Here is a 66,809-nt window from a genome sequence, read left to right as displayed (position 1 = left end):
CGCAACCGCCTCCATCAAGTCTGCAATCAAATATATCCCTTTTGGGAGGCTGCTCTCAGACTTTCTCATTGAAAGCAACTTGGTGCAAGATTTGATCAATGCAGGTTGCACAGAGGACTTGAGCACAATTGTCAGTGATGTCTTCACTGCCAACTCTCTGAAGAAAATGGGCTTAATCCAGAAGAAGATTGCTCCTGCTCATGAAGACACATCTTCTGAGATCAGAGGAAGAAGAATGCCTCTGAATGACTACCCTCTGTGGACTCAAGCAGACCATCCTGAAGCCATCAGATGCTATGTTGAAGACCTCAGGGCTCAAGGATTCGAGATTGACCTTGATGAGTTTGTCAGCAAACTTCCACCAGCACCAGAGTTTCCTTCTCCTCCCAAAAGAAAACCAAGAGGAAGATGGTTCTGGAAGAATCCTCAGAGGAATCTGATGTCCCTCTGGTCAAGAAACCCAAGAGCAAGCCTGCTGATGATGATGGTGAATGATAGTGAGGATGGTCCTCCAAAGAAGAAGCAGAAGAAGGTCAGAATTGTGGTGAAGCCTACTCGGGTGGAACCAGCTGCTGCAGAGGTCAGACGGACTGAAGCTCCTGCCAGAGTGACTCGTTCATCAGCACATTCAAGTAAGCCTGCACTTGCTTCTGATGATGATTTGAATTTATTTGATGCACTTCCAATTTCTGCCTTACTCCAACACTCTTCAAATCCCCTCACTCCTATTCCTGAATCCCAGCCAGCCGCACAAACCACCACTCCACCACATTCCCCAAGATCTTCCTTCTTTCAACCTTCTCCTACTGAAGCACCTCTCTGGAATTTGCTTCAGAACCAACCCTCTAGGTCAGAAGATCCAACCTCTCTCCTTACCATTCCATATGACCCATTACTTTCTGAACCACTCATCCAAAACCAACCAGAACCCAAACCAACAGAACCACAACCCAGAACGTCTGATCCCTCTGCTCCCAGAGCATCAGCACGTCCTGCTGCCAGAACCACGGATACAGACTCTTCAACCTTCACCCCTGTATCCTTCCCCATCAATGTCGTTGACTCTCCTCCCTCCAATACCTCTGAATCAATTAGAAAATTCATGGAGGTTAGGAAAGAGAAGGTATCTGCCTTGGAAGACTATTACCTTACCTGTCCAAGCCCTAGGCAATATCCTGGCCCTAGACCTGAACGTCTAGTTGACCCAGATGAACCCATCTTGGCCAATCCTATCCAAGAGGCAGATCCCCTAGTTCACCCAGCTCACCCTGTCCCTGACCAACAAGAGCCAATTCAACCAGACCCTGAACCTGAACAATCAGTGTCTAACCAATCCTCGGTTAGATCACCTCACCCTCTGGTTGAAACTTCAGACCCTCACCGTGGAACCTCTGAACCCAATGCTCCCATAATTAACATTGGTTCTCCACAAGGGGCCTCTGAAGCTCATAGCAGCAATCACCCAGCCTCTCCTGAAACCAACCTCTCCATAATTCCCTACACTCACCTTCAACCCACATCTCTCTCTGAGTGCATCAATATCTTCAATCATGAAGCCTCCTTGAGGCTCCGCAATGTGCACGGTCAGACTGACCTCAGTGAGAATGCTGAACATGTGGCTGATGAGTGGAACAATTTGAGCACTTGGCTAGTGGCTCAGTTTCCCGTTATGATGCAGCTCCTGCATGCAGAGGGAAGTCAGAGTGTTGAGGCTGCAAAGCAAAGGTTTGCCAGAAGGGTGGCTCTTCATGAACTAGAACAGAGAAATAAGCTTCTTGAAGCTATTGAAGAAGCCAAGAGAAAGAAAGAACAAGAAGAAGAAGCTGCACGTCAAGCCGCAGCTCAGGCTGAACAAGCCAGACTTGAGGCAGAGCGTCTTGAAGCTGAGGCTGAGGCAGAGCGACTTGCACCAGTTATGTTTACTCCTGCTGCTTCTGCTTCCATTCCAGAACCTCAAGCTGCTCAGAACGTTCCTTCCGGCTCTACTCCGACAAGCTCATCCAGACTCGACATCATGGAACAACGTCTTGACACTCATGAATCCATGCTGTTTGAGATGAAGCAAATGATGATGGAACTTCTGCGCCGGACTGACAAACCTTAGTCTTAGGATTTCTTCTTTTTCCTCTTTCGTTTACTTTGTTTTCCTTTTTGTTAAACTTTATTTTTTACTTATTTGTTCGTTTGTGATTCTATATGCATATATCTATATATATTTGTGTTCCATATGTTTGCAAAACCTGTTTTATTCATAATTGTTCTATGTTTACATCATAATTCTTTCCATCATACATTATTCCCCATATCTAGAATGGAGGATCCTTCCTCATTCTTCTGCATTCTTGGCGCTGCTCCACTCTTTCCTTCTCCAGACGATCCAGTGTATACTCTATGTTGCCGAGTTTGATGCTCAGCTCATCTCTCTCTAGACTATCTTCTGTTGTCTTAAGTCTCTTTTCCACAGTCTCCTTCTCTTCCAGCAGATTCAGCTCCCGCTGGCAAAGCCCCTGAATCTCCTCCACGAAGCAGAGGAACTCCTTCAGATCTTTCTCCATCTCTGGACCAAGATCTTCTTCCAGCAGTGTCTTCGTCAGCTCTTGTATGGTCTTTGTACCATCGGGATGCCTAATATTGAGGAACATATCTTCCTCAAAAGCCTTCCTTCTGAGCTCTTCTAATGCTATTCTGTATGATGCCATTTTTTTCTTACTGAAAATTATTCGAGGTGTGAAGCTTACCTTTCTCTCCAACGCTTTTTATAGGCTTCACTTTCTCTCTGAAAGTTAATGCTCTTACAGTTTCTCGAGGTTAAGTTCTTGGTAACTGACCCTTCTATTTACTCCTTGACCGGTGGTAAACGTTCATCCCTTGCATTAACTCTTCTACTTATGATCGCCTAACTCTGATTCTTACATCATTTTCATTTTCTTTAAACTTAGACCTTCTCTAAGGGGGAGTACCTTGTACTTCAAGCTAAGTTTTTCACACCCCACGCTTTTTGCTTATGACAAAAAGGGGGAGTAAACCCAGTTTTTGATGTGTAAGATGTGTTAGTGTGATTTATTTTTCTTTTGGAGATTTTAAGAGTTCCACCTTCATGACCATAGATGTGTCACTGGGCAAATACAAGGAATACATTTCACTTCTTCTGAAGTGATTATAAGTTGGCTCTGATACCCAAGACTCTGATACCCTGTCCATGACTCTGATCACTTATGCGCTCTGATTATTCGTTTTTCATCTATGTCATAAGTTTTTCACTCTGAACTCTTATATTATTTAGCTCAGAATCTAGACTTTACTAACGTTTTCATCAAGTATTAGATTCAGGGGGAGCTAAGCTCAGAATCAAGCAGTGACTTGAATTCAGAATGAGCAAGATAAACTATTCACATCAGGATAAGTCTTATTCTATATCTCTAAACTCTGAGTGAATTCAGTTTATTGTTTAAGAATTGTTCATCAAAAATCTTAGTTTTGTCATCATCAAAAAGGGGGAGATTGTAAGATCAAGTTTTGATCTAGTAGTACAACTCATGTTTTGATGATTACAAGTTAACCTTTTGATATGAACAATTGTGGTACTCTAACGTGTTTTTCTGAGTGTGCTATTTACAGGCTCTGACCTTAACTTAATTTCACACAAATCAGAAGCACTGTGTATAAAGGGTAACCCAAGCAACGCTTTCGCATTCACCATGTTCAGTATGAACAGTGGAAAAGCTTCAGAAGTTCTGAAGCTATACAAACTCTGATGTGGACTCAGTCGCTAGAAGCTCTGAAGATCCAGAAGTTCTGACAACCAAGAAACACTGAAGGTTCAGATGTTCTGATGGTGTAGAAGACTCTGAAGATCCAGAAGCTGAATAGTGGAAACTCTGAAGTCCAGAAGCAAGAAACTCTGAAGGCCAGTTCTTCCCTCTGAGTTCAGAATCAGAAGATACAATGGTCAGAGGTTCTGTGCTTTCCCTCTGACTCTGATCAACCGGCTTCACAAGTTCCAATATGAAGTATTCCTCTGATCAGAAGTCTCCTAGGTTAAAAGGTCAAGTCGCTATCCAAGTACAAAAGCAAGTGTACCTTCCTGACGACCTACCTAACGTTCTCAGCCACAGCAGAAGCTGGATTTTCCAGAACTGCCCTCCAACGGTAGCATTTCCCATGCAACGCTCAACCCTAATCCTTGGAGTATATATAGAGGCTGAAGATTGAAAGAAGCGGCCAAGAAACTAAGTTGAAGCAATACACGCGCAAGACATATTCAAAATATTCTAAGCCCTCTTTCATCTGAAATTCATTGTGTTTACTATTAGCTTTTTAGAAGCAATTTCTTTGTAAACAAGAACTTCATATACAGTTGTATAGTTTGCCTTTAGGAGATCAAGGTTGATCGGATCCTAGAGAAGACTAAGAGAGTGAATCTTAGTGAGAGCTAAGTCAGTGTATTGTTAGTCACTTGTAGGTTTCAAGTGCAGTTGTAACAATTATCTGATTAGTGGATTGCCTTCATTCTAAGAAGGAAGAAATCACCTTAACGGGTGGACTGGATTAGCTTGAGGGATTTATCAAGTGAACCAGGATAAAATACTTGTGTGCTTTTCTATCTCTTATCTTTAGCACTTAAGTTCTCGAAAGATTTGTCAAAATCTTTAAGGTGGTAGTTTTGTACTGAAAACGTTATTCAAACCCCCCCTTTCTACCGTTTTTCATACCTTCAAGTGTGTGAATTTATCTCCTGCTATCATCAACCAAACTCTTGAAAGAAGTGTGGTTGAATTTGTTGAAGAAGAACTTTCTCTGGATACAGTTGCTGAGGAATTGACTGCTGGAAGAGTAAAGAAGTGGCCTGTGAAGGTATGAAAAACGGTAGAAAGGGGGGGGGTTTGAATAACGTTTTCAGTACAAAACTTTCACCTTAAAGATTTTGACAAATCTTTCGAGAACTTAAGTGCAAAAGATAAGAGATAGAAAAGCACACAAGGATTTTATCCTGGTTCACTTGATAAATCACTCAAGCTACTCCAGTCCACCCGTTAAGGTGATTTCTTCCTTCTTAGAATGAAGGCAATCCACTAATCAGGTAAGAGTTACAACTGCACTTGAAACCTACAAGTGACTAACAATTACACTGACTTAGCTCATACTAAGATTCACTCTCTTAGTCTTCTCTAGGATCCGATCAACCTTGATCTCCTAAAGGAACTAAACAAACTGTTTATCAAAGGATTGTTTACAAGAGATTTGCTTCTAAAAAGCTAATAGTAAACTCAATGAATTTCAGATGAAAAAAAGCTTAGAATAATTTGAATATGTCTTGCGCGTATGTATTGCTTCTAGGATTAAGGTTGAGCAATGCATGAGAAATGCTACCGTTGGAGGGCAGTTCTGGAAAATCCAGCTTCTGCTGTGGCTGAGAACGTTAGGTAGGTCGTCAGGAAGGTACACTTGCTTTTGTACTTGGATAGCGACTTGACCTTTTAACCTAAGAGACTTCTGATCAGGGGAATACTTCATATTCGAACTTGTGAAGCCGGTTGATCAGAGTCAGAGGGAAAGCACAGATCCTCTGACCATTGTTTCTTCTGATTCTGAACTCAGAGGGAAGAACATGGCCTTCAGAGTTTCTTGCTTCTGGACTTCAGAGTTTCCACTATTCAGCTTCTGGATCTTCAGAGTCTTCTACACCATCAGAACATCTGAACCTTCAGTGTTTCTTGGTTATCAGAACTTCTGGATCTTCAGAGCTTCTAGCGACTGAGTCCACATCAGAGTTTGTATAGCTTCAGAACTTCTGAAGCTTTTCCACTGTTCATACTGAACATGGTGAATGCAAAAGCGTTGCTTGGGTTACTCTTTATACACAGTGCTTCTGATTTGTGTGAGATTGAGTTGAGGTCAGAGCCTGTAAATAGCACACTCAGAAAAACACGTTAGAGTACCACAATTGTTCATATCAAAAGGTTAACTTGTAATCATCAAAACATAGAGTTGTACTACTAGATCAAAACTTGATCTTACAATCTCCCCCTTTTTGATGATGACAAAACTAAGATTTTTGATGAACAATTCTTAAACATTAAACTGAATTCACTCAGAGTTTAGAGATATAGAATAAGACTTATCCTGATGTGAATAGTTTATCTTGCTCATTCTGAATTCAAGTCACTGCTTGATTCTGAACTTAGCTCCCCCTGAATCTAATACTTGATGAAAACGTCAGTAAAGTCTAGATTCTGAGCTAAATGATATAAGAGTTCAGAGTGAAAAACTTATGACATAGATGAAAAACGAATAATCAGAGCGCATAAGTAATCAGAGTCACGGACGAGGTATCAGAGTCTTGGGTATCAGAGTCAACTTAGAATCACTTCAGAAGAAGTGAAATGTATTCCTTGTATTTGCCCAGTGACACATCTATGGTCATGAAGGTGGAACTCTTAAATTCTCCAAAAGAAAAATAAATCACACTAACACATCTTACACATCAAAAACTGGGTTTACTCCCCCTTTTTGTCATAAGCAAAAAGCTTGGGGTGTGAAAAACTTAGCTTGAAGTACAAGGTACTCCCCCTTAGAGAAGGTCTAAGTTTAAGGAAAATGTAAACGATGCAAGAATCAAAGTTAGGCGAAATAAATAGAGGAGTTAATGCAAGAGAAGAACGTTTACCACCGGTCAAGTGAGTAAAGAGAAGGGTCAGTTACCAAGAACTTAACCTCGAGAAACTGTAGGAGCATTAACTTGCAGAGAGAAAGTGAAGCCTATATAAAGCGTTGGAGAGAAAGGTAAGCTTCACACCTCGAACAATTTTCAGTTAAAAAAATGGCATCATACAACGTAGCACTAGAAGAGCTGAGGAAGAAGGCCTTTGAAGAGGACTTGTTCCTGAACATCAGGCATCCAGAGGGTACAACGACCGTCTCGGAGCTAACACGGACATTGCTGGAAGAGGACCTGCGTCCAGAGTTGGAGAGAGACCTGAAGGAATTTCTTGCCTTCGTGGAGGAGGTGCAAGAACTCAGCCGACTTGAACTCAAGCTGCTGGAAGAAAAAGAAAGTTTGGAAGAGAAGCTCAAGACTTCAGAAGAGATTCTGGAGAGGGATGAGCTAAAGAACAGGCTCAGCAACATCCAGCATGTACTGGATCGTCTGGAGAAGGATAGGTCAGAGCAGCGCCAGGAGTGCAGAAGAATAAGGAGAGATCCTCCATTCTAGACTTTTTAGAGAAGTAATGTATGATGTAAACACAAAAAGATTATGAATAAAACGAGTTTAGCAAACATATGTGACACAAGTATATAGATATGCATATATAATCACAAACGAATAAGATAGAATAAGTAAATAAAAAAGAAACAGAGTTTATATAAAACAACGTTAGATAAAAAGAAAGAAAAATGAAGAGATCCTAAAACTAAGGTTTGTCAGATCGTCGCAGAAGTTCCATCATCATTTGCTTCATCTCAATCAGCATGGATTCATGAATGTCAAGACGCTGTTCCATGATGTCGAGTCTGGATGAGCTTGTCTGAGTAGAGCTGGAAGGAACATTCTGAGCAGCTTGAGGATCTGGAATGGAAGCAGAAGCAGCAGGAGTAAACACAACTGGTGCAAGTGCTTGGCATCTAAGAGCTTCAGCCTCAGCTTCAAGTCGCTCTGCCTCAAGTCTGGCTTGTTCAGCTTGAGCTGCTGCAAGAAGTGCAGCTTCTTCTGCTTGTTCTTTCTTTCTCTTGGCTTCTTCAATAGCTTCAAGAAGCTTATTTCTCTGTTCTAGTTCATGAAGAGCCACCCTTCTAGCAAACCTTTGCTTGGCAGCCTCAATGCTCTGACTTCCCTCTGCATGCAGGAGCTGCATCATAATTGGAACTTGAGCCACTAGCCAAGTGCTCAGATTGTTCCACTCATCAGCCACACTTTCAGCATTCTCACTGAGGTCAGTCTGACCGTGCACATTGCGGAGCCTCAAGGAGGCTTCATGATAGAAAATATTGATGCACTCAGAGAGAGATGTGGGTTGAAGGTGAGTATAGGGAATTATGGAGAGGTTGGTTTCAGGAGAGGCTGGGTGATTGCTGCTATGAGCTTCAGAGGCACCTTGTGGAGAACCAATGTTAATCATGGGAGCATTGGGTTCAGAGGTTCCAAGGTGGGGGTCGGAAGTTTCAACCAGAGGATGAGGTGATCTAACCGAGGATTGGTTAGACACTGAATGTTCGGGTTCAGGTTCTGGTTGAATAGGCTCTTGTTGGTCAGGGACAGGGTGAGCTTGTTGAACCAAGGGGTCTGCCTCTTGTAAAGGATTAGCCAAGATAGGTTCATCTGGGTCTACTAGACGTTCAGGTCTAGGGCCAGGATATCTCCTAGGGCTTGGACAAGTTAGGTAATATTCTTCTAAGGTAGACACCTTTTCTTTTCTAACCTCCATGAATTTTCTAATGGATTCAGAGTTATTGGAGGGAGAAGAATCAGCAACATTGGTTGGGAAGGATACAGGTGTAAAGGCTGTTGAAGAGTCTGTATCCGTGGTTTTGGCAGCAGGACGTTCTGATGCTCTGGGAACAGAGTGATCAGACGTTCTAGGTTGTGGTTCTGTTTGATTTGGCTCGGGTTGGTCATGGATGATGGGTTCAGAAGATAATGGGTCGTACGGAATGGTGAGGAGAGAGGTTGGTTCTTCTGACCTAGAGGGTTGATTCTGAAGCAAATTCCAGAGAGGTGCTTCAGTAGGAGAAGGTTGAAAGAAGGAAGATCTTGGGGAATGTGGTGGAGTGGTGGTTTGTGCGGCTGGCTGGGATTCAGGAATAGGAGTGAGGGGATTGGAGGAGTGTTTGAGCATAGCAGAAATAGGGAGTGCATCAAATAAATTCAAATCATCATCAGAAGCAAGTGCAGGCTTACTTGAATGTGCTGATGATCGAGTCACTCTGGCAGGAGGTTCAGTCCTTCTGACCACTGCAGCAGCTGGTTCCACCCGAGTAGGCTTCACCACGATTCTGACCTTCTTCTGCTTCTTCTTTGGAGGACCATCCTCACTATCACTATCATCACCATCATCAGGCTTTCTCTTCGTCTTCTTGACCAGAGGGACATCAGATTCCTCTGAGGATTCTTCCAGAACCATCTTCCTCTGAGCTTTCTTCTTGGGAGGAGAAGGAAACTCTGGAGCTGGCGGTAGTCTGCTGACGAAATCATCAAGGTCTATTTCGAATCCTTGAGCCCTGAGGTCTTCAACATAGCATCTGATGGCGTCAGGATGGTCTGCTTGAGTCCACAGAGGGTAGTCATTCAGAGGCATCCTTCTGCTTCTGATCTCAGAAGATGTGTCTTCATGAGCAGGAGCAATCTTCTTCTGGACCAAACCCATCTTCTTCAGAGAGTTTGCAGTGAAGACATCACTGACAATTGTGCTCAAATCCTCTGTGCAACCAGCATTGATCAGATCTTGCACCAGGTTGCTTTCAATGAGAAAGTCTGAGAGCAGCCTCCCAAAAGGGATATATTTGATTGCAGACTTGATGGAGGCGGTGGTGCGAGACTTCCGGATGCATTCCTTCAAGTAGGAGAACAGGAAGAAGGGAAGGCAGATCTTCTCCTGATCTTGGATGAAGAACAACATCACCTTCTGGTTGAAGTTGATGTAGTCTGGAGAACTGCCCTTCGGTCTCTGGTTTATGCAGTTGAGCGGGATCTTGTGCCAGATCCTGAGTTTGGGATGAAGATCCATCACCTTATAACTCGTCTTGCCCGGTTTGAAGGTGGTGTACAGGGCCTGGTTGACTTTGTCTTTGGTGCTGGGTTTCAGCTTCGATTCCGTCAGTTGGAAACGAAACCCATAAGCAGTATCTGCACCCAGCAAGTTCACGAAGGACTTCTCCGTGATGATGATCTTTCTGCCAAGAATGTGAGAGACCACCTGAGTATCATCGCAGTCGGCGTGCTTCCAGAATTCCTTTACCAGTTTCTCATACACCGGTCCTCGAAGTCGGTTGAAGTAGTTTCCCCAACCTTGAGCTTGGACTTCAGGACGAAGATCATACCCATTTGCAGCCAGATTGTCGAGGTTGAATCTCCATTCTGCCAGGACTTGAAGTTCCTCAGGAGCAAATACGCAGTGAATGGCACAGCCCCGTTCTGCAATTGGAACAATCTGCTCTTGAGCTTGAACTTGTTCTTGTGCCGGGTTTTCAGAGCCCCTTTGACCCGTTGCTAGACCAACTACCATGTGAGGGAACTGAGGTGCATCTGCAGTAGATCTTCTGGTTTGTCTTACCATTTTGAGGAGGTTGAAGGTTTGAGGTAGAAGATGAAGGTTGAAAGATGAAGAGAGATCGAGAGAGAAATCGAGAAAAAGGCGGTTTTGAAAAGCAGAGAGAGCGAGAGTGAAAACCGGAAGTGAAAGAGAACGTGTGTGTATAGTGGGTTTTATCAAATAACCGTTGTTGATTCAAAGAGCACTTTAAGATCAACGGCTGAAAATTAAAGATAGATAGTAACAGTAAAATACACAAATCACACACAGGAGATAAGCATATCTACACGCAATCATAACAGACTGTCACACGGGCACAAGGAACTATGCATCAGAAATTCTGACACACATGTTGTTGTCTCAGCGTCAGAGTCAGTACCAGTGGGAACACACACTCTGATTGAGTTACCTTCTGAACTAGACATCTTCTGATCAAGAAGTATCATAGTCAGAGGTTCTGATCCATCTTCACTCTGGACAAAAGTCCATGTTTAGATTTTTCAGAATAAAATTAAATCTATCCTCTGCTAAGGGCTTTGTAAAGATATCTGCCCATTGATGGTCAGTATCAACAAACTTCAGAAGAAGTACGCCCTTCTGTACATAATCTCTAATAAAGTGATACTTTACCTCAATGTGCTTTGCCCTTGAATGCAAGATAGGATTCTTACTCAATGAGATTGCAGCAGTGTTATCACAATAGATTGGGATATTGCTCTCAAGGATCTGATAATCCTCCAGCTGATGTTTCATCCAGAGCATCTGAGTGCTGCATATTGCTGCTGAGATATATTCTGCTTCTGCAGTTGATAGTGCAATGGTTGATTGCCTCTTGCTTGCCCATGAGACTAAATTGCTTCCCAGAAATTGACAATTTCCGGAAGTACTTTTTCTCTCTGTTCTATCTCCAGCATAATCAGCATCACAATAACCTGAAAGCTTATACTCTGATGTTTTCTTATACATCAAGCCAAGGTTAGTGGTGCCTTTCAGATACCTTAGGATCCTCTTAACAGCAGTTAAGTGGGTTTCCCTTGGATCTGATTGGAATCGAGCACATAAATGAACACTAAATAGTATGTCTGGCCTAGATGCAGTTAAGTATAGAAGTGAACCTATCATGCCACGATAGAGCTTCTGACATACTTTACCACTTTTATCTTCTTTCTCCAGAATGCATGTAGGATGCATTGGAGTCTTGGCCACTGTAGATTCCAGCATATTGAACTTCTTCAGAAGTTCTTTAGTGTACTTGCTCTGATGGATATATGTTCCTTCTGGTGTTTGATCAACTTGTATTCCCAGAAAGTACTTTAATTCTCCCATCATACTCATCTCAAATTCAGCCTGCATCATCTCAGAAAATTCTTTGCATAGAGATTGATTAGCAGAACCAAATATAATATCATCAACATAGATTTGCACAATTAAGATATCATCTTTATAAGTCTTGCAAAAAAGAGTTGTATCTACTTTACCCCTTACAAACTCATTCTCCAGAAGGAATGAGCTAAGTCTCTCATACCATGCTCTGGGAGCTTGCTTCAGACCGTAGAGTGATTTCTTCAATTTGAACACATGGTCTGGTTTCTTTTCATCTTCAAAACCTGGGGGTTGATGAACATAGACTTCCTCTGAGATATAACCATTTAGGAAGGCACTCTTTACGTCCATCTGATGTAGAACTATGTTGTGATTTACTGAGAAAGAGATCAACAGTCTGATTGCCTCCAGTCTTGCTACCGGAGCAAATGTTTCAGTGTAGTCTATTCCTTCCTGCTGGCTGTAGCCTTGAGCAACTAGCCTTGCCTTGTTTCTGACTACATCTCCTTTCTCATTCAGCTTGTTTCATAAGCACAGCCTTAAATTGGATTTAAGCTTGTCCAAATTAAGCACAAGTCTCCATGCGAGCAATGTGTTATATTTTGGAGCTTGTCCAAATGAAATCAAATAGTGTGACTTTGATTCAATGAACAACTAAGTCAAAAGAGGGAAAATTTTGACTAAGTTATATATGCAAAAGCCTTATGATTCAAAGAATAGTTGATCAATATAAATTTCTCCAAAATCTTTGAGATTTGCATAAATGATATTTTACTACACACAGTAAAGAAAAATGGGATGGTTCTGAAGCAAAGGTTAGTAAATGGAAATTTCATTATGTTATATTTTGGAGCTTTGATATCTTAAGCTATATCTTTCAGTTTTTGATAATTATATGAAATAGCATGTTAACTGGTTTATGGTAGTCGTATTTAAGTTCTTTAGTTGGGCGAAGCGATAATGTTAATGTTATAGTTACGATGATTAAGTACAGATTATATTAGAAGATATGAAATCCTTCGATAGAAATGAGTGAAGCATACAAGGAAGATCTTTGATGAGCAAAAGACTTAGACAATTTACTAACATTGAAAGGAAAGTGAAATTCTAGATCCCTTAGAACAAATGTCCTGCACGATGCTGGGACAATCGATTAGAACATCATATGACTGAAAAGCATGAACACAAAAACAACTAAAAGAAACAAGACACAAAAAGTTGTTAACCCAGTTCGGTGAAACTACACCTACGTCTGGTTAGCTTTCGCCCAATGAAAAGGAATTCCACTATCTCAAGATCTAGGTATTACAGACACACATGAACACATCAAGTTCATTGTTCTTAACCTAATCTACCCAACTTGTGCTTAATTTGGACAAGCTTAAATCCAATTTAAGGCTGTGCTTATGAAACAAGCTGAATGAGAAAGGAGATGTAGTCAGAAACAAGGCAAGGCTAGTTGCTCAAGGCTACAGCCAGCAGGAAGGAATAGACTACACTGAAACATTTGCTCCGGTAGCAAGACTGGAGGCAATCAGACTGTTGATCTCTTTCTCAGTAAATCACAACATAGTTCTACATCAGATGGACGTAAAGAGTGCCTTCCTAAATGGTTATATCTCAGAGGAAGTCTATGTTCATCAACCCCCAGGTTTTGAAGATGAAAAGAAACCAGACCATGTGTTCAAATTGAAGAAATCACTCTACGGTCTGAAGCAAGCTCCCAGAGCATGGTATGAGAGACTTAGCTCATTCCTTCTGGAGAATGAGTTTGTAAGGGGTAAAGTAGATACAACTCTTTTTTGCAAGACTTATAAAGATGATATCTTAATTGTGCAAATCTATGTTGATGATATTATATTTGGTTCTGCTAATCAATCTCTATGCAAAGAATTTTCTGAGATGATGCAGGTTGAATTTGAGATGAGTATGATGGGAGAATTAAAGTACTTTCTGGGAATACAAGTTGATCAAACACCAGAAGGAACATATATCCATCAGAGCAAGTACACTAAAGAACTTCTGAAGAAGTTCAATATGCTGGAATCTACAGTGGCCAAGACTCCAATGCATCCTACATGCATTCTGGAGAAAGAAGATAAAAGTGGTAAAGTATGTCAGAAGCTCTATCGTGGCATGATAGGTTCACTTCTATACTTAACTGCATCTAGGCCAGACATACTATTTAGTGTTCATTTATGTGCTCGTTTCCAATCAGATCCAAGGGAAACCCACTTAACTGCTGTTAAGAGGATCCTAAGGTATCTGAAAGGCACCACTAACCTTGGCTTGATGTATAAGAAAACATCAGAGTATAAGCTTTCAGGTTATTGTGATGCTGATTATGCTGGAGATAGAACAGAGAGAAAAAGTACTTCTGGAAATTGTCAATTTCTGGGAAGCAATCTAGTCTCATGGGCAAGCAAGAGGCAATCAACCATTGCACTATCAACTGCAGAGGCAGAATATATCTCAGCAGCAATATGCAGCACTCAGATGCTCTGGATGAAACATCAGCTGGATGATTATCAGATCCTTGAGAGCAATATCCCAATCTATTGTGATAACACTGCTGCAATCTCATTGAGTAAGAATCCTATCTTGCATTCAAGGGCAAAGCACATTGAGGTAAAGTATCACTTTATTAGAGATTATGTACAGAAGGGCGTACTTCTTCTGAAGTTTGTTGATACTGACCATCAATGGGCAGATATCTTTACAAAGCCCTTAGCAGAGGATAGATTTAATTTTATTCTGAAAAATCTGAACATGGACTTTTGTCCAGAGTGAAGATGGATCAGAACCTCTGACTATGATACTTCTCGATCAGAAGATGTCTAGTCTAGAAGGTAACTCAATCAGAGTGTGTGTACCCATTGGTACTGACTCTGAAGCTGAGACAGCAACACGTGTATCAGTATTTCTGATGCATAGTTCCTTGTGCCCGTGTGACAGTCTGTTATGATTGCGTGTAGATGTGCTTCTCTCCTGTGTGTGATAGGTGTATTTACTGTGAATATCTATCTTTAATTTTCAACCGTTGATCTTAAATTGCTTTTTGAATCAACAACGGTTATTTGTCAAAACCCACTATACACACACGATCTCCTTCACTTTCGGTTTTTACTCTCTCTCTCTCTTGCTATTTCAAAACCGCTTATCCTCGATTTCTCTCTCGATCTCTCTTCATCTTTCAACCTTCATCTTCTACCTAAACCTTCAACCGCTTCAAAAATGGTGAGTCAAACCAGAAGAGCTACCGCAGATGCAACCCAGTTCCCTCATATGGTAGTTGGTCTAGCAACGGGTCAAAGGGGCCCTGAGAATCCGACTCAAGATCAAGGTCAAGCTCAAGAGCAAATTATTCCAATTGCAGAACGGGGCTGTGCCGTTCACTGTGTATATGCTCCTGAGGAACTTCAAGTCCTGGCAGAATGGAGATTCGACCTCGACAACCTTGCTACGAATGGGTATGATCTTCGTCCTGAAGTCCAAGTCCAAGGTTGGGGAAATTACTTCAACAGGCTTCGAGGACCGGTGTATGATAAACTGATCAAGGAATTCTGGAAGCACGCCGACTGCGATGATACTCAGGTGGTATCTCACATTCTTGGAAGAAAGATCATCATCACAGAGAAGTCTTTCGTAAACTTGCTGGGTGCAGAAACTGCTTTTGGGTATCGTTTCCAGTTCACTGAATCGAAGCTGAAACCCAAGACGAAGGATGAAACCAACAAGGCCCTGTACACCAATTACAAACCGGGCAAGACGAATTACAAGGTGATGGACCTTCATCCCAAGCTCAGGATCTGGCACAAGATTTTGCTCCACTGCATAAACCAGAGACCAAAGGGCAGTTCCCCAGACTACATCAACTTCAACCAGAAGGCGATGTTGTTCTTCATCCAAGACAAGAAGAAGATTTGTCTTCCCTACTTCCTGTTCTCCTACTTGAAGGAGTGTATCCGGAAGTCTCGTACCACTTCCTCCATCAAGTCAGCAATCAAGTATATTCCTTTCGGGAGACTGTTGTCTGATCTCTTCATTGAGAGTGGCCTCATTCAAGATCTGATAAATGCTGGATGCACAGAGGATCTGACCACTATTGTCAGTGACGTCTTCACTGCAAATTCACTCAAGAAAATGGGCCTAGTCAAGAAGAAGATTGCTCCTGCCCATGAAGACACATCTTCTGAGATCAGAAGTAGAAGGGTGCCTCTGAATGACTACCCTCTGTGGACACAGGCTGACAATCCTGAAGCCATTAGGTGTTATGTTGAAGACCTAATTGCTCAAGGCTTTGAAATTGATCTCGATGAATTTTTCAGCCGACTGCCGCCAGCTCCAGAGTTTCCTTCTCCTATCAAGAAGAAAGCTCAGAGGAAGATGATCCTAGAAGAATCTTCTGAGGAATCAGATGTCCCTCTGATCAAAAAGAAGAAGGCTGGTCAATCCAAGAGAAAGCATGATGAAACCAGCAAGCCTGATGATGGTGATGATGGTGATGATGGTGATAATGAGGATGGTCCTCCTAAGAAGAAGAAGAAGCAGGTCAGAATTGTGGTGAAGCCTACTCGGGTGGAACCAGCTGCTGAAGTGATCAGAAGGATTGAAACTCCTGCCAGAGTGACAAGATCATCAGCACATTCAAGTAAGTCTGTCGTTGCTTCTGATGATGATTTGAATTTATTTGATGCACTCCCCATATCAGCCTTGCTCAAACAATCTTCAAATCCCCTCACTCCTATTCCTGAATCCCAACCAGCTGCACAAACCACCTCTCCACCACATTCCCCAAGGTCTTCATTTTTTCAACCTTCCCCTACTGAAGCACCTCTCTGGAATTTGCTCCAGAACCAACCCTCTAGGTCAGAAGAACCAACCTCTCCCATTACCATTCCGTACAACCCATTAACTTCTGAACCTATCATTCATGAGCAACCAGAGCCAACCCAAACAGAACCTGGACCCAGAACCTCTGATCACTCTGTCCCAAGAGCATCAGAACGTCTGGCTCTCAGAACCACGGATACAGACTCTTCCACAGCCCTTACACCTGTATCCATCCCAACCAATGTTGCTGACTCTTCTCCCTCCAATAACTCTGAATCCATTAGAAAATTCATGGAGGTCAGAAAAGAAAAGGTGTCTACCTTAGAAGAGTATTACCTCACTTGTCCAAGCCCTAGGAGATATCCTGGCCCTAGACCTGAACGTCTAGTTGACCCAGATGAACCTATCTTGGCCAATCCTTTACATGAGGCAGACCCTTTGGCTCCACAAGCTCACCCTGTCCCTGACCAACAAGAGCCTATTCAACCAGAACCTGAACCAGAACAATCTGTGTCTAACCAATCCTCGGTTAGATCACCCCATCCTCTGGTTGAAACTTCAGAACCTCACCTTGGAACCTCTGAACCAAATGCTCAAATGTTTAACATTGGCTCTCCACAAGGTGCCTCTAAAGCTCACAGCAGCAATCACCCAGCCTCTCCTGAAACCAACCTCTCTATCATTCCTTACACTCACCTCCGACCCACATCTCTCTCTGAGTGCATCAATATTTTCTATCATGAAGCCTCTTTGATGCTACGCAATGTGCAAGGTCAGACTGACCTAAGTGAGAATGCTGAACATGTGGCTGAAGTGTGGAATAATCTGGGCACTTGGCTAGTGGCTCAAGTTCCAGTTATGATGCAGCTCCTGCATGCAGAAGGAAGTCAGAGGATCGAGGCCGCAAAGCAAAGGTTTGCTAGAAGGGTAGCTCTTCATGAACAAGAACAGAGACATAAGCTTCTTGAAGCTATTGAAGAGGCTAAGAGAAAGAAAGAACAAGCAGAAGAAGTTGCACGTCAAGCAGCAGCTCAAGCTGAACAAGCCAGACTAGAGGCAGAACGACTTGAAGCTGAGGCTGAAGCCCTTAGATGCCAAGCACTTGCACCAGTAGTATTTACTCATGCTGCTTCTACTTCCATTCCAGCTCCTCAAGCTGCTCAGAATGTTCCTTCCAGTTCTACTCAGTCAAGCTCGTCCAGACTCGACATCATGGAACAGCGTCTTGACACTCATGAATCCATGCTACTCGAAATGAAGCACATGATGATGGAACTTCTGCGTCGATCTGATAAACCCTAGTTTTAGGATCTCTTCGCTTTTCTTTTTCTTTAACTTTGTTTTATTTCGTTAACTTCTATTTCTTTTTATATATTTATTCTACTTTGTTCATGTGTGATTATCTATGCATATCTATCTATATTTTTGTCACATATGCTTGCAAAAATCTTTTTTTTTCATAATTTCTTTTTGTTTACATCATACATTCTTTTCCTAAAGTCTAGAATGGAGGATCCCTCCTCATTCTTCTACACTCCTGGCGCTGCTCTGACCTATCCTTCTCCAGACGCTCCAGTGCATACTGGATGTTGTTGAGCCTGTCCTTTAGCTCATCCCTCTCCAGAATCTCTTCTGCAGTCTTGAGCTTCTCTTCAAAACTCTCTTTTTCTTCCAGCAGCTTGAGTTCAAGCTGGCTGAGTTCTTGCACCTCCTCCACGAAGGCAAGAAATTCCCTCAGGTCTCTTTTCAACTCTGGACGCAGGTCCTCCTCCAGCAGTGTCCGTGTTAGCTCTGAGATGGTCCTAGTACCCTCTGGATGCCTGATGTTCAGGAACAAGTCCTCCTCAAAGGCCTTCCTTCTCAGCTCTTCTAGTGCTACGATGTATGATGCCATTTTTTCTTTACTGAAAATTGTTCGAGTTGTGAAGCTTACCTTTCTCTCCAACGCTTTATATAGGCTTCACTTTCTCTCTGAAATTTAATGCTCCTACAGTTTCTCGAGGTTAGGTTCTTGGTAACTGACCCTCCTCTTTACTCCCTTGGCCGGTGGTAAACGTTCTTATCTTGCATTAACTCTTCTATTTATTTCGCCTAACTCTGATTCTTGCATCGCTTTCATTTTCTTTAAACTTAGACCTTCTCTAAGGGGGAGTACCTTGTACTTCAAGCTAAGTTTTTCACACCCCAAGCTTTTTGCTTATGACAAAAAGGGGGAGTAAACCCAGTTTTTGATGTGTAAGATGTGTTAGTGTGATTTATTTTTTCTTTTGGAGAATTTAAGAGTTCCACCTTCATGACCATAGATGTGTCACTGGGCAAATACAAGGAATACATTTCACTTCTTCTGAAGTGATTCTAATTTGACTCTGATACCCAAGACTCTGATACCTTGTCCGTGACTCTGATTACTTATGCGCTCTGATTACTCGATTTTCATCTATGTCATAAGTTTTTCACTCTGAACTCTTATATCATTTAGCTCAGAATCTAGACTTTACTAACGTTTTCATCAAGTATTAGATTCAGGGGGAGCTAAGCTCAGAATCAAGCAGTGACTTGACTTCAGAATGAGCAAGATAAATTATTCACATCAGGATAAGTCTTATTCTATATCTCTAAACTCTGAGTGAATTTAGTTTAATGTTTAAGAATTGTTCATCAAAAATCTTAGTTTTGTCATCATCAAAAAGGGGGAGATTGTAAGATCAAGTTTTGATCTAGTAGTACAACTCTATGTTTTGATGATTACAAGTTAACCTTTTGATATGAACAATTGTGGTACTCTAACGTGTTTTTCTGAGTGTGCTATTTACATGCTCTGACCTCAACTCAACCTCACACAAATCAGAAGCATTGTGTTAAAGAGCGACCCAAGCAACGCTTTCGCATTCACCATGTTCAGTATGAACAGTGGAAAAGCTTCAGAAGTTCTGAAGTTATACAAACTCTGATGTGGACTCAGTCACTAGAAGTTCTAAAGATCCAGAAAGTCTGATAACCAAGAAACACTGAAGGCTCAGATATTCTGATGGTGTAGAAGACTCTGAAGATCCAGAAGCTGATTAGTGAAGTTCTGATGTCCAGAAGCAAGATACTCTGAAGACCATGTTCTTCCCTCTGAGTTCAGAATCAGAAGAAACAATGGTCAGAGGATCTGGGCTTTCCCTCTGACTCTGATCAACCGGCTTCACAAGTTCCAATATGAAGCTTTCCCCTGATCAGAAGTCTCCTAGGTTTAAAGGTCAAGTCGCTATCCAAGTACAAAAGCAACTGTACCTTCCTGACGACCTACCTAACAGTCTCAGACATAGCAGAAGCTGGATTTTCCAGAACTGCCCTCCAACGGTAGCATTTTCCATGCAACGCTCAACCCTAATCCTTGGAGTATATATAGAGACTGAAGACTGAAAGAAGCGGCTAGAAGCATTCACATACGCGCAAGACATATTCAAATTCTTCTAAGCTTTCTTTCATCTGAAATTCATTGAGTTTACTATTAGCTTTTTAGAAGCAAATCTCTTGTAAACAATTCTTTGATAAACAGTTTGTTTAGTTCCTTTAGGAGATCAAGGTTGATCGGATCCTAGAGAAGACTAAGAGAGTGAATCTTAGTGTGAGCTAAGTCAGTGTAATTGTTAGTCACTTGTAGGTTTCAAGTGCAGTTGTAACTCTTACCTGATTAGTGGATTGCCTTCATTCTAAGAAGGAAGAAATCACCTTAACGGGTGGACTGGAGTAGCTTGAGTGATTCATCAAGTGAACCAGGATAAAATCCTCGTGTGCTTTTCTATCTCTTATCTTTAGCACTTAAGTTCTCGAAAGATTTGTCAAAATCTTTAAGGTGGAAGTTTTATACTGAAAACGTTATTCAACCCCCCCCCCCTTTCTACCGTTTTTCATACCTTCAGTCTTAACTTCCTGGCGGATATGATCAAGGCTAAAGCAACCTTTTCTATTTTTTGGTATCTCACCTCTGCTCCTTGAAGGGCATGACTCACAAAATATATGATCCTCAAATCATCTTTAACTTCTTGCAGTAAAATTGAACTAACAGCATTATCAGATATTGAAATAAACATTGACAGCGAAATACCTGACATTGGTTTTGACAAAATTGGTGGTTTAGACAAGTGTTCCTTTAAATTTTGAAACGCCGCTTCACATTCTTCTGTCCATTGAAACGCCTTATTCTTTCTCAAGCATTGGAAAAATGGAGCTGATTTATTTCCAGAACATGGCAAAAATCTTGCCAAAGCTGCAATTCTCCCAGTCGATTTCTGCACATCTTTCACTGAAGCAGGACTTTGCATTTCGAGAATGGCTTTACACTTATTAGGATTTGCTTCAATTCCCCTCCTTGTGATCATGAAACCCAAAAATTTTCCACTTTGAATCCCAAACGAGCATTTTTCTGGATTGAGTCGCATATTATGTTTCCTGAGTTCACCAAAAGCTTCCTTCAAATCTGAGCAGTTTGTTAACATTTCATCTGATTTAACCACCATATCATCAACATAAATTTCCATGTTTCTCCCCACTTGTTTATCAAAAACTTTGTCCATCAATCTTTGATAAGTCGCACCTGCATTTTTGAGCCCAAACGACATAGTCTGATAACAATAGTTCGCCTGATTCGTCATGAAAGCTGTTTTCTCCTCATCCGGTCCATACATTCTGATTTGATGATATCCTGAGTATGCATCCATGAAGCTGAGCATACCAAATCCAGACGCTCTATCAACAAGTTTATCAATGTTTGGCAAAGGATAAGAGTCTTTCGGATAATGCTTGTTCAAGTCCGTATAATCAGTGCACATCCTCCACTTTCCATTAGCCTTTTCACCATAACAACATTTGCTAGCCAAGTCGGATACTTCACTTCTCTGATAAATCCAGCCTCTAGCAACTTATTAGTTTCCACTTTCACAGCTTTCTCTACGCCCATCTTCCTTTTGAACTGAACAATTGGCTTCGCCCCAGGATTTAGAGCTAACTTATGACAAATAAACTCCGGATCAATCCCAGGAAGATCTTTCGCACTCCATGCAAACAAATCCATGTTCTCAGATAGAAGTTTAGTTAGCCTGTCCTGTTGACTTGCTGTTAAACATACGCCCACTTTCAGATTTCTCTCCCCAATCACCACAATCTTAGTTTCCTCCTCTGAAGTCATCTTGTGTTCCAAAAATCCATCACGAGGATCCAAACTTGCTTCATTTTGATTCACATTGACCTCATATACTCGATGTCCTTCCTTCATAGCTTTCTTTCCCATATGACCATACTGCTTAAAACTTTCAGAATAACACTTTCGAGCCACAACTTGATCAGCCTTTATTACTCCCACACCACCTGTGCTCAACGGATACTTGATTGTCAAATGTCGGGTAGAAATAATCGCCCCAAGTCTGTTCAAAGACGGTCTCCCAATAAGCCATTATAGGGCGAAGTACATTTTACCACCAGGAATTTGATGGCAAATGCCTCCGCATTCTTCCCTTCACCGAAAATTGTATTCAGCTCCACATATCCCCTGACAAAAACTTTCTCTCCAGAGAAGCCCACTAACGACCCATCATAAGGCAATAGATCTGATTCCGTTAAACCCAACTTCTCAAAAGCATCTCCATAAATCAAATCAGTTGAACTGCCCTTGTCTAATAACACTCTTTCAATTTCATATTCTGCTATCCTTAGCATCACTATAATTGGATCGTCCTCGTGTGGTTGAATTCCCTCAAAGTCTTTTGCATTGAAAGTGATATCTGGCTGATTGATTCCCCAACTTCCCCAATCATTAGAATAAACAGAATTAATAGAATGAACATACATTTTTCGAGCTAAATAAGTTGTACCTCCTCCACGAAATCCACCAAAAATAGAATGAATTCGGCCCTTAGCTTTGCTCTCTGTTTGCTTCTTGTGCTCCTCATTCTCGATTTCTTTCCCTTCATCAATACGCCGGGCTGAAGTTCCTGCCTCATCTGAATTGTTTCGCTCCGATAGTTGCTTCATGCAACCTGTTTTGATCAATGCTTCTATCTCCTTTCGCAAAGTAAAACAATCATCAGTGTTATGTCCCGAAATCCTATGATACTCACACCACTTTGTCTTATCCACGTGGCCTGTGTAGGATCACGCGCTTACCACTACGCCAAAACCAATTGGTGTTAGTGAGGGCGCAACGTTATTTCTTATAGCGTAGCAGACAACGCCCCGTTTCGAATGCTACCTGCAGGCAGGATGCTGGCCCACCTGGACCCAACAATCCCCCCCCAGCACCTGCCAGCCAAACTAGCTGCACAGCATGCCTTCCGTGGGATTCGAACACGGGACCTGGCTCTGATACCACTTGTAGGATCACGCGCTTACCACTACGCCAAAACCAATTGGTGTTAGTGAGGGCGCAACGTTATTTCTTATAGCGTAGCAGACAACGCCCCGTTTCGAATGCTACCTGCAGGCAGGATGCTGGCCCACCTGGACCCAACAGCCTGGTGGTGGTTTTGGTTGCCTTGGGAAACGGATGACGTTCGCCTCTAGACACGTATGCAAAGCCTCAGTTAAATTAACCGCCAAAGGTATCGCACGATCATTTTGATTTCGAGTCCACGTCATTGAATGTCCATACCCACGAGTGCCATACGGTTGAGCACGATGTTTAAAATTGGAAAGGTTATTTTGACGATTGTCAAAACGGTTTCAATTATTGTACCTTCTATCTCCATGCTCAACTACTCCCTTCGAACGCTGATCGTTAACCGCCCCTCTCTTCGGCTCAAATTGCTGCTGTTGGCCGGTAACCGCCGCATTTGAACGATTCTTCTTAACCTGATCGCTTTGCTCCTCCCTGATGAAACCCTGAACTCTGGTTCGTAATTCTGCCATTGTTGTTACCGGCTTTCTGCTTAGGTTGCTATTCAGATTTCCCGGCCTTAATCCCAATTCAAAGGCCGCTATGCAAATTTCCGGCATTTTATCTTCCAAATGCACTAACAACTGATTGAATCACCCCATATATGACTGCAGAGATTCATATTGCCCTTGACGAACATTGAATAACGTTGCTGGAGTTACCTTCTGTGCACGGCTAGTTGAAAATTGTGATAAAAAATTTGCAGACAACTCTGTAAAATTCACTATCGATCGTGAAGGTAACGTCGTAAACCAAGTCATAGCAGACTTCTTGAAAGTAGATGGAAGCATCTTGCACTTGAGTGCATCCGATGCGCCCACAATGACCATTTTTGTGTTGAAATACACCAAATGGTCCTTCGGATCCGTGTCTCCGCAGTAAGAATCCAAAACAAGTGTCTTCAAATTGTCTGGGAAGGTAGTGTTTGCTATTTCCTCAGTGAAAGGTTGGAAATCTACTACCGACTCAGCCATTCTTCGATCGCCCTCGCGTAGCCCATGAGTCTGATTGAGATCTGTAAGTTGAGTTTGTAACTGTTGATTGTGTTGATGTAGATTATTGAGATCATTCATGATTCGCTGGAGAACATCAGGAGTAACATTATCCGGAGGGATAACGTTCCTCTCTCTGTTCGCCCCAGATCGAGTCACCATTTCTGATGAGAATGAAGCCTAGGAAGAATTTCCTTCGGCCCCACGGTGGGCGCCAATGTTCCGGTATGGAACCACAGACTAAGGCTAACCAATTTAGAGAGCAAGCGAAAGTAAACAAAATGAGTAAAATGCGTGAAATGATAGGTCCCCCATCGCTTGGATGGTGCCTATTATTTATATTTTGGGTTTTGGTCCGACCGAACCATGGGTTGCCCGACCCATTAATTACATTGCTTTGATCAGCCCAATTACTAAGTAAATCAATACGCCCATATCAGACCAGGTAGAATTGGCATGATGAATGATATAGAAGTAGACTAAGTTTAGTAATCAACTTGGAAGTTATTCACAATTGTTTCACTAAGGTTAAGTATTTTCATTATAGTTCATGCTAAACTCAATAAATACATGTTTGATCATTTAATTACATAAGCATTACTTGTTTTACTCATTTTTATTTTGCTTAGACTTTTGTAATTTGCGTTTTCTCTTTCCGATCTTAAATTGACTTCAGCGTCAGAGTGTTTTATGCAGCTACCTCTGTCGCTAATTAAGTTCCGCCGTGGATGTGCACACAGCCTAAAACTAGTACTACAGGAAGATAAGTTGTAGTCTTTGCTCAATTTTAGAAGAACAACGTACAAGAGTTAAACGAGTTAATTTCTGAGAAAATGAATTTTATCGCATCATATGAAATATATCATAAATAACTAATCTTAAATCTTAAATATAATTAGGAAAAACATGGTTAATGAGTTAATCAGTTTTTAACCTGATCCATCCTAAAATTGCTCATATTTTTTACTAACTATATGTAAAAAAAAATATGGTTATATATCTTTAACTTCCTTCTCAGCATCTTCCTAGGAGTAAAATAGTAAACAAAACAAAAAATTATATTCTCATAAGTCATAACATAAACAGTGTACACTATTTTCAAAAAGTAATTAAAACAGTAAAATTAAACTCCATGCGTGACTAAAAATGTTTTTCTTTTTAAGACTGCAGAGAAATTATTTATTATTCCATGGTTTTAACTTTTTCTAGTCACTCACCTATATATAGCCCCTAGAACCAGCTTGCAAATCTTGCACTGATTTTGGACTTCCAATCTCACTTCATTCCCACAAAGAGAGCGATCAAATTAAAGATGGTCTCACCAGGCGCTGAGAAACCATGGGCTAAGTTAGTCAAGTATGTACAAAATGAACCAAGAAGGATTATTCATTCCTTCAAGGTTGGATTGGCACTTGTGCTGGTTTCCATTTTGCACCATTTTCGTCCCTCCTTCTATGGTTTTGGTGAGAACATCATCTGGGCGGTTATGACTGTTGTCCTTGTCATCGAACTTTCTGTTGGTGAGTAACCATACCAATGGAAAATATGATTGATAATGTGTTAAAAGTGGCACCATCTGTATGAACTGTGTTAATTATCGATCCACCAATGAACATGTTTTTACAAGCATTCAATATATGTTGTCTATAATATGCTCTTTAATTATGTGTTAAAATTAACTTACAAAGAAGATCTCTTAACTTTTGAATCATGTTTTTCTTGGTAAAGCAGAGTAAATAGTTTGGTTTTTGACCTATTTTTCAGGTGCAACACTCGGAAGAGGTTTAAATAGGATGTTCGCTACAGGATTAGCTGCTGCTCTGGGGCTTGGAACCCATAGATTAGCATCTCTTTGTGGGAAGAATGGAAAAGATGTAGTGATTTCAGCATTTATCTTTGTGATTGGTAAGTGCGAGCGTGTTTGGTTGTTTGTTTAAGGGATGTTAGATTTGAAAGTTGATTTATACTAAACACATTAAGTTAATTGCTTGATTTATTGCAAATAACTATTAAACCATGACAATGTTTTCTAACTTCTTTTTGAATGATATATTGCAGGTGCGATATTGACATTTATGAGATTGTCGCCGCAATTGATGGCGAAATACGATTATGGATTCATGATATTCATCTTGACGTTCTGCTTGGTGACTCTTTCAGAATTTACAGACGGTGAACTCTTTCAAGTCGTGCATGAGAGGTTATTAACGATCATCATTGGGAGCTTGATAGCTATTGCAGTATGTGTTTGCATTTACCCTATCTGGATTGGTGAGGATCTTCACAATCAGATTGCTGGCAATATTATCAAAGTTGCTGACTTCTTGGAAGGTAATGTGATTCTTATTTGCATTGCAAGAAAACTTTTTTTTTAGTCTAATTACATTTTTTATTAGTTTCTCTTTTCTCAAATGAATTTTAAAATTTAGAAATTACACGCAAAATTTTCTTTCCATAGTTAACTCTAGAAGAATTTTCAAACACTACCTAAAGTGAAGTTCTAGCGTGGATTGGTTAAAAATTAATTTAGATATAAATCATGTTTTAATAATTAGTATTTAATATACATTATTTAAAATTTGATTTTCATATGTCAAAAGTATTTACAGAAAAGTCTTTTTTATTCTTGACCAAGGTATCTCATAGCCGACAGCTGTGAGACTAATCCTCGCCTCACGGTCAGGCACAAATATAAAAATTATTACTTTAGTTAAATTGATTTTAAAGCATCTAATTAAACTTACAATGTAAAGTAACATGTTATTCAAGCATCTTCTATTTTCTATTCTTCCGTACTGACAAGAACGAATCTCCCAGCCCTCCGTACTCATATTTTTATTTTATTTTAATTTACGGGTCTTCCGTAATATTTGTTCTATCACATGTAACTTTGTAAGGATCTACGTTATAGGGCATGGGACAATTCCTTCCATAAACTTTTTTATGTTTCCTTTATATTATATTATGTGTTGTTTATATTATCTGTCTTATAAAAAAATTATTTTCTTACTAATACATGTATCGTTTGCTCTCATTACTTATTTAATTATATGTATGTGTATTGTCTCCGCTACTCAGAGTTTTTAGAGATGCATCACTACTTATCGCCATGCTATATATATATATAATCTTCTATATAGCTTATAGTCTTATACAATTGTCATATTTGCAGCCAGTGTGTCATTCCCAAAACACAAAACAGAAGTCCCAGGTCAACTTGTGCTAGCTTTTAATATATTTTGCCTTTTAAAAAAAAAAAAGTCCCAGGTCATGTCATACTGCATGTGATATATAGTTGAAGTAAAATGACGTGCATAGAAGAAAGCCAAAATATGCCCACCTCAAACAGAATGAAACACACTATATTTTATAGTTTCATTCCCCAACAACTCATTTTTTTTCTTATTTGTTTATTTAGATTCTGGAGCGGGCGGACCTATATATATATATATATATATATGTATAAGTGAGGGAGTTCATCTTAACCCTTGAAAAAAAAAATTACACTTAATTTCCTATATAATTTCTTTTAAACCCTTTAAAAATTTTAAATTATACTAGCAAATTAAGTTTTGCACCTATTTGCACAATTATGACTTATATAATTTTTCATGTATAAACATATTAAAGTTGTTTTTAATTATATTTTTACCGATGTGTTCATTTGAAAAATTTAAACCGCTGACCCCGGGGTCTTGGATCCGCAACTGGAGCGGATAGAGATCAAAATCCCTATTCCATATTAATTTGTTTGTTTTCTTTCATGACTCTCCATGAATGACGGGAAAGAAACAAAACAGAACATCAAAAATATTTGATCTGATTCTTATAATAAGAGAATCAAATTGGTCAAATTGGGTTGAATTACCTACATGCTTCTTTTCAATATATATTGCTTGCTTATAAAAAAAAAATCAAATTAGAATTGTTGAAGGTCGAGTTTGATCATTTTTATAAAAAATCATTTTAAAATTGTATTACATTAGGTATTTTTTATATAAAATATTTATATTTAATTGAACTTCTTTTCTTTTTTACTATACAAAACATTAATGAAAAGGAATTAAAAATGTAGGTTAAAGGTAATTTTGAAAAAACTAATCTAAATTTATGGCAAATTTAATGCTCCCAAGGTGATTAGTTTTTTTGTTATACTAATCACTTTTGTTACCCTGTATTCTTTTGAGCTTTGTTCCCAAAGCTTTTGCTTAATATATATCTTTATGCTTTCTAAAAAAATATTAAGGATTAGAATAAAAAGAAATTTAATTCCTAAAACTATTCATTTTATGGGGCTTCATGGTGGCACTCTTTGAAGCAAAACTAGATAATTAATTACAAAGTGGTAAAAGTTAAGGGACATAAGAGTTGGGGAGAATGAAGGGTGAAGAGGCCAAAGTCCAAACCCTGGTGAAGAAACTAATTTACTAATAACTAATATTTGTCTATAAAAAAATGAAATTAAAATGTGTTTTTGCTATTTTTTAGATAAAACAATATGTGACCCTTATTATTAATGTCTTACGATTAAAACTAATACAGGATTTGGAGATGAGTACTTCAAAAATTCAGAGAATACAAAAGCTGATGTGGTGGATAAGCCATTTCTCGGCAGCTATAAACAAGTCCTCTCTTCAAAAAGCGCTGAAGAATCAAAGGTGAACACCAATAAAGAGTATTCAGCAGAAAAAGGAAAAGAAAAAATTATTTAACATTTTTTATTTTTAATTTCTTTTAACTTTGATAGGCTGTTTTGGCAAGATGGGAACCATGTCACGGTCAATTCAGATTTCGCCACCCATGGAACCAATACTTGAAGACTGGGAACCTAACTCGGTTGTGTGCTTACAAAATTGAAGCTCTTAGTGTCTACCTCCTTAACTCTGAGCAAGTACGATATTCCATATTTCATTTATAAAAATACCTAATAGTTTATCACTAAAATGTTATTGAATCACTTCTGATTAGAAGCAAAATGTCATATTGCGTATTTTGTTCTACGGTGAAAAATCCTAAAACTATTTATGACAGAAGTCATAAAATCTATGTTTGGATATACATGAAAAATGAAAGGAAAACTAGAATCATGGTAAATACAACTTTTGTTGACTTTTGTGACTGTCCACCATGATTTTGACATTTGTGGTTTAGCACCGTATATTCAAACATGCACAGAATCACTAAGTGTATAGCTTGCAATTGCAATACTTTGAATTATGTGTCCACCACATATCCATTAAATAATTGTATCTTGAATTATGTACAAATCGTGAAACCAACACATGCTAACCTAGTTTTTTTGTGCGTTTCCACAGACCCCGTATGAACTTCGAAGCATAATTGAAGAGCCATGCAAAAATATTAGCTTGGAATGTGGTAAAGCACTGAAAGAATCATCATTGATAGTTGAAAAAATGGCCAAGTCATTAGCACCAAATCTCCATGTCAGACATGCTAAAAATGCTGTTGAGTCTCTTAAATCGGTTCTAAGAGCAAATCCATGGGAAGAAGTTGATCCAATGGAGATAGTGCCAGCAGCTACAGTGGCATCACTGCTAATAGACATTGTTATTTGCGTTGAGAACATTTGTGAAGCTGTTGATGAACTAGCAACCCTTGCAAATTTTGTGCCTCATCGTGGAATTGTGCAACCAATTACTAGTTCTGATGATGATGATTCGACTCATGTAATCACAGTTAACGAGTAACCACCGAGATTACAAGAAAGGAATAATATTTAGTGGAGTAAAACACTGCATTGATCTGATAAGTTTTCTTATATATGCGTAGCCTAAAAAGTTTTTAGCTCATTGATCCCTGAACAAATGTTATAGATTTTTATTACACTTGAATTTTAAATAAATGTCTCAAGATTAATCCCTAAATCATCAAAAGGACATGTAGTCCATAGTCTTATGTTTTGTTTCTTTTCATTTGGGTCTTGCATTAGTAAGTTTATTAACCCAATTCTTGTATAAATCATGCTTTGTTAACTAAATAAGATCTTATCTAAATAATAAAACTCAAAAATTATACATCAATTTTAAAATAGAATATATTCTAGTAAGAGATTATCGAACTTGGATATAAGATGATGGTAAGGTGAAAGGTTTGTTTCGTTGGACTGCTCCTCCGTGGAAGGGTCTCTCCTTCTTCTCGTATCTTGTGATTAGATCGATGTCAAAGGTGAGAACCTAGACATTTCGACGCTCAAGTGAGAAAATTTGAGGAAAAATACAGATTATGGTTAGAATGTAGCGTGTAACTTAGGAGTGCCTCATTAATGTATATTTATACACAAGAGTGTAACAAATATAGAGGGAATCGAGTGGAGATATGATATTGATATGCAGCAGAAGCATATGATAATAGTTGATATTTAAGAACATTATTCTCATTTGTGCAGGACACAATCAATATTTGACAACTTATCATTTTATTCCGTAACAATTTCTCATGTCCAAGTATCCAAAGCATTAGGATGGTTGGAATGCCAAGATTCAAGATAGTCTATAGCCCGAAACAATGAGATGATTGCCTTGTCCCTTGTGGTATACTCGTTATCCACTATGAGCTTAAAAGCTTATAAGTCATGTGGCCGAGATGATATTAGTCGAGCTTTTATTGTCATATGCATGGTTTGCCTCATATATTGATGCCTTATCTGAGGTCTCGAAGAGTGGGAAGAGGTGCGTCTTGTCACGAATTGGTCATTGATGGAAGTAAGTGGATGTGTGTGACTCTTCGATTAGCAATGATTGATTCGACACAACTTTCTAAAGGCATCACAATAATACGAGAAATGTTGTCCTTGCTGTTGCTTGGGAAGTGAATGATTACCTTTGCCCCCATCTCATTGCCTTTAATAAAGAGAATGAGCGTCATTTCATTTTCTCATATTCTCGCCATCTTTGTTTAGTCTTCCTATTTGAAATTTTTTGTTAACATATTCTCCAGGATGCACAAGTCATTTGTCCTTAAGATCTTCATCTCTATTTTATTTTGGTAAGTTGTTCAATTTTCTTGTTATTTTCCATTCTCTTTATGCGTATTGCAAGTTAATGCATAGTACAAGTTGGAAACTTTGCATTATTTTGTAGGTTAATTAATTGTTTGACCAGTAGCTAACAATGGTTTTCTTCCTTTTTCCCCTACAACATGTTCTATTTGAATAGTTGGAGACTTGGGCTCTAGCCCACGGATAATGGTAAGAGTTAGGCCCGCAAGAACAACAACTCACCAAAACAAAACAATCAAAGCTTCTCTCACTGATTGACCAAAAAAAAAAAAAAAAAAAAAGCTTCTCTCACTGTCACTGGTTCTCTGCCATGGCTACTGACACTGATGCAGCTTCTTCTTCCATGGTGAACCGCGTTGACGTTTTCTGGCATGAAGGGATGCTCAACCATGACACTGGTCATGGAGTGTTTGACTCAGGAATCAACCCAGGCTTCTTGGACGTGTTGGAGAAACATCCTGAAAACTCTGACAGGGTCAAGAACATGGTCTCCATCCTCAAAAGAGGTCCCATTTCCCCTTACATTTCCTGGAACATTGGAAGATCTGCTCTAATCCATGAACTCCATTCTTTTCACTCTCCTGGTACTACTACTCAAATCCCTTCTACCCATCACCTTACCTTGATTCTCATTGTATTTTGTAGTATATATTTGTGTATTTTGGCTATAATCATAGGTTTTTGATGTTCTCAGTTTATGAGGCAAATGGGGTTTTAGTAAAGTTATGTTCTTTGCATAGAAATTCTGAAATTCTACCCTGTGAAACCCATATTTGGCCTTGGGAGTGTAAGGTACCAGACCAAGTTTAGGGAGAGAGAGTTTACACAGCAATTGAGTGAAGGAAGAGAAAATGGTTCAATAAAATTGATACTGTGAAGTAAATACAATTGCTGTTTATATAAGTAGAAGGAAAGCTATTCAAACTAGTAGCTAACCAACTAAGTTACCATAACAAACTTGTAACAACAATAACAGACTCTAACAACCTAACTGCCTTTACCGGGAGGATGACAGTTGACGAATGTGTTTTACTTTTTTTAATTATGCTGGAGATTGTTCAGGATTGATATGAAAGTGCATGATATATATAATTCTGATGTTGTAATTTCCCAGAATATGTAAATGAACTGGTAGAAGCTGATAAAGAAGGGGGAAAGACCCTTTGTTCTGGCACATTCTTGAACCCTGGGTCATGGGATGCTGCACTTCTTGCTGCTGGAACTACATTATCTTCAATGAAGCATTTACTTGATGGGAATGGAAAAGTTGCTTATGCCTTGGTCAGGCCCCCTGGTCACCATGCTCAGCCTTCTCAGGCTGATGGCTACTGTTTCCTTAACAATGCTGGTCTAGCAGTGCAGTTGGCTTTAGATTCCGGGTGCAAAAAGGTTGCGGTTATAGATATTGATGTTCATTATGGAAATGGCACGGCCGAGGGATTTTATCGGTCTGATAAAGTTCTCACTATCTCTCTCCATATGAACCATGGGTCTTGGGGTCCATCTCATCCTCAAAGTGGATCTGTTGATGAGCTAGGTGAAGGAGAAGGTTATGGGTATAACTTGAACATACCTCTACCAAACGGAACTGGGGACAAGGGATATGTATATGCTTTCAATGAGTTGGTCGTTCCATCAATCCAAAAGTTTGGACCTGATATCATAGTTTTGGTTATTGGACAGGACTCAAGTGCAGTAAGTTATTCTAGTTATCATTTTTTCCCTGCTCCTGATTTATAATTTGATCATAGTTAGCATTTTATTGACAAGTTTGTACAGACCTGATTCTATGCTCAGTTAAATCAAAACCTGAGAAGATACAATAATATGACATTTGGGGGACAGACTTAGTTTTAGCCATGATATGGGAACCTGAACAATTCCAATGGAGCCAAATAATTAAAATGAGTACAAACAAGATTTAGTTTGATAACCCTACAGGAGGGGGCGGGGAGAGAGAAACAGATGAACTGTTTGACCTATATGTGTTTTCAAGAGCATATTTTGCTGAATTTACAAACTATGTTACCATCCAAAAAGTAAACATACATCCTTATTGGACACAAGTCACACAACTACTCCCCTGGTCAAGTTACTATGATCAGTCCATAAGATTATTCCTAGATTTTAGAATGTGTTCCTGTAAGTGATTATTCAAAAAATGATTGATCTCATAATGCTTTTTTAGGTCTCTTTGTTTTGAAAAAGGATTATATGAAGGTTTATTTATGATTTATGTAGAAAATTATAGCTCTAAGTGTGAAGATAATTACAGGTTATATGACAAAGACATGGTCAGTGCCAGTGGTCTTTAGTTTTTTGTAGTCTCACAGTTTGACTAGTTTGTTTAGTCTGTGTAAGGTAGGTAGATTAGATATTTCAATAGTTAGACATAATAGAATATCAGTAAAAACCGCAGTCCAAACTATTAAGAAATTTTAGATTTAAATGATCTGTCACTAGACATGATTTCTATTAGTATATTATTGCCTTATTCAATCTATGCAATTGACTCAGTTCAGTGGGAAAAGGCTTTTATTGTGGTTTTTATTTTAATAATTTAACCAGCATATCTGATGGGATGTAGGACACAAGAATGCACGAACATGATTAGGAGTTGTTGCAAAATTGGTTAGTTTGTTTGCTTAAATAATAGGAAGGGGTAAAAACCGTAGAAGAAGATTTGTTTAGAAAATGTTCATATTGAAGAACCAAGTACTAACTCATTTGCAAAAGGGGAAGCTCTTGGAAGGAGAAATTCACCCTATACCTTATTTCCCATTCAATCTACCATCACAAAAACGTTCTTTCACCTTCTCTTTTTGTTTTGTCAGCTCTTTCTCTCTGAAATCTCTTTCTGCTTTTGGGTTCATAACAATTTGACCTGACCTACCGAATCTCTTATTTGGGGAAGAAATTGAACAGAATGTAGAAGCTTTAGATAGATTTTCTAGGAATATCTTTTATGTTATTAATTGGGGGATTGACTGATTGAGGGCTAAAGTCATGTGTAGGGCGCAAAGGCATGGCCGTAGCAACATCATGGGCACCATAAATTTCCAAGATATGTAAAAGAGAAGTTGTGTGCTTCGAATAACTTAATTCTTGGCTTATCATGAATACCCCCGGTTTGCGTATTAGACTTATCCTAGGCTTGTTGGCTAAATAACTTAGTTCAATATCTTTCTAAGTCTATTAATTAAGGTTAGAGTTTAGACCTTTGAGAAAGCACTTGAGGCTTGATGAGCTGACTATTTAAGTAAATATAAATACTTTTATTATTAATACTATTTAGTTTAGACCTATTAATTATCTACAGATAGATCTATTGGCAATATTTAAAGGTTTTACTTGAAGTTGAGTCTTTAAATATACTTTTAAAAAGACTAGGAAACATCTTATTAAAACGGCTTATACCAGATCAAATATGTTGGACTTGGGACTTAAGTTTAACAAAAAGATAAAAGAGTTATCTCCAATCACACAACCCTAATTTCTTGGAACATTGCAACTGAAACCATCCCAGCAATTTGTTTGTAATGGTCTTTATTCTAATAACAGAAAATGTAGCATTATAATCAAATGTTATGGTTCCTTTCAATTACTCAAACGAAAGACTAATTGCTGTCAGTTACAATTAAAACAATCACACAAGTTATCCTTTGTTGCCTTCAAGCAGCACAAGTTTTCCTTCACATTAAAATCAAGAAGAAGGAAAAATCAAGCTCATTGCATTGTTTTTTATCCAGATTCTGTGTGATTTAACCCGTTTCAAGGGGGACAAGGTAAGATCTTGCACTTGACATTGAGCCTCCATCACCTTTTTTGGGTGAGATAATTATAACTCTTTTGTGAGTACTCTTTTGAGCCTGTGCTTCCCCTTAAACTTTTTAACACCAAAAAAAGATTGTGTCAAAACTCAAAAGGAACATGGCAATGTTAACAGTTTAGTAGTATGGTTGGATCAGCTTATTTTTCCTGAGAATCAATTCTGGTAGCCAGGTTCTACTCACATAAGCTTCTCCTGGGATTTGATTTTGGCTTTTGAATCAATTGTAGAAGGTTTCCGAACATGCACTAACTATACAATCCACATGTTTTGTTGCTCTGGATTTTCTACACCATGTTTGCTTCACTTTTAGAGAGGGTGAAACTGTGCTTAATGAAATGATATCCTTGCATGTGCTTCAGTTTGATCCAAATGGAAGGCAATGCTTAACAATGGAGGGCTACAGAGAAATTGGGCGAATAGTTCATGGTCTTGCAGCAAAGCACAGTGATGGACGCCTTCTAATTGTCCAGGAAGGTGGATATCATGTCACGTATTCAGCATATTGTTTGCATGCAACACTTGAGGGCGTTCTCAACCTTCCATTACCTCTACTACCTGATCCTATTGCTTATTATCCAGAGGACGAGACATTTCCTGTCAAAGTTATAGAAGCCATTAAAAATTATATGAAAGATGAAGTGCATTTGTGGAAAGCAGCTTAGCTTATGAGATACTGCCTCCAAATCCTTATGTCCTGTTTGAACCTTTGATAAATTTATAGTCATAGGAAATGAGCTCATATGCAGAGTCAGTGTGTAAAAGATTAAATCATTTTACGTAAGAACGGTTGTCTTGAAGGATGCCTCTTTTTTGGTCCAAAAGAGGTCCCTCTTTGATGGTTGATGTATGTTTTTGGGTAGGGGTGTAAGAGGGTATGGTCCAATGAGAGAAACCGGTGAACCCGACCCAACCCGGTCACTTTTGGGTGGTTAGGTTCGATTGATGGGTCAGCTTGGATTTTTTATAGGGACCTGAGATTGTTTGGTTCGGTTCTCGAGTTAGGAAAGGTGACATCCGATTGCACCCAAACTAATCGACTAGTGTAGCCCCAACACTAAAAAGCCTAACTTTCAAAGGGAGGGCTTTTATTGGACTTTCACATAAAAATAAAAGAGATTGAAATGGTTAATTTGAGCTCATACTATAGTAAAAAGCTTAAACATGTGTTTGGTTAAGTTGATGAAAATAACGTACGGTCTATCAATAAGCTCTTTTCAGCTTATTTTACTACTATTTTTATATCAATTTATGAATAAACATTTATATCTCCATATAAGTTATTGCATGAAATAAGTATTTATGAGATATTATTAACACAAAAATTTAGGGAACTTGTTCATGTAAGCCCATCCTAAAAGAATGGGTGGAATACGTCTCACTCTCTAATTTGTCAATTTTCCAAATAAGATTTTATTCCTTGAAATATTTTTTATTTTAACTTTTATTTAAGATGTATTCATTTAGTCTTATATTGAGCTAAGGGTAATTGTAGGTGAAAGGTTAGGGTTTGAACCCTGAGGAGGGATAATTTTACTAATTTACTAACAACTAACATTTGTCTATAAAAAAAATCAATAAATAATGTAATTTTAATTCGTCATTAGCTATTACAAATACACAATTTTTTTAAGGATGAAAAAATGTGTAAATTTTAAATAAAAAGTTAGTTTAATATGTCATATTGTTATGGGTAAAAAAGAAAAAAAGTTAAGTGGATAGTTTGCTGCATATAGGGATGGCAATGGATCTAGGACCCATAGGGTACCCGTAAAAAATACCCACTATGGGTAGGGTAAAAACCCGCTAGATGGGTATGAGGTTGGGTATGGGTAATTACCCGTAAAAAGTAGTGGGTGCGGGTACGGGTATTATAGTACCCAACCCGCCCCATACCCGCACACACATATTATTATCATTATTATTATTATTATTTGGTAATATATAACAAATTAATTTAAGCTATAACTTTCAAACTTACTTTTTTTTTAAAAAAATATGTGAGTATTTAAGGTATTCATAATCATCACTAATTTACTCTCACTTATTTTTAAAATTTGTAAGTTATTAACCTATAACTTTAGGGCTATATTATAAATCTAAGTATTTGAATAATCTTTTGTATTTTTATTAGTGTTTTCTATTTAAAATTGTAGTTGTATTTTTATTTACTATTAACAAAAATAGTGAAAAATATATTTTGGTTAGCTATATTGCGGGTATTGGGCAAGGGTATGGGCAAATAGGTACCCAAAGAGTACGGGGACAGGCATTAAAGTTGCTACCCACGCGAGTATGGGAACGGGTACGGGTAATTTTTTAAAACGAGGGTATGAGGATGGGTACAATAGTACCCTACCCATTGCCATCTCTAGCTGCATATCCAAACCAAGGCAAAAAAAAAACACCGTTATTAGTTGTGACTTATAACTCGCACTACTAGAACACATACCTTCACATTGAGCCGTTTGGTACTAATTAGCCAACCCTTCCCTTTATTGCTTCCTTAGAGTTACCATGGAAAAGGTTAAAACAAAATTGTGGACTAAGTTTCATCTTTTGCACGCCAAAGTGGTATGAGTATCCTTAACATGCTTTGACATAGGCATGATTAATTAGGGTGATAAAGATGGTCTCTATATAGAAACCAAAGGCATTTCAAGACAAGGGACTAATTAAAACAGGTTTCTCTTTACCTACCTAGCAAACTGTCACCCCAACAGGGTCCACTGATGATGTTAATAAGATATGTTGAATTAAGAAATTAGATTTGGCAAATTGAGCCTAAATGGCGCCGCTGACAGGGGCCGGGAGTGAGTGAATATTAGATTGTGTGAGTGTTCACAAGATATTTTCTATCAATTAAGTTACATTTGCATGGACCTCAACCTTTTTTCATCCTTCATTTCAAGAAATTTGGTTATGAAAGATATGTTATACAATGTGAACTACCTTGTGACTGCTTGTCATTTCAAAGAAATTTGGTCAAAGGAGGAAAGTTGCAATCATAAGTTCTAACTCAAAATGAAAGAGGAACCGATTTGTTTTCTTTAAGAGGTCTTAATTATTGTTCTGAATAAATCTTTAGGATATATTATTCATGTAGAGAAGTGAACATATATTATATACCTACATCGTAGGCTCCTCATTATATAGTTGGAGAACTTACATGAATGAGGGAGAGAATCAAAGGGGAATAATAACTGATTCATTTGACTAATCTTGGGGATTAAGGGGAGATGAATCTGAATCCATGACGATACAATTATACTTACCATGAGAACAAGACTAATTTCCACATTGATTCTGTTGGCAACAGTCAACATTATTCTCATGTTAATAATCTCTGGTCTTGGAACTAAATTGGTTACACGAAAAACATGTTTGTAAATTCTTTTATTTTTAACCATGAAGTCAGATTCAATTCCGTGGAAAATTTTCTAAATGTGTTAAAATTGACTCTAATAATAAAAAAAACTGATACAAACAAAGTAAATTTGATCAGCACAGTACAAGTGTAAAATAGAGAATATATAATTTGGAGGAGTGCTAGCTACCAAGCAACAACGCTCACTTTCTATCACGTGAAATTCATGTATATCCACCAAAATGAAAGTGAAGCTCACATAATTTAGTAAACCTTATATTAATTTTGATCAATAAAAAAAGTGTTAGAATTGAGTGTAGCTAGTATTTATCAATAACTAACCCTTGATTCTGATTTGTTGCACCCTTCTACTTGCTCATCTATACACTGCAACGTGGGTCTTACCATTTGGGTTATATCAGGCCATATAGTTGGATGCTGCACCAACATAAAGAATTTCGACAAGTTGAATGACTACTAATATTATATAGAATATTTAAAGAGATAATTTCATCCCCAAACAATTATATTTATTAGTTTAATTTATCAGTTATTTCTTTTATGTGTAAACTAGTACTTTTTACCCGTGCGATGCACGGGGATATTCACTTTTGGGTTTTGTGGTTTTTTGTTTGTTTGTTAAATCTGTTGTTTTTATTAAATGTTTGTTTTTGTTGTTTTTGTGTTGTTGTTTTGTTTTTATATTTTTACTTATTGTTTTAAATGGTAGATTAATATTATTTTTGTCTCGATTAATTAGTACTTTGACCCGTGCGATGCACGGGAGGATTTTCATTTAAGTTTATTGTGTGAATTTATACTCTTACTATATCTGCTTGTACTTTAGTTCAAGCTCCATCTCCTGAGCTTGAAGTTCTTCTTCTGAGGGACTTTCTATTATGGTTAGTTTTGTTTTCTTTCTTGTTAATGTTCCGATGTATCAAAAAATATGTAAAAGCACAATAATTTTATTTATTTGCGGTTTTTACCCCTATTTTACTAAATGCTGCATTATTTAATTTTTTTCTATTTATAAATTTTATATTTTGTAAGTCATTTTGAACAAATTTTTTTATCAATTTGAATTATGTCAGCACAATCATTTTACACTTCATGCTTTTTATTTAAACATTTAGAAATACCTTTTTAATTTGGAAGTCAACAATAATAAATTTCCAGCATTAAAATAAAAATTTACTTTAAAAAAATCAACTTTCATTTTTGCGGATTTATATATTTTATAAATCATAACTAATTAATTATGTCTGTTGGAATTCCTAACTAATATTAATCGCATATTAACCACTAATTTTTTTAATAAACACATATTAATCACATGTAATTGAAATAATGGTAGTGCAAAGATTTTTTCCATTAATTTATTTTTATGGAAGACAATTTAATTTTATGTTGTCATTATGTGCATGAATGTGTTGTGTGGTTTTTAAATTATAAAAGAGTTTATCATGCACCGACAGTATAAAGTTTTTTGGTATTCCTAATTTATATTATCCACTAATTTTTTCAATGAACACAAATTAACCACATGTAACAAAATTAGTTCTTTTCAAAAAAAATAAAAACAAAATTAGTTGACAGCACCCAAAGGTTTTTTTTCTATTAATTAAGGAAGAGAGATTTTTTAACTGTCATTATGGTCATGAATGTGTGTGTTATGTTTTCATGAATTTATTATTAGAAGGAAGCAATCCTTTTAATTAAATTTAGTTTTTTTTCATTATCATAATACCAATCCTTTAAATTCTCACATTAATGGTTTGAACTTCGAATCCCAACTCTTGCGAATAGAGAAAACTCATTGGCCAGCCCCCTACCACTTAGTGCGCTGACTGTGGGGTGAGGGGTTAGTCTCACGACTGTCTTTATCGGCTGTGGAGATACCTTGGTCAGACTAAATTCTCACATTAATTGACTTAAAGTGTATTTAATTTTCCTCTTTAAGAAATATGCATTTTTACACATTTGAAAATCATATTATCAAAAAATTATATCCTATGTAAATAAGATTTGGCTTTTCATAAACAAATTAGTTACAATAGTACTCCCTCCGTTTCAAAATAACTGTCCATTTAGAGAGAAAATATGTGTTTCATAAGAGCTGTCCACTTAAAATTCCAATCAACCATTGATTGATGTTTTTCCATATAATGCCCCATAGGAAGAATAAATGAGGAGAGATAATAGTTATAGTACACTTTAAAAGGTAAAATAGAAAAACAATTATTATGTTTTAAAAAGTTAACAAAATTAATTGCATTCCTTAATATGTGTGCATCTTTCCTATAGTGGACACTTATATTGAAACGGGAGAGTACATGATAACGGAAACATTGAATCACTCAAATAAATGCTAGCATTTTAAGGTACATTCATATCATTTGTTTGCTACAAAAATAAATATATAGAGACACAATGTCACCATACAACTCCTCACTCCCCATCCCCAGCTTTACAAGACCATAAAAAGGAGAAAATTTAACATTTAAACCGTCACACATCCCAATTCTTATCAATATGAAAAACTCATCTCACTTCAAGGCCAAAACATTTTTCTCTTCACTAATCCACGGTTTGTTGTCATGTCGCTCATTCACTGATGTACAAATTGATTTTGGAGAGCCAGCCATGAATGGTGCACCAGATAAAGGAGGAAGTAAGAGTCAAACATTATACTCCTTCTGCACTTTTTAGTAAGCCAAATAATTTATTCTCTCCCTTCCTTATTTTCCCCTATCACTTGGATACAATAAGAAATAGTCAAACAATATACTCCTTAGTCCGTGGCCGAAATATGGAGAAAATATATGAACGTTGATTAATGAGCATAAGTTGAAATATAGTCCTATTATCCTATATAAACCACTTCACCGGACAAATAGAGGAGCATGGGGGTCCTAAATCACAGCCAAACCAATCAAATGCAACAATATCAGTATATAACCATATTTCTATTTGCTACATTGTAAACAAATAAAATCTGGATAATAATAATAATAATAATAATAATAATAATAATAATAATAATAATAATAATAATAATAATAATAAAAGAATAATGGTTGAATGTGACAAATGACTTAGGAAATAGATAACCGCAGGCCTCCATAGAGCTAGAGAAGTAGAGGCTTTTTGCATGATTTAGATTGAGCTTTAAAGAACCAATAGAGAAGGGCCCTCCCACAGTCTTCATTAACAGTGATATAACCTAAAAAGTGTGAGACTGAGAGACTTGAAGGTAGCCTAGGAAGATTGATTATTCTATCAGATTCACAGGCTTCAACATTTTTTCAGATTCTTTAATGGAGGAAGTAGTTAAATCGACATCTTTGGCCAAAACATTGCATTTGCTATTCTTTTAGTGCTTTAAAATAGTGCTTTGATTGCACATGGACCAAATGACTATTTTGGCCACTTCTTTTAACCAAGGACCCGAACCTAAAGTAGTAGTTACCTATCTTCAGTTTGCGAACACAACCTATTACTTCTCTAATTAAAGCAAATAATCAAAAAATAAAAAATGAACTGATGACACAATGTGCTACAAAACTAAAACTTTTAGCAAGATCACATAAAATATAGTCTAAACTCTAGTGTGAAGACAGCATAGGACATACAATATTGTCAACTCTAAGCACACACCCTAAACTCATGTACCTTGCTAACAACACAAACTCATTAAGCAGACACTCTTCTTCACTATTTTTCTATTGCTTTCACAACTGTTGATTTCCCATGTGCCAAATGCCTATGGTGGCCTGAAAGGTTACAATATTATTCATCAGGAATCAGGATTAACAGCCATCGATGCAAACAGTTATTGCTGCTGCAACAAATTGGAAACATATGTACCACAAACATGAGAGAATGTATTACCGATATTAATAGTAGCTTGCTGAGATGTGACTTCAGGAGATGGTGGATACAATTTTGTCATATCCAACTTACCTAGGTCTTGTTCAATCAAACCCATAAAACCAAAGAAAGAATAGCCAACAAAGAGTTAAAAACTTGCAGCATCCAAAATGGAATAAAAGATATAAACAATAACTAACACCTAATTATAATGCATTGCATGAATTTAAGAATAGGCCTTGGCGCTTGATCAATGAACTTAATCAAATTGATCTTCCAAGGAGAGAAGTTAATTGCCTAGAGGTCATATACATTTACAGGGAGAGCAACTCCTTGGCAGATTTTTTAGCTAACAAAGGATGTAACCGCCTTGAACCTTTATGGGTGCTGTTAGAAGATCACAGGAATCAGGAGGCATAGGAGAGCTAATTCGCGTGGCAGATTTCAGCTGGGATTGTAGGGTTTCTTACTGTGTTGCTTGCTGCTGATATGAGGCTTTTTATCTGGTTTTTTTCTGTCTTGAGATGGGTTCGGAGATTGCAAACTGAACTGGCTCTTGCTGTTTTTCGTTGGCTACTGTTACAGTAAGTTATGCATAATAAAGACTTGCTTGACAGAAGAGGAGGATTGCAGATCTAAAGAGGCGTTTTGCTTATTCTCAGAGGACACTTGTTTCTGTCTTGTTTTTTCTTGTTTCCTATTTGTTAGTAAAGCTTAGGTATGTAAATGGGAAGGTGGTTTGGTACACTGCCTTGGTGTTAGATTTCTAAATGCTTTAGGAGGTAACACTCTATGTTCTAATCTGTAAGGAGATTATGTATTATGGTCTTGGACCTTTATTGAATCAAATAATTATTTGATCTTTCAAAAAAAAAAGGAGATGAAACCTGGTGGGCTGCTGCTATTCGTCTTGATGGCCACCATGTTCGCTTCGTTAATACCAACACGTCACAGCCCTACCGCCGCAACTCAAGTCCACCGTGAAGCTCCCATTCCTCTGACATCAGTGTAGGACGTTTCAGATGAATGTAATCTGAAACATAAAATGAATTAGTAGAAATCTGAGACACCAAATTTAGCAACTGTATAAAGTAAGCCTTTGTTTCACACTTATGAAACAAAGCCAAATACATAAACATAGGAACCCAGTTATATAACTGATATTATTCAATACACATGAAAAGTAAACTGCTAAGAAAGTTTAAATAGAGACAGAGGAAGAAATAAATCAAGGGCAGCAAAACTGTATAAGGAAGAAAAAAAATCTGCCTTTGAGATTGAGAGAGGAATAGAAAACAACAATCCTTTTTTATAAAAAATAAAACTTGATGACCCACCTCTTCTTATTCCTGACAAATAAATAAGAAAGTGGATCCTCTATACAGAAGTTAATCGGTTTCAGTATTTCAACTGTATTGATCAATCAAGCCTTAAAATGGTTACTATTACGTTAAGTTGATCGGTTACAGAGGATGACTCAAAAGCCATAACCGATCAAATGTATAAGGAAGAAAGCATGTGAAAGTTTAAGAATGAGATTATTAGAAATAAATTAAGTAAGCAATTTATTTTCAAAGAAAAGGCAAAGACTCAATGCAGAACGGACTCTTGAAGAGTTGAACATTCCAGATTCTAATATTTTTTTTGGTCAGTTCCAGAATCTAATTCAAACTCCAATCGATGTCTAATAATAGTGATTCTAAAGATTATGCAGATAGAAGATGAGTATAACAGATATGACAGACTTTTTGACATGATTAAATCGTATTTTGTACACAAAAAAGTAATTAACTCAGCTTAAATACAGAAGATGACTAAATGAGGTAGCCGATTTTCCACTCTCCACTACAAAAGGACTAATTATTTAATATCCAACATGCCAAGTGTAAAACGATATGAAGTAAAAATGAAGTTGACTCCTGAAATTCAGAATTAAATCACAAAACCCAATTAAACACTTTGATTGTGAGCAAACAGGTAAGCACTACGACTCAATCATATTCAAATTTTCATAGCAACAAAGCGAAAAAAGCTATCAAAAGATAAGGTATTTTTCAGTGCTCTAAATTAGTGTCAGTGCACCTCAGCTCTCATCCATCTTATGTGTTGTAAATTAGTACCACCAGTTAACTACAATAGCGCGTTGATTTTCCTCTGAAATAACCTGAAGACATAATATAACTTCTATATTATTAAATTTATCTTCACATTCTAATCAGTAAGCAATAAGAACTCTCTTGTGTTATATTAGTTCATTTCAGCAAGCTAGACACATCAATTTTTATAACAAATGAAATAAATGTATTTGTTAAAATTAGGATATAAAAGCAAGGGTAGTCAACAAAGGAAAAACATCCAATAAGCATCAGATTTAGAAAACTTGCTCTTAAGGCTTGAGAAAATAAGCTCAGTTCGACTAACAAAGATTCATTAGACCAAAAAAATTTAAGAGATAGCAACAATATGTGTCACTCCCCATGTCCTTTCCTTAAATCTCGTTCATTTGGTGAAACTACCCCCACATTTGAAGTCAATGCCCTCCTGAAACTTTTATCAATTTCCCAATTGAAGTAAATTATAACAATCAGATACCTCCAATTTCCAATACAAAGAATGAAGATCCTCAATATATTCAATTGCTTCAAAAGGATCATGATTACAAATAAAACATTAAAATAGATATAAGGAAACAAAAAAGAGAACAGATACATAAACTAATACCATATGATCTGAATCACTATGCAGCGTTTCAGTTTTCTCCTAAGATAGTGGCACTATAATCATAACATATGGACATGGAATAATCTCCATATCCTTTCTTGGTTTATATATTAAAAATATGGCTGCTCAATATTTTAGTCTAATAGTAAAGGATAGGTACCTCAATTTCACCAAATGAGAAAGAGAAAGAGGATGTACCTCAGCGCAATTTCATTTGAGATGGTGATTTGTGCAGCAAACCTCCTACATAACAATACATGAACAAAAGGTTTTACAAATTCTTCATCTGGCTAAACATGTAAATCTTGGGTAACAAAGAGAAGAAAAGAAAGCATAAGAAATTGAATGCTCCTAATTGCTGTGTAGCATCCTAGGTTAGTGCACCAGTCACGCAGCTGCTAAAGCAGCTGAAATTGTGGTAGTCGGGGCACCATCTTGCTGCTATTCTGTGGCATTGAGGAAAACTGAAACATGCCATAAGAAATTGAACATTGGAGCATTTTTGGGTACAAACAAAACTGTTAGAAGGCATCATACACATAGTCAACGTTTTGATTATATATATGCAAAATAATCAAATTAAGAGAGCTCAAACATTGAAAATGTAAAATGATGAAACAACAAAAATTGAAAGTGATCACCTGTGAAGGAACGACAAAAAAATTAGGGGAAACAGGGTGAAAGAGAAATCAACGAAGCCAGTCCTATTTAACCAAGATGATAAGCAGATGGGGAGACTCAAAACGTTTTGCAGGTGTTGAGAGCTCAAAACGTTTTCTCGATTACGAATACAATTGTGAAGAATGAAAGTCAAAGGGTTTTTTCAAGCAAAAACTCAACAGAGATCAAAAGAACGGCTGGGATTGCATCTTTTGGAAAATAATGTTTACCTTTACCAAAATACCCATAAAGGAAATTAAATTGTAGTGCAAAAGGATATTGAATTACAAACTTACCCTCTAGGCTGAAAAACTCTTCCTTTATAGAGTTTATAGATACATAATTTTAAAAAAAAATACAGAACAAAGGAATTTTATCATTGTTTTTAGATAAGCAGGAATTTTATCATTTAAAATGAAAAATTGTGGTGCATTTGATATGTAAGAGGCATCTAAGGATATTATTGTGTTAAATTTATCAGGAAGAAAATGTTTAAGTTTAATTAAATGATAAATAATTGTACCAACAATATTTTAATGCAGTGGATGTAAGCTAGACATTTATCATGATGAGAATATAAGTTCGATCACAAGAAAAGTTAATTTGTTAAAAATGACAGCTACAATTCCTCGAATGAATGAACGGATTGAGACATCTATCACACTTCACGGAACTAGGCTCTCTCTGCTATATGTTCTCTGGACGGGCGAAGATTAGGAGGCGCGTTTCTATCGGTGGCACTGGCTAGGTTTCCGATTGCTAACACACCAACGGATGGCGAGCGTAAAGTAGCGTTTCAGGGTGACTCAGGGCCGGAGCAACGAAATAGAAGGGAAGTTGTCGATGGGTCTATGCCTAAATCATGGCGGGACGTTCTGGTAGGCAAGGTGAAGAGGCCATGATCATCAATCTTCTCTGCTGATGAGGAGGAGATGGCTTCGCGTTTATGGAGGGTGTATGATGGGAGAGATTTGATTCTAGATAAGTTTATGTTCCCTGATATTGCTTTTAGGCCTCGACAGGAGGAGGAAGACGATGTGTAGGAAAACGACATGGAGCGCGAAGAGGAAGAGAGGGTGGTGTCTCAATCAGCTTTGGAGCTCTCTATCTTTGATGGCAAATCTATTAGAACTTTCTTCGAGGTGGCAAAGGTGGATTCTCTCTTGCTTTGGTTGGTAAGTGGAAGAGGTAAGTTTGTCTTTGATTTCAATTTGGGGCTTTGTTTTCTGATCTATTGTTGTATGCCGGAGTTGGTCTAGGTTGTGGAGGTTATGATGGCCTGTTACCCATTATGAGGGTTCGGAAGGATTTTATGTGGCCTCCCTCTTCTTTGCTTGAAGTGGAGAATACCTTGCCTGCTCCTTCTGAACTCGAATCTTCTAAAAGGTTCAGGATGGCTGGCCTCGATCCTGAGGAACACCCTATCTCTCCTCTGGTTCCTTGTATGTTTGAGGTGATGAATCTTCCTGAAGGAGGTGGCGGAGTAGTTGTTCTTGAGGCATTGCCTTTGGAGGTTTCTGGTACCGAAGTTTCTAGAAAGAGAGGAAGACCGAGAAAATTGCTTGGCAGAGGGTCGAATAAGAAAGGATCGATGTATGCGGAAATAGAGGGTTCTGGAGCATTAGTTCAGTTGCCGATGGATCCTATGCTCCCACTCTCGATTTGTCCTGCTCCATTGGCCTCTGGGAACGCTCCTGGTGGTCACTATTGGACATGGGCTAAGAAGGCGTGGATGGTTGACAAACTTTTGGATTGTACGTTTGACGGTGGAGACGAGACATCTATCTGAGGCTTGCACATGAAATGGAGGAGTGGTGGCCACCTTGAGTGGCTAGGTTGCTCTCTTGGTGTTGGTGTTTGGTTCTAGTTTAGATCTTCGGCTTTATTGGATTTTTCTTTTGTTTAGGGAGGTTCTTATCATTTATAGGTATTGTGCTTATGTATTCTTGTGTATGGTTGGAGATTTTTGGTTTTTGTTATCTCCATTGTCCTATTCTCTCTTTATTAATATATATATATATATATAAATATATATATATATAGATATATATATATATATAGATATATATTTGGACTTTCTATCAAAAATAAAATAAAAAATGAATTAAATAATACATATGATACTAAAATGAAGAGCACCACACCATCCTAACACATTTTTGGTAGATATGTGGGTTCTTTAAACATTTGTCAGCGATTCAAATATTAGCCATGTGTATGAAAAATGAGTTTTGGTAGAGGCCATATTCATTTTGGTGATTTTTTCATCTCATAAAAGATTAGTCCTCGATCAGTAGAAGCAACCCTTGACACACACCAAAAAATAAAACGAAGTGCATTGCTCCAGTACCCTCTAAATTAAAATGAAAGGGTTTTAGTAGCATTTGAACCCTTGTGTGAAATATTAGTACTAGATTTCAAAATACAAAAGTTTATCATGGAATCTTTTTTTTGGTAGATGTTTATCATGGAATATGATATGACACATCAAGATAAAAACTATATGTTTAATTTAAAAAGGTATACTGTTTCAAAAATAAAAGGTATACAGCCCCTCTACTTTAAGCAAAGAAAAATTATAAAACAAATCAATTTATGAGCAATTGGTAATGACAAAGATTGAAAATTACAATATATAGAGGGGATTCAAACAAAATGTGACACTTTGGACAAATGAATAATGTGATAAGAGTGGAGTTATTATAGATGGCATGCCAACGTTACAATTTGCATATAGTAATGCCTCTACATTAATAGATTTATAATCACAACTTAACCAATAAAGGTGCTAGATATTGTGCTAGTTTCTTAAATATTTAGTGTATGGTTTATTTTTGGACGGTGTATATAAAGAATAATTTATTGTGAGAATTCTATCATTTAATTTAATATCCAAGGTTTGAAAAGAGTCATCTGATACATGTCGGATGTGGAGACAGGGTGCGAAAAAATAATCACAACTTGGAATGTCATAAATAAGTTACTTAGGATGCCAAACTAATTAAAGTTGAGTAATATGCTTTACCAATAGTGAGTTTAAAGTCGGGAGAATATATGTCTACACTGTGAACTAAACTTTCTCGCATTATAAAATGCTAAATATTTTTAGTAACTTAAAATTCCAACCTTCAACTAATATTTAATTTTAAAAATCATCTTCCATCATTTGTCCTTGTAGAATCAATTTCCATTAGCATATATATGCATGTAAATTGTAAAGGTCTTTATTCCCAAGAGTATAATATGGACACATTTAGAACAATGCGTCAAATAATTTATTGCAAATTGGCCTATTGTGCTGGTCTCTGAACAGTGATTAGTTATATATTTAATTTCCTTCTTATTGACGAGTTTCCACTCATACTAACCAGCTTAGAGAATTCCTTAACACCTCTCTTCAGCAATATCTTAAAACCAAGTTTCTGTCTCTTTACATGAATTTGCTAATATGCCTGCATAAATGACATGACATGAGAAGCAAATGAATAAGTTTCTTATATAAAAAAAATGAATAAAGTTTCATTCAAGTGAGCAAGAAATATTGGGTTCAATTTATTGACCCGTCATTTTTTTTTTTGTTGAAAAGAGGGCTTACGCCCGAAACAAAAGACAACTACACTCGGATAGACCTAGGAAACGACACTCCTGACACGTCATAGAGGAGCAAGTTTGAACATCTAGGAGGGGGACTCTCCATTACATGAAAACCAAACTCAAGCTCATGAACTAAGCTAGTCAAACAATCAGCAACCTGGTTCGCCTCCCTGCACACATGGACACACCTGACCTCCCACGCTTGCGTCATAGAAGCACGGATATGGTTCACAAGGCCCCTGTACAGGTGACAAGGATCGCACCCATTGTTGATGAGATGAACCGCCACACTAGAGACGCTTTCAACAAGCACTCTAGGAAAACTTCTACTCTAAGCTAGAGAGAGATGAGAAAATGCTCTAGAGCTCCGCCCAAATGACATTAGAACTGCCCAAATTCCTCCCAAAACCAAACAGCCACTTGCCGTTAGAATCCCGAGCAACACTGCCACACGCTGCCAGGTTCGAAGGGCCTCTCACTGAGCCATCAGTGTTGCACTTGACCCATGACGAATGGGGAGGAGACCAGTGGATTTGGGCAAGATGATAGACACCCCGACCAGGCAAAAAAGTCTGATGAACCGCTGCTCGACACTGAGAGTGCTGCAACTGCATTTGAAGCGTTGTTGTGAGAATATGATGCCAGGTCGAAAGGAACCCCTTGGAATATGAAATTCGCTCGCATAGTCCAGATCATCCAGAGGACATGCCCGACGTCCGGAGCCACTCCCCTGCCCAGGTTCTCCAATGACCCTTCTCGCAAGTGGTTCAACAACCACGACTTGAAATCAGAGGCAAAGAACACTGGTTGAAGGCCACACTAGCTAGCACCACAGAGGACGAACATTGACCCGTCATGTTCCAAGTTTATTCAACTTACATTTACATTTTATCGGGTTTATTTGGATTTTTTAATGGCTTAGATTTAAAAGACTTTCCTTTAAATATTTACAATCTGATGAAAAATAAGTACAATCTAGTATATATGTTTCTTCTTTTAATAATTTATAATAGGATTGAAAATTAGTGTTCTAACATTGAGAGAAGTATTTATGATTATTTTATGGGATTTGAAATTGTCATTCAACTTGCCTTTCAGTTTAACCTGAACTTGTTTTTTTTTGTGGCCTCGTCTTTCTTAAACTCGCACTTCATTAGGTTTCTTCTAGTCTAGGGACGAGTTCAAGTTTAAAAATTAGTTTGATCAATATTTAGGGTTGATGAAATTCAATCATAGCTCGTCCCATCCTGTTCCACGAGCACTCCTAATGTGAGTAGTGTTTATAGGCAAGTGTTTCCTATCTTTGTCTTCAATCTTATACTCTTTTTTGATGGCGGAGGTAGGAATTTGAGACTATATGTGGAGGCTAAGATCAAAGGCGGGACCAAGAACAAAATATCACATGCCTATAATAATTGCTAAATTAGATTTTTTTTGAAACTATAATTGAATTTGATTTTGAAAGCATATAAAAAGGAAAATGAAGTGATATAATTGGATATATGTGGAAACTATTTAGAATTCCTTTATTTCAGATTGAAAATAATAACTTCTTGTTGTGCAAGAGAATAGATATTATTTTAGAGATTATAAGAAAATCATAATTTGATTTATATTTGATTATCTTAATTAAAAATAATTTTTTATCTTCTCTCAGTTATTATAATTTTTTATATGCTAATCAAAGTATTTTTTCAAAATAATTCGTTTCAACTTTTCTAAGAGTAATGATTTTTAAAAAGGTGACCTCTAATATGCACCAGTTTTAGAGTGGTGCAATTTTACACCACTTTTTCTAACCTGCTATACCAGGTTAACACATCTTTTTTTAAAGAAATTTAATATATAACAAATTTTTAATGATATTTTAAAAAACAATAATGTGTTGACCTGTTATAACCGGTCAAAGTAAGTGGTGTAAAATTGCACCACTCTAAAAGTGGTGCATATTAGGGAGACCCTTTTAAAAATTCTGCTGAAACAAATATCTTAATATTTTTAAAATTATTTTCTTAGTAAAAAAGCCTAAAACAATCTTCATTGTTATTATATGTTATTTCTTCAATTTAATTTTTTGTCACTTTTTTTTAAAGGAATTTTTTGTTACATTTATATCTTCTAAATTTTAATGCAATGAAAACAAATATAAACTTACGCATTTTTTCGATATTAAAAATAGAAAATTTAATGAGTGTCGGTTCTAGTGGTAAAAAATGTTTGTTTGACCTTCTAGATTGTCAGCTCGATTCTTATGAACTGCACTATTGTTTGTTAAAAAAATAGAAATTTATTTCCCTAAAAATATATAGAAATTTATTATTTTCTCATTATCGTTTTTCCTAATTTGTTCTCTTTTCTTTTTAAAAAATGAAATTTATTATTTTCTTTTTATTGTTTCTCCTAATTTTCACTCTTTCAATAAAAAAATATGAAGGACTTTGTTTTTTTTTGATGCTTTTCTTTTCTGCTATTTAATTTAAATCTAATCCAAAGAGTATGAAACAAAATAATAAATATCAAGTTGCTAATCAGTTGGAAAAAAAAAAACAGCACAAGAGTCGGAACTCCGAATAATTCTCTAACCGTTAATTAATTAAATCAAAAAGTAAAAAATATCAAATGAAGGCCAAGTGGACCGACATAATTATTGTTTGACTCTTTCCTTTCCTTCCTTCATTCAAGCCCAAATTTTAATTTTAAAATCCAAATCACACCCAATCAAAGGAGACAATAAATTGAAAGTGAAAGCAAGATTTCGTTAGGAACATTCATGGTGGGTGGAGTGAACTGACACTACAGTACACTAATGTAGTTATGTTCCTTTCCTTTCTTCTTTGATGAAACAAAAAAGTAGATGATAGTCCACATTCCCCACCTTGTCTTTTTCCCAAGTTGATCAATTTCATTCTTTCTCAATTAAATTATAGGTTCTTTTCTTTATTTTATTGTACCTATTTCTAGGTAAGCATTCACTCTCACACACACTCATGTTCAGCTTCTTTCTTTCTCCATTGAAATTGTGCATTGAGGTTATGACTATGAGTTCATTTGAAAAAGTTTCTTCCTAGCCCTAGGTATTGGGGGTGTCTTTTTTTTTACTAGGGTAACAATGGAAGCTATGAAAATTTCAATCTTTTTCTTTTTTGGTGTAATTATCACAATGGGCTATGGTGCAACAAACCCAAATGATCTCAAGGTTCTGAATGATTTCAGAAAAGGGTTGGAGAATCCAGAGCTTCTGAAATGGCCAGACAAGGGAGATGATCCATGTGGTCCTCCTACATGGCCTTATGTGTTCTGTTCTGGAGACAGAGTGAATCAGATTCAGGCTAAGAATCTTGGTCTCAGAGGATCATTGCCTCAAAACTTCAATCAACTCTCAGAACTCTACAATTTGGGGCTTCAGCGCAACAATCTCAGTGGAATGTTACCTACTTTTAGTGGATTGTCCAAGTTGGAATTTGCATTCTTGGACTACAATGCATTTGATGCAATCCCAGTTGATTTCTTCACTGGACTCAGCAGCCTCAGGGTCTTGTCTTTGGAGGAAAATCCACTGAATTATAGTAGTGGGTGGTCATTTCCTTTGGATTTGGAAAAATCAGTGCAGTTAACAAATCTTTCTCTGGTGCACTGTAATTTGGTTGGAGCATTACCTGATTTCCTAGGCACATTGCCATCCCTCACAAATCTGAGGCTTTCAAACAATAAACTTTCTGGTCCTATTCCAGAAACTTTTGCTCAATCTTCAATCCAGGTTTTGTGGTTGAATAATCAAGAAGGTGGTGGGTTCTCAGGTTCTATTGATGTTATTGCTTCAATGGTTTTCTTAAGACAGGCTTGGCTCCATGGAAACCAGTTCACTGGGACAATTCCACAGAATATTGGAAATCTCACTTCCTTGCAGGAACTCAACTTGAATAGTAACCAACTTGTTGGCTTGGTTCCTGATTCTCTAGCAAAAATGGACCTTGAAATACTGGTGCTAAATAATAACATGCTAATGGGTCCAATTCCAGAGTTCAAGGCTGCTAATTTTTCCTATGATAACAACTTCTTTTGTCAAAAAAAGCCTGGAATTGAGTGTGCACCTGAAGTTACTGCACTGCTTGATTTTCTGGATCACCTGAGTTACCCTTCATTTCTCATTTCTGATTGGTCAGGTAATGAACCATGCACAGGAAGCACAGGGCCATGGTTTGGATTGAGTTGCAGTTCCAATTCTTCTGAGGTATCTATAATCAATCTACCTAGACACAAGCTCAATGGTACCTTAAGTCCATCACTTGCTAAGTTAGATTCACTTCTTGAAATTAGGCTTGCAGGAAATAATATTAGTGGCACAATTCCTAGTAACTTCACTGAAATGAAATCTTTAAGGTTGTTGGATTTAAGTGATAACAACCTTGAGCCTCCATTGCCAGAATTTCATGATGTGAATGTTATCACTGTTGGTAACCCCCTTAGTCAGAATGACACTGGAGGGAGTTCTATGCCTATTAACAACCCACCTTCTTCACTTTCCCCATCCTCTCATGAGAATCATGTTCCAAGCTCAAATCAACCCAAATCAAAAGACTTCAAAACAGTGGCAATAGTGGCTGGGATTGTAGTATTTGCAGTTTTAGCTCTTTTGGTTATTTATCTCTGCCTGTGTTGCTGGAAGAACAAGAAAGCTTCCTTGGATGCTCCAAGTTCCATTGTGGTTCACCCTCGCAATCCATCTGATCAAGATAACATGGTTAAAATTGCAGTTTCAAACAATACCACTAGCAGCTTATCATCAAAGACTGGGACAAGTTCTCTGAGTAACATTAGTGGTGAAACTCAAAACTCTCACATGATTGAGGCTGGAAACCTTTTGATTTCTGTACAAGTACTACGTAAGGTTACCAAGGATTTTGCTTCAGAAAATGAGCTAGGCCGTGGTGGATTTGGAACTGTTTACAAGGGGGAGCTAGAAGATGGGGCGAAAATAGCAGTGAAGAGAATGGAGCATGGCGTTATTAGCAGCAAGGCACTGGATGAGTTTCAAGCTGAGATAGCTGTTCTATCCAAGGTCCGTCACCGCCATTTAGTATCCTTGTTGGGGTATTCCATTGAAGGCAATGAAAGGCTTTTGGTTTATGAGTATCTGCCTCTTGGTGCTCTGAGCCAGCATCTTTTCCATTGGAAAAGCTTGGACTTAAAGCCTTTGTCTTGGTCACAGAGGCTTGCAATAGCACTAGATGTTGCGAGAGGGATGGAATACCTTCATGGCCTTGCCCGCGAAACCTTTATCCATCGAGACCTCAAGTCTTCCAATATTCTGCTAGGCAATGATTTTCGCGCAAAAGTTTCAGATTTTGGTCTAGTGAAGCTTGCCCCGGATGGTGAGAAGTCTGTAGTAACCAAGCTTGCTGGGACATTTGGATACCTTGCCCCTGAATATGCAGGTATGGCCTTGTTTTGAATCTCCTCTTCATTCTTACCTTGAAATAATTGTAGAAATTGAGCATTTACGGCATGATTTGGTATAATTATGAGTGGAATTACTAAGCTCTCTGCATATAAGCTATTAGTTTCTTTTGTTAGTTCATATTTATATTTTATAGCATGTTTGGATCAGTTTACTTTTTTTCTTTCAGAATCAATTATGCACTCAAAAGCTACTCATAAAAGCTTCTTCCCATTATTGATTTTGACTTCAGGATCAATTGTAGAAAGGCTTCCTAACATGCTATTAGTTATAATGTTCTTAAATGAAAACATCTAAGTAGTGTGCAAAAGGTCTCTCTTTTTGTCCTTGTTTACGGAAAAAATAAACTTAACAAGAAATGATATCTTTTTTTTTATAAGCAAAACAAGAAATGATATCTAATTATATGTTCGTTGAGCTCAGTGTTTCAGAATTTGTTAGCAACATGTTCCTTCTATGTATCCCTTGTGTAGTAGTTCATTTTAGACCATTATTGCATATTTGCATCATTCTTATATGATATGGATATGTGATGTCTAAGCATCTCTACCTATCTTTAAGTCTTCCAGCATTCTCAGTTTGATGGACATAGCTGAGTAAGTTTAAATGTGTTTCAGTGATGGGGAAAATCACCACAAAAGCTGACGTGTTCAGCTATGGTGTGGTGTTAATGGAACTTCTGACAGGACTAATGGCGCTTGATGAGAGCAGGCCAGAGGAAAGCCGGTACTTAGTTGAATGGTTTTGGCGAGTCAAATCGAGAAAAGAGAATCTCATGGCTGCCATTGATCCAACTCTGGAGACAACTGATGAGACTTTTGAGAGTATAAGCATTGTAGCTGAACTTGCAGGACACTGTACTGCTAGGGATTCATACCACAGGCCAGATATGAGTCATGCAGTCAATGTACTTTCAGCACTAGTGGAAAAATGGAGACCAGTTTATGATGAATTAGATTGTTACTCTGGCTTTGACTGCACTCAACCACTTCCCCAAATGTTGGAGATTTGGAAGGAAGCAGAAAGCAAGGATGTTAGCTATAGTGCTAGTTTTGAAGACACCAAAGGCAGTAGTACAGCCAGACCTTATGGTTTTGCAGATGCTTTCACTTCTGCTCATGCTCGATGATTTAGTGTGTTTGATTTCTAGTTGAAAGCACATTCAACTATATTTGGCTTTCCAAGACAATTTTTCCAATTGAACAAAATTGTTAGAGTGAGAAAAAACACATTCGCATTCAAACCAATGGATCATAAACAAACACGAAAGTAACTTCGATGCAATTTGGAGGTCCTGTTGCTAATGATAAAATTCATTTGGATTCACCATGTATGCTTCAGCAAAAGAGGCAAAATTGATTTGTTTCTGGTCTTTGTATTGCTTTTGTGACATTAAAATACTTTTAAAGTACTATATACTAAGATGTAGATAGATAAATATTAGTTTGGTAGTTTTGTGGCCTTATAGAAAAAATCAATTGCTATTTGGCAGAGCAACAATCCCTTACACCATAAGAGTAACAACATTCATATATATCATTTTTTTCTCTATCTCATTCGTTTTTTTTGTCACATCATATATCACATTTATTATTTTTCTCTCTTCTATTCCTATGTTAAAGGTGTTTACACCAAAAAAGGTAGTACAGGAATCGTTACCGTTGTTGTTACTGTTATGATGTACACTAATCGAGAATGTCTATATATATAGTAGATATTTATGAACTATGTGCCTAGTACTTATATAAGTACCCAAAACATTATTAAATGAAAAAAAGTGTAATCCTCAAGAGAGGAATTTGAATTTTGCAAGAATGATTCTTCCTGCATGCACAGCAACACCAATACAGCATTCTCAGCCTCCAAAACCAGCTTCACCTATTCCACTTCCAAAACAAGCAAACCCCACTTTTTCTCCCTATAATCCCAACACAAACCAAAGCTTCTCCCTGAGACACAACACCAAACACACCGACCCCACCGTGGCATGGACCTCCTCCATAGCTCACCACTGCCGAAGTGGCCAACTGGTTGAAGCTGCTTCCACATTCGTGCGCATGAGGGAAGCTGAGGTTGAACCCAATAACATCACTCTCATCACGCTACTCTCTGGTTGCGCTCACTATCCTTCTCCCAGCAGCGTCTCCTTTGGAGCCACGGTGCACGCTTACGCTCGCAAACTGGGCTTGGACATGAACGATGTCAAGGTGGGTACGGCATTGATTGACATGTACGCCAAATCCGGTAATGTGGATTCAGCTAGATTGGTTTTCGATCAAATGGGTCTCAGAAATTTGGTGTCTTGGAACACGATGCTTGATGGGTACATGAGGAGTGGGGAAATTGAAGATGCACTCCAACTGTTTGATGAATTTCCTGTGAGGAATGCCATTTCTTGGACCGCACTCATTGGCGGGTTTGTGAAGAAAGATTATCACGAGCAAGCGCTGGAGTGCTTTCGAGAAATGCAGCTCTCTGGGGTGGCTCCTGATTATGTGACTGTTATTGCTATCATTGCGGCGTGCGCCAACTTGGGTGCGCTCGGTCTTGGGTTGTGGGTGCATCGACTTGTGATGACACAAGACTCTTTAAAGGACAATGTTAGAGTTTCCAACTCTTTGATAGACATGTATGCTCGATGTGGGTGTATAGAGATTGCTCGTCAGGTGTTCGACGGAATGCGTCACCGAACCATGGTATCATGGAACTCTATCATTGTGGGTTTTGCTGCTAATGGGCTTGCAGATGAGGCTCTGAGTTTCTTCAATTCAATGCAGAAGGAAGGGTTTGAGCCAGATGGAGTCAGCTACACAGGTGCTCTGACCGCGTGCAGTCATGCTGGACTAATTGATGAGGGGCTCAGAATCTTCAATAAGATGAAGAGAGTTCGTAGAATTGCACCTAGAATAGAGCATTATGGTTGCCTGGTTGATCTCTATAGTAGAGCTGGGAGGTTGGAGGAGGCTTTGGATGTAATTAAGAATATGCCAATGAAGCCAAACGAAGTGGTGTTGGGGTCATTGCTTGCTGCTTGTAGGACCAAAGGGGAGATTGGGTTGGCTGAAAAGGTGATGAAGTATCTTGTTGAATTGGACCCCGGAGGGGATTCCAATTATGTGCTTCTTTCTAACATATATGCAGCGGTTGGAAAGTGGGATGGTGCAAACAAGGTTAGGAGGGCAATGAAAGACCGCGGTATACGAAAGAAACCAGGCTTTAGTTCCATTGAGATTGACTCCAGCATTTACAAATTTGTGGCGGGTGACAAGTCTCACGAGGAGAATGGGTCTATTTACGCATCGTTGGAACTTCTTTCCTTTGAACTACAACTATGTGGCTATGTTCCTGATTTCTCTGATAAAGAAACTTATGAGGATGATTGAATTTTGTAATCAAGTTACTCAATTTGTTAACAGATCTACTAATTAAGTTATAGAAGGTGATTGATATACATTGTGGACGTGTAAAAGATTAAATCACTTTTTGAAATGGAGAGAGTGTAATCTTTTGTGCCTTTTGTTGCTGATGGTTTCATGCCATCAAGCAATTTCCATTCCTCAACATCTGAATTACTCTTTGAACTATTCAGCATTTTTTTAACAACAATACTTCATCTATACTCCAATCTCATTCACACCTAGAAAGAGATAAAAGGAGTGGGAGGAGAGCGAAAAATAAGAGATAATTAACGATAAGATTTGGTGCTCACTCCTTCCTACTTTCAACATCACCAAATTTACCAAGTCTGCAATGACCATAAGAATGATTGACTACAATCAATTCAAACGAATAAATAAAATGTACATTTAAATTAAAAAAAATTATCCTTTCACAACCACTTTCTCTTCAATTCTAATTTCACCCCTTTCTTTTTCTTCACTATCTTCTTTTTTTCATCATATCACCTTTTTTTTCACCGGGTGTAATGGGGTCATCCTAACATCAGTAAAATTCAAACTGATGAGGTAACACACGGTTCCGCTTCCCGCTGATAACGAGTAGTGATTTATAAACATTCTTCTATTTTTTTCACCTCATTTCCGCTCTTTTTTTTCTATCTCTCTTTGCATTTTCTATCGCATCACTGATCATATCACTCATATCTCTCTCTTCTCTTCTTACATGACTCTCGGTGTGAGTGAAAGAGAAGGGTGTACAAGACATTATTCTGCTCCCATAAACCCTGTCCGCAACTCTCTCAGCCAACTCAACATTCCCATGAGTTCTACATGCCCCCAACAAGGCACCCCACAAAGCTTCATCAGGCTCAACATCCATTCCCCAAACTAACTTCTCAGCTTCCTCCAACAGCCCAACCCTCCCCAACATGTCCACCATGCACGTATAATGCCGCAGCCCAGGCTTCACCCCAAACCTCGCCTCCATCATCTCAAAATACTCCCTCCCCTTCTCTACAAACCCCCCATGACTACAAGCAGTCAAAACAGCAGTAAAAGTCACACCATCAGGCCTCACCCCTCCCTCCACCATTCCATCAAACAACTCAAACACCTCTCCAAACTCCCCATGCGTTCCGTAACCCTTCATCATAGTCGACCACGTGATCTCATTCCTCTGCGGCATTCCATCAAACACCCTGCGCGCACAATACAAAACACCACACTTCCCATACATATCAATCAAAGCATTCGAATTTGCCAAATCTAAGCCATACCCATTAACCAAAACAGCTCCATGTACCTGCTGACCAAGCCGCAACGCCGTTAACCCAGCGCAGGATTTAAGCACCACAGGTAGCGTTTGCCGATCAAAGGGCTTCCAGGAACGGAGCATATGGCGGAAGAGCGAGAGGGAATGGGAGAAGAGATTGAGTGAGGCATTGGCTCTGATGAGGGAGTTGAAGAGGAAAGTGGGTTGGCGATTGGTGAAGGAGAAGAGAATGTTGGCTTGGTGCAATTGGGCACAGGAAGCGTAGCATGATACGAGCTTGGTTTTGATGAAGTCATTGCGTGAAATTCCTAGTCTGATGGTGTGGGCGTGGATTTGCTTCAGATTCTTCAAGTTCTTCGAGTAAGAACAAGCTTCGAGTAGAGTGGCGTAGAATGGCACGAGTTCCTGATGCTTGGCCATTCCAGAAGGAAACGTTGGAGAAGCATTGAACTTTTCAAATATCTGTTCAAGAATGATGGAAGATATAGGCATACAAGTGGGACTAGGGTGTGGCTTGTTGTTGATCAAATTAGGTCATAATGCTTTTTAATTTTCACATGTCATGTTTTTATTGGGTGTTTTCATTGAATTTCCACATGTCTATTTCTCATTGGTCCAAATCCTTAATTTTCGATTGGTCGGCATTAATTACAACATTAAACAATAAATAAGTAAATACATAAATCAAACAATTTGAAATTTGGTCGACATTAATTTGCCAGTAAACATTTCTTTTGATTGTTTGACTATTTCAAGCATTGAATGTCGATTACATTGTAAAAAAAAATTAATTTACATTGCAATTAAGCCAAACAAGAAACTTGATTTCTTTTGAGACAATTAAGCCAAACTTGATTTACGTTGCAATTGAACGGTTTTTTAAATTAATAGAGGATCGAAACAAAACTTTTTCAACATTGGAGCTCCATCGCATATAATAAGACTTGTTTCAAGTATAAGGTTTGCTCGTAGACTTCCCTACTTTATATTACATGTTAAAGTCTCTAGTAAATAGTCTGTGCAATGCTCGGGTTTGAGTAATTTATTTACTTTTAAAAATCTAATGTATTTTTTTTTGTATATCGGAAAGATAAATGACACCCTCTAGAGATTGATTCATGGATCTCCACACCCCAACTCACATGTCTCATAACTCTTAGCACTTGAGTTATAACTCGGGGACAAATATTTTGTTTTTAAATATCATTCGGGGACAAATTTAATGTATTTAAATTTCTTTTTAAATAAAGAAATATAAATAAATAATTTTTTTAATCATTTTATTTAGCACTTAGAAGTTTAATATTATAATATTTGGTTTAGCACTAAGAATGAATCTTTTTTTTTAATAAGAAAGAATCTCAAAATGGAAAAAATTTATTATGTCAAAATTTATTATTTGACCACTAAAAAGAAATTTTACGGCCAAATTGTTTTAATTATTAAACATACAAAATTTAATAGCTAGATGATAAAACTTAATTTAGTCGATTTTTCTTACAATTTATAGCGAAAGGGAATTCATTAGAAAAAACTAAAAAGTCTATCATAAAATTTTTGTAAGCAAAGATAAATGAAAACAAGTACAGAAAAAGTTGCAAATCAAACACTACACTATTTTTGCATAACTTCACTCAATTTGAATAGTAAGGAAAGAGACTTTTCATGTTTAAAATCAAATATGGGTGAAGTTTGAATTCAAGTTTAAATGCAATAAATTCTCGATCAATTAGCACCAATGTGGGAAGTTTGAATGCAATTCAATCAATTAGCACCAATGTGGGAAGTTTGAATTTAAGTTTATCAGTATATTAGTTGGTATTCTCAATCAAATATTAAAAAAGGGATTAATATAGCCTTATATCATACCTACAAACCAAATTTTAGAGCATATAAACCTGGTTGTATCTTAGGATTACAACTTTATCGCAGAGCAATAAATTTACAGCAGAATGAGATGCTCCAAAAAAAAAGCTATATTTATTCATTGATTTTATTCCATTTAATCTTTCTGTATAAAAAAAAAAGATTATTCAATTTAAATAAATAAAAATATAAGGAAAGAAAATTAAGAATAAGGAGAAACTCCTTTTTATTAGTCTATACTTAGAGTAGTTTAAAATTTGACACATACAATTGTTTTCCTCTTCTAAGGATATCAATTTTATTTTGATTGTTATTCCTTGAGTAGTTGGAAAGTGTGATTCAAGGGATAGAGACTTCCATTACCCTTCTTCTTAGTATCTTCCTGTCCAAGAGCACCTTTGCTTGCCCGGTGGCAAACTCAATTAGCAACAATGTAATTCAAATAAACAATATACCAAGACCAAACTGTGATCTTTCTACATACATTGCATTACCCCTGATTCACAAAGATAGATTCTCAAACAGTGCAGAATCACCGAATTCACCTCTAGCTGACATGTCTTGCAGCAGGATAGAACAAAGATATAGCAGCATTGCCCCTGATAAATCAAAATCTTGAAAGCCAATAAAAGTTCAGCCCCTAAATACAACATAAAACAGAAAAAGTAACCATACTTTGCCAATAAAACTCAAACCCCCTTTCGATTTGACCACCTACAGAGACTTGATAAAATTTTCATCCACATAACTAACAATCCACCGAATTCACCTCTTGCTCAGTTTTCAAATGAGTGTTTGTTCCAATACAATCCAACAACTTATACTGCTTTATTTTATTCTTAATCAGAATCATGTTTCCACAAAGCTATAGATCAGGATTTTTCTTCAAAGTCTGAAGCACATGGCCCCGAACGGAGAAATTTCATAAACTCCATTGGACATACTGTTTTCATCCATGGAGTCAGAGTTATCATCCGCTTGCTCTTAGACATTACTATCTTATCATATTCCAAAACACATTTTTTTTATCATGAAATCTAGCAACAAAAATTAACAAAATCTTCAATTTTGATTGTAAATTGTTGAAATATAGAAAATAAAGTCAAAGATAGTAAGGGTTAGGAAGGGAACCTGTCATTTGCTTGAATTCAAGTTCAGAGGACGAAATTTTAGATCAAAGCATAACAGGCTAGGAGGAAAAAGAAAAATAGTAAAAAGAAAAAATTGAAGGAAAAAAATAAGCATTAGATGTACAAAATAACACCATTGATGAAATCTACTAACTTGATAACACAAAGAAAATAGAAGAACCACGAACAGAGAGCAGAGATCGCAGAACGAAAGAAATAGTGAATCAGATCGGTAGGCCTCAATTTAAAAAAAATTAATCCACATTCAATGCTTGAAATAGTCAAACAATCAAAAGAAATGTTTACTGGCCAATGAATGTTGACCAAATTTTAAATTGTTTGATTTATGAATTTACCTATTTATTGTTTATAATCGACATTCAATGCTTGAAATAGTCAAACAATCAAAAGAAATGTTTACTGCCCAATTAATGTCAACCAAATTTCAAATTGTTTGATTTATGTATTTATTTATTTATTGTTTAATGTTGTAATTAATGTCGACCAATCAAAAATTAAGGATTTGGACCAATGAGAAATAGACATGTAGAAATTCAATGAAAACACCCAATAAAAACATGACATGTGGAAATTAGAAAACATTATGACCCACTTTGGTGAAATGTGTGTATATATAGACCAATCAAAATCAAACATTTGAAAAATCATTGTAACAAAAAATCATTGTAACAACCAATAGGTGAAAAACATGTGGTATTTATACAAACTATATGACACCATTTCATTAATCAAATACGGTAGAGAATAAACCTTGCCCATATGATGTAGAACAACAAAGTTCTGCATCTCCATGATCAAAACAAATAAAATGAAGAGAAAAAAAAGAACAGTAAGGCCGAGGTATTTTTATTTTTATTGTGTTTGAAATGCTAAGAGCATGTGAATTTATATAGCATGAGAAAGGCGGGATTTTTTAAAATAAAAAATTTAAATTTTTTCAAAAAACCAAAACATTGATTTCGCAAAAAACGTGAGATTCCAAATTTAGAGATAATTTTATACTCTTCTTTGTGTATGGTTTAAGGAGTATGGCCACAGATTTGGAAATTATTTGAAACATTTTACTTAACACGTTTCAGGAGCAATAAAATTTATACCAATTGCACAAATAAAAAAGTCAGAGATTAATAAAAACCAATTGCACGGGTTTCTGCAATTTATACTAATTGCAGAAATAAAGAAGTCAAACCAATGGTATCAAATTAATGTAATTAATTTTCCTATTAACCAAAAAAAAATTTAATGTAATTAACAGATTCCATTTGAAAATAGGCTGGAATTGAAACAGTTTATTAATTTAAATGTTACACTTCGAGATTTAACGAGGTTGAAAAATGAAGACAATGTGCATGAACCTATTGGAGAAAAAGTAGTAATACTTGGAGGTGATTTTAGACAAATACTACTTGTAATAATTAGAGGAAGCGTACAGAAAGTGTGGAAGCTACTATAAACTCTTCATCATTGTGGAAGCATTGTAAAGTTATGAAATTATCTAAGAACATGCGTCTAACCGCAACTGAGACAGTTGATGAAGCAAAAGAAATCAAAGAGTTTGCATATTGGATTCTTAAAATTGGAAATGATGATCATCCTGATTCAAGAGCATAAACGTATGATGTTCAAATCTCGCCAGATCTGCTCATCCAAATTAGTCCCGACCCATTAATGAAATTGATTAAATATACATATCCTAACCTTCCACACAAAATGAAAGACCCGCAATTCTTTCAAGATAGAGCAATATTGGCCCATACACAAACTATTATTGAAAGTAGGTACTCCAATCATGCTTTTGATATAGACCAAGCAGCAAGTTTACACAATGGAATCAAGTTAATTGTGGTTGAACTTGGAGAACGTGCTATTTGTGCAACTGTTATCATGGGAACAAATGCTAATGACAAAGTGCACATTTTAAGAAGGAACCAAGTCCATTCTAATTCCAAATTTCCAATTAAATTTAGAAGAAGACAGTTTCCAATTGTAGTATGCTTCGCGATCACCATAAACAAAATCAAGGACAAACACTATCTCAGGTTGAACTCTTCCTTATGAGGTCCGTCTTCACTCATGGTTAGTTATATGTACCTTTCTCTACAATACGCTTAAGAAAGGGTCTTAAACATTTTATACTAGATGTAGAGATGACACTCGCACGAGGTGGGGACGGGGAGTGCCTCCCAACTCCCCATCCCCGCATCCCTTCTCTGTCCCTATCCCCGTGGCGGGGTGAATTTTCACCCCATCCCCATCTCCCCACAGGCCCCACGGATCCCCATAGGGATCATTAATATATCATTAAAAATAAAATAAAAAATACATACATTTATACCTGGACCACAAATGTTTAAATATGGAAACCACATATTTTTTACCTCAATAACATCTTCATCTTCATTAAAAATATGTTGTTCAAACTAAAATTTTGAAGTACCTAATCGGCTATGTTTACGATCCTTTATATTTTTTTATTAGCTACTTGACTTTAATTATTAAGGATATTATTGAATTTTTACCTATGCACATAGGGCGGGGATCCCACGGGGCGGGGAGGGTGATCCCCACCCCACCCCCAAATTTGTCTTGGATGGATTTCGTCCTCACCCCCACCCTCACGGGAAAAAAATTCCCCAAGACAGGGTCCTCAAATGGTGTAATCCCCACAGGGATCCCCACATGCAGGTGAAATTTGTCATCCCTAACTGAATGAGTTGGGCAAACAATAGACCAGTACTGTAAATGTAGTGTTTAAGAAAGTTTTTGAAATTGTTTGATATATACAACACAATTTCATTTATTTATTTCATTTTTCTCTTCACATATTATTATACGGTTGACTTATACATGATTGACTTATTTATTTATTTATGTATATGAAAACTAATTTATTTATTAAAAAATATAACATAAAATTCCGTGCAACGCACGAGTTATCGCACTAGTAAATATAATATATCGATACCTCCATTTATCAATAAAAGTAGTTTGAGACAAGGTTAATGATTATATTAATTATTCATGATCAATCACAATTAAATCAAATTAAGATATTTAGCAATACATTATCTTAAAGACCAGGCGAGTAAGCACAAACAACAACTCCAACCAGAACTTCACCAAGCTTAAGCGCAGAGGCCGGAAAGTAATTGTATCTTCAACAACCTTCAAGAGGAAAAGAGATCTACCACGAGTTACAAGCCACATCACTCTAGCAGCAACCGCTCAAAGAAACAGCTTCAGCAACCGCTCAAAGAAACAGCTTCACCCAACGAACAATAGTGGGGAGAACCAAAACAACAGCAACCCACCAGCCAAAAACCACGGGACATCCACCGCGGTGCCGCGCCGAGATCCCTCATTCACTCAACCACAAATAGGATATGAGAGCCCTTAAATGAATTTCATCAAAAGAGTTGGGAGAGAGTGGGTCGCCGAAAGAAACACCAAGCGCCACCACGACGTGAAAGGAGGGGTCGAAAGCGAAATTTCTCTGAAAAGAGGACACCAAAGATGTCGCCTCACAAGAAGAGGGGAAGATCAGAGGAGAAGAAGGCGGGAAGCATCTCCATACTGCGAGCTCACGACCCCATCCTGCTCACCGATCACGAAGGGCCCCTCGCAACCTCTATCGTCAGACATCGCTTCCCACTCCAAACCAACATCTCGTTGTATAAAATTACTATAGTGTAATTAATTAAATAGTTTTTCATCATAAATATGACAAAAAAGTTAATTTCATTGAGACATCAGAATAAATAGTACTAGAGTTTTTAGTGCATTAAATTGTCCGTATTAGAGTTCTCTTTATGTAAATTATTAATATTACTCAAACTTAATAATTGATATTTAATAATTAGCATTGAAGTCATTTGAAGTTTTTCATAACTTGGGTTAGAACATGTTCTATTGATTCGGTTTCTCAGTATGAGGTTCATTGTTATGGTTTCAGTTGAGGGGGGTGTAATTTGCCATATCCCATATATGTGATTGTAAACATTGATACTCACTTGGGCGAGTATTGTCCCCAAGATGTTATTATATTATTTAATCATATCTTATTCTTTAAAAAAAAATTATAATTAATCATATGAACAATCATTAAGTGAATTTGAAATATTTGAAATCAAATAATAAATTCTTAATATAAGTTATAATAAATTCTAGGCCGCCCTCTTCTCTATTGCTCCATCACCGCCTTTTCCAACACCGCTCCAGTCCGACGAAGAGGAAGAGCATGACGCCCTCAAACAACCAGCGTCGTCGACACCATAAGTGTCCAACCCCGCTTTTAGGAACAAAGCCACAGAGGGGCACCTCCCCATAGATCCGGCCGGCGAACCCACGCCACCCACATACCCAAAGGAGATGATATCAAGGAAGTGGAAAGCCGGTGGACAAGACAGGAAAGGAGAGAGTTGCGAGATACCAAGGACCAATGACTCTTCCACATCATAAGCATTTAAAAGAGACCTTAAAGGCCTCTTCTTTCCAGTGTGAATCATCTCAGACAAGACTGATGAATTCGAGGGGATACCCTTCTCAGCAACCTAACCTAAACTTCCCAATCGCGGATATCTAGCAAGTGCCACCTACACGAACGAACCACCTAGAAGAACATTGTTGAAAAAATTGATCGCAAGCAAGGCTAGCTCCAAAGACGAGTCTCTCATGAACCTAAATTGGAAAAATTTCCCGGAACGCCTCTCTCTCTCTGTACGAAGACAATCAACAAGCTTACAATTTGGCCGAAGAACCCCCACACCTAGAAATAATCACCAAAATTGGAAA

At 37.5% G+C, this 66,809-nt stretch overlaps 6 protein-coding genes and 1 long non-coding RNA gene across 11 annotated transcripts; 5 read left to right on the top strand and 2 right to left on the bottom strand.

The window, feature by feature from the left end:
* Window positions 1-25,090: 25,090 nt before the first annotated feature.
* On the top strand, window positions 25,091-28,728 carry LOC130743829 (aluminum-activated malate transporter 2-like). The gene is made up of 5 exons (XM_057596054.1): window positions 25,091-25,330; window positions 25,575-25,715; window positions 25,869-26,141; window positions 28,353-28,468; window positions 28,558-28,728. The coding sequence occupies exons 1-5, from the start codon at window positions 25,123-25,125 to the stop codon at window positions 28,726-28,728; spliced, it is 909 nt and encodes a 302-aa protein (XP_057452037.1). The 5' UTR covers window positions 25,091-25,122.
* A 405-nt stretch (window positions 28,729-29,133) lies between these two features.
* Window positions 29,134-29,591, top strand: LOC130742631 (aluminum-activated malate transporter 8-like). The gene has a single exon (XM_057594730.1). It carries the CDS (start codon window positions 29,225-29,227, stop codon window positions 29,516-29,518), a length of 294 nt encoding a protein of 97 aa, XP_057450713.1. The 5' UTR covers window positions 29,134-29,224; the 3' UTR covers window positions 29,519-29,591.
* Window positions 29,592-31,054: 1,463 nt separating this feature from the next.
* On the top strand, window positions 31,055-35,789 carry LOC130749005 (histone deacetylase 8). Its single transcript, XM_057602266.1, has 3 exons — window positions 31,055-31,412; window positions 31,943-32,523; window positions 35,020-35,789. The coding sequence occupies exons 1-3, from the start codon at window positions 31,139-31,141 to the stop codon at window positions 35,320-35,322; spliced, it is 1,158 nt and encodes a 385-aa protein (XP_057458249.1). The 5' UTR covers window positions 31,055-31,138; the 3' UTR covers window positions 35,323-35,789.
* A 4,575-nt stretch (window positions 35,790-40,364) lies between these two features.
* Window positions 40,365-45,544, bottom strand: LOC130749561 (uncharacterized). Of its 5 annotated transcripts, none has more exons than XR_009022967.1 (6): window positions 44,817-45,253; window positions 43,980-44,061; window positions 42,785-42,930; window positions 41,919-41,996; window positions 41,700-41,800; window positions 40,365-40,939 (listed from the first exon to the last, which is right to left on the bottom strand). It is a non-coding gene; the product is annotated as an uncharacterized LOC130749561 (long non-coding RNA). The 5 variants fall into 5 exon arrangements; XR_009022969.1 differs by having other exon boundaries at window positions 40,365-40,781; XR_009022970.1 differs by having other exon boundaries at window positions 40,365-40,775.
* A 6,121-nt stretch (window positions 45,545-51,665) lies between these two features.
* On the top strand, window positions 51,666-55,744 carry LOC130748283 (receptor protein kinase TMK1-like). Its single transcript, XM_057601467.1, has 2 exons — window positions 51,666-54,307; window positions 54,948-55,744. Exons 1-2 carry the CDS (start codon window positions 51,982-51,984, stop codon window positions 55,457-55,459), a joined length of 2,838 nt encoding a protein of 945 aa, XP_057457450.1. The 5' UTR covers window positions 51,666-51,981; the 3' UTR covers window positions 55,460-55,744.
* Window positions 55,745-56,089: 345 nt separating this feature from the next.
* On the top strand, window positions 56,090-57,887 carry LOC130748284 (pentatricopeptide repeat-containing protein At1g05750, chloroplastic). The gene has a single exon (XM_057601468.1). It carries the CDS (start codon window positions 56,145-56,147, stop codon window positions 57,711-57,713), a length of 1,569 nt encoding a protein of 522 aa, XP_057457451.1. The 5' UTR covers window positions 56,090-56,144; the 3' UTR covers window positions 57,714-57,887.
* A 107-nt stretch (window positions 57,888-57,994) lies between these two features.
* LOC130748285 (pentatricopeptide repeat-containing protein CRR2, chloroplastic-like) lies at window positions 57,995-59,494 on the bottom strand. Its single transcript, XM_057601469.1, has one exon. It carries the CDS (start codon window positions 59,491-59,493, stop codon window positions 58,360-58,362), a length of 1,134 nt encoding a protein of 377 aa, XP_057457452.1. The 5' UTR covers window position 59,494; the 3' UTR covers window positions 57,995-58,359.
* Window positions 59,495-66,809: the final 7,315 nt, after the last annotated feature.

This window comes from Lotus japonicus, chromosome 3, assembly GCF_012489685.1.
Source record: "Lotus japonicus ecotype B-129 chromosome 3, LjGifu_v1.2".
Lineage (NCBI taxonomy): Eukaryota > Viridiplantae > Streptophyta > Magnoliopsida > Fabales > Fabaceae > Lotus > Lotus japonicus.
This window is presented reverse-complemented; position numbering and strand designations above follow the sequence as displayed.

Bases quoted from the DNA above. Each gene is read 5' to 3' on its own strand.
- LOC130743829 (XM_057596054.1), top strand. From the start codon at position 25,123: ATGGTCTCACCAGGCGCTGAGAAACCATGGGCTAAGTTAGTCAAGTAT. The intron at 25,331-25,574 runs GTGAGTAACCAT...CCTATTTTTCAG, and splicing joins TGTCATCGAACTTTCTGTTG to GTGCAACACTCGGAAGAGGT. The intron at 26,142-28,352 runs GTAATGTGATTC...AAACTAATACAG, and splicing joins AGTTGCTGACTTCTTGGAAG to GATTTGGAGATGAGTACTTC.
- LOC130742631 (XM_057594730.1), top strand. From the start codon at position 29,225: ATGGCCAAGTCATTAGCACCAAATCTCCATGTCAGACATGCTAAAAAT.
- LOC130749005 (XM_057602266.1), top strand. From the start codon at position 31,139: ATGGCTACTGACACTGATGCAGCTTCTTCTTCCATGGTGAACCGCGTT. The intron at 31,413-31,942 runs GTACTACTACTC...GTAATTTCCCAG, and splicing joins CCATTCTTTTCACTCTCCTG to AATATGTAAATGAACTGGTA. The intron at 32,524-35,019 runs GTAAGTTATTCT...CATGTGCTTCAG, and splicing joins TTGGACAGGACTCAAGTGCA to TTTGATCCAAATGGAAGGCA.
- LOC130748283 (XM_057601467.1), top strand. From the start codon at position 51,982: ATGGAAGCTATGAAAATTTCAATCTTTTTCTTTTTTGGTGTAATTATC. The intron at 54,308-54,947 runs GTATGGCCTTGT...AATGTGTTTCAG, and splicing joins CCTTGCCCCTGAATATGCAG to TGATGGGGAAAATCACCACA.
- LOC130748284 (XM_057601468.1), top strand. From the start codon at position 56,145: ATGATTCTTCCTGCATGCACAGCAACACCAATACAGCATTCTCAGCCT.
- LOC130748285 (XM_057601469.1), bottom strand. From the start codon at position 59,493: ATGCCTATATCTTCCATCATTCTTGAACAGATATTTGAAAAGTTCAAT.